Genomic DNA, 71,810 nt, shown 5'->3' with positions numbered 1-71,810 from the left:
ATTCATGATAACACTAATTCACTTGATGAATAAATGATTAGAGATGCACCAATATTTAAAAAATTGCTGGATCAGATATTGGCTTCGAAATATCTTAAAAAGATGGATCGGTGCATCCCTATAAAAATTATACTTTATGAGATAAGTACTTTATAACACACAGTAATTACATGTAACCCTTACACATTACGGGTAGTGTGTCATTATAAAGTATGTTATTTTTATTTACATAAGTAGTTTATCCTTTGTATTCTTACCGTGCAAAATTACCAGAGACAAGGTATCTTTTGTTAAGTATGCGAAAATGTCATTTGAATAACAGTTTCTTGAGTACTTTTTTTTTTTCAAATAAATAGTATTAATGCATTAGATTTATATTGCACCTTTGGGACACTCATATATGCTTCACACTGAATTATTAATTATTTTTAATCAATCATTCCACAGCTGATGGTTGTAAGACACTGCCCCGGGCCAGACTGACTGACGCAATATTCAGATTAGGCAATGTGCATGAAGTCTCTTGCTTAAGTACAAAACAACACTAGGCAATGGCCCAAGTGGGAATCAACCCCGGTTAGTGGATTTTAAAAAGTCTACAGAATACATTACCATAGCTCCATTCTCAGGGCCCATGGCTGGACTCATACTGGCCGCTCCCTCTGGACTGACGCCCGCTGGTCTCATCCCCATCATCTGAGGGTGGGTCACTCCAGGCCCCAGAGCCGCCTGGTTAAAGCCCTCTACACAATACAGGAGCAGAGTTTAATATTGTGAAAGACAGGAATAAAGACAGGTGAAGACAGGTAAAGAAGGCCAATCACAATATACAGAGGAAGTAAGGCAGAATTTTTCAGGTCCTATATTGCGCAAAATGCATTCCTATGAGCTTTAAGTCATGTTATAATGTTGTTACCCCATGAAAAACATACCTGAAGTTGTGTTTTGTTTCATTCACACTTTTGACTTTTTTATTAGTCTGTCTACATCTCCAGAGCTCAAAATGCTCTGTTCCAATTTGTGATGTCATGAAGCAGTAGTTTTCGAGTTAACAGCTCCTTTTAACTTTAGTAGCAGAGATTGGGAATTCCAAAATTATCCAAATGATTCTAGTGAAGATGAGTTTCAAAACACAGTGGAGCATTTCCTGTATTACCACATGACATCACAAGGTGGAACAGAGCATGTTAAACATGTGTGAATGAAAAAAAAACACAACTCCAGGTCTTTTTGTGATGAGGAAACAACATTATAACTGAGATCAGAACATAGCATAATAAGTTACAGATAGCATTAAATTACAGATGCACTGCTGCCCTCTACTGGTAAAAAAGTAATAATGAGATAGAGATATAACATTTTTGAGTTCTTCTGCAATTGTCAAACATTATTCCTGGTCCAGAATATGATTCCCTTACCTCCCATATTAACAGGTCCTCTTTGGCCCATGTCTCCAGCTCTCATCTCCTGCTCCCTCTGCTGTGAACAGAAAATACAGAAAATATTGGTTTATGAATTTGAATTATTGTACACTTAAGCTTGTTTGTAGCTTGATTTAGCAGGTTTTTCAACTGAACATTTGATATAAAGACTTTATTGGTATCATTAACTCACCCTATAAATGATACTTGTACTTTATGAGAAAAGTACTGTGTAACATGCAGTAATAATATGTAACTTTTAATATAATCCTTTAATCACCTACATCTAGACCTACTCATATAATTCAATGACAAATAATAAAACAAATATTTCAGCAAACATCTAAACAATAAACATCTGGAATTTTAGATCTGGACTTTCTTTATGATTTAAGATTCAGTTTCTGATCCTGGATATCAGTGGATTGTATGAAATATGGACACTGTAAAAACTGAATATAAAACTGTAGATAAAAAGTAGGTGTTGATGTTGTGTTGTAACTCACTCCCTCCATGTTGGGGTAGTTTGGTCTTTGCTCTGGGGCTCTCCTCTGCTCCTCCTGTTCTCTGTGTCTCATCATCTCTCCCTCTCTGCGCCTCCTCTCCTCCTCATGTCTGCAACACAGAAAAACAATCATGGGATCATTTATTGTTGTATGTTACTCATGTCATGTTTATACCCCATAACAGGTTAAACTGAAGTGTTTTATAGTTGAACAAACCTCATCTCGATCTGCTTTCTTCTTTGTAGTTCCTGATTTCGAAGTTCTTCTAACCGCCTCAGCTCCTCTTGGCGTCTCATTAAGTCTAAGAAAGGAAAAAGTAGTTTACAGATATGAGTTAGATGCTTCTGACAAGTATTTCAAGGTTTTAAATGTTTTTGTTTTTATTATTTAAGCCAGGGGTGAGGAAGAGATGGTTTTATTTTTCTTAATTTATTTGTGATTTTTTTCTATTTTTAAAATTTATTAAAGTTATAGTGTGTCTATTTATATATAATTCTTCTTCTTTTTTTTTCTTTCTTTTTTTTAGTATAAGCCCATCAATAGAGGTTTTTCAGGATGGGAGGTGTGGGATTTAAGAAGGAAAAAATGCAATGAAACTTGTAATCTATGTAACTGTATAGTGTGTCTATTTATATATATATTTATTTTTATTTATTATTATTATTTTTTTTACTTTTTTCTTTTTTTTTTAGTATAAGCCCATCAATAGGTTCTTCAGGGTGGGAGGTGTGGGGTTTAAGAGAGAAAAAAATGCAATGAAACTTGTAATCTGTATAACTGCAAATGATAATACTACTTTAAAAATTTTATCACCAAAACAAAAAAGTACAGTATGTAACTTTCTGGAGGTGACACATCAGTTGCAAGATTCCATGGAAATAGAAAGTCAAAAACAACACACACACAATATGGGATGTTTTATGCCTGTATACTGTGGATTATCATAGCCAAAGAAACAACATTTCCATGGAAACAAGCAGGAGGTTTGTGGAGATGATGAGGTATTTCTGCATTTTGTCTGAAACAATAATAAAGTACAACACAAAGAACCACTGGACTGTATTTCGTCAGCTTTACCTTGTCTCATTAGCATTAGCTGGTGTTCATGTTTAGCTGCCTCAAGTTCTTGCTCCAGTTTCTCTTTGGCCTCTCTGATGTTTTTATCCACCTGCTCCTTCTGCTGTTTCTCCATCTCCTCCAGAGCTCTCCACCGAGACGCGTATTCAAACTCAAAAGTGCCAGGCTGAGCGAAGCGGGGATGCTGCTCACGCTCTCTGACAAAACACAAAATAAATAATTGAATTTTAATTTCCATATTTATAATTCTGTTTTTATACCATGGTCTGTGTGATTTCTAATGCTAAATGAGTAAAGTGCAGGTACCATATGTGCTTGGGCAACCATCAGAATCTGAATTTTGCCTGGGCGTTATGGTGCAACATTAGATAAAGAATAAAATATAAACTAAATAAAATATAAAAATAAGGGAATGCATTAAAATAAAGTAAAAACTGAATACAAACTATACAGTAGGGCAGAAAAACAGTGTAAAAATAGTGCAAGTAGGTGAATTAAAGTGACAATATATCAACTTGGGTCTACTTTGTAATTTGATGATGCGGTAAAGACATGTAATTGTTTTTTTTTTCTCTTAAAAAGTACATATTAATCGCTATTTAATGTTTTATTGTTACTTAATGATTAACAAAAACATGTCAAACTGCTCACTAAAATTAATTATTTTGTAATAAAAATTTAAAAAATTCAAACTTGTATTTTCTAAGATGAAAAGATGATACATTTTGTTTGTTGTGTCATCAAAATCCAACATTTGTAGGTTATCTGATCTGTATATTTTCCAGATTTTCCTTTTGGATTTTACTTAAATACTAAAATACTAACCCAGATACTGTCAGTGTACTGAATTAACTTAGCTGTCCATTATAACAAGAAACAATTATTACTACTTTAAAATAACTCACTTGTAGTATCTTGGGGTCTTGGGCAGAATCTTTTCAGACAGTCCATCTTCTTCATCAAACTGTTCTGAAGGCTCGACTATGACTGGGCAAGGAGTGCTGGAGAAAATGAAAATATAAATAATCGATTGGATGGACATTTTAATAATTAACAGCATGTAATTTAACAATATCCAAATCAAATCACACATCTGCAATTATCACAGTTTTAGTCTCTGTAATAAAGTGAACAACAGGGACAGGCCTTTTTTAAGTCTTTTTTTAATTTTCTGACCTACTTTAGAGGTTCTTAAAGTCAGTTAAAATATTGGCAAAATTTAGAGTCTGTTTGATCCACATTTTTGTCCTCCTTTTGGTTAGTCCTTGTTTAAAACTAGTTTGGTAAGTCTCAAAGTCCCAGTTCAGACCTGGTTCAGTTTTAGACCTTGCAACCAAGCAATGCATTTTAGGCTGTGAAGCTGTACTGTAAAGCCCATGATAAATTTGATGGACTAGGTATTGTTAGTTGTATTTTCAAGTTTATGTTTCATATGCATAAAGTTAAAAGTAACATAAACAATATACAAATAGCTAAATTTTACATAAACCACCAATATAAAAACAATTTTATTACAATATTATTACTATTGTCAACATTACTACATCCTTAATTCATACTAAAATTACACTAAACTCATGACTTACTTGGTCAGTAGTAGAGCCCCCTCTGTGCACCTCTCCAAAGCTTTACGAGCAGCCACTTTATTTGCAAACTCGATGAATCCTTTCCCCGTCGGTCGTCCTCTGTCGTCTGTGATCACGATTGTTCTTTCCACAGGCCCGAACTGAGAAAAAGCCTGAGAAGAGAGAAGAAAAATTAACAACAGGATTTTACCATTTTGTCTAATGTTGAAACCATTGGCAAATATGACAACAGTAATTTACTCTGCAGGTTTTGTATTTCATGCATTACACATTCACTGACCATTCTTGCTTGATTCTATTTTTTAGCCACAACTGCAAGGGATCTTAATATCATCATATATATTTTTGTTGGCCAAATTTACAATTTAAGTTAAGTATTCTTTATTTGATTATTTGATTATTTATTATTATTGTTACTGAATATTTACCTGTTCTAAAAGTTCATTGGTGACAATAGGAAGTAGGTTTCGGACTTTGAGCGTTGCCCCGTGTGACGCCAAACGAACTCGAATCTGACGATTATTTACAAGAGTCCCGTCAAGTTCAGCTTTGGCAATTTCTGCGAGAATTCTGGTCTCCTGAAAAACAAGATAATCAACAATTAATCAAAGACACTTGAACTTACAGTAAGCAGAACATTTGTATCTAATCTGTTATTTACATTGGTGACAAAATAAGAGTTAAATATATAGTTAAAAATATTTCAAGCAACAAAATCTAAGACAACTGAGAAAAAAACCCCACCAAGATACATAAGTGCAATGCCATATATGGTACAATCCAGCAAAGAATTAAGCAATAACATCTCTATGGAGACAAGCACATGGCCGACCCTCACCCAGAAAAGTTACACAGTGAAACTTTAAACACACTTTGGTGCAGAGATGTCATATTTTATGTCAATTAAAACAGGAGGTTGCCATTCAAATAATATAAATGTAATTAATACGAGTCCCAATATACAACAGGTATGTGCAAAAATATGAAAATATCGCATTGTTTAATGTGATGATACAGTATCGATGTTGTGGGTTGCTGTACTGGTATATCGCCAAGAGTATTTTTTGGTATATTTCACACAATTATTTTGTTACAGTGCTACAGTTTTGTTGCTTTAGAGGAAGGAAACTTATTTATGCAACATATTTGAGATTTTCACTGTTTTGATGATTAAAATGTTTGTATTTCATATTATCTTTGCACAAGAATTGGTTTAAGAAAGACACACACAGAAGCACAACCATGATTTAGGCATTATATTTTTATTAAACCGTATCAAATCGATTTGAAATATATTGTATCGAGGCGAAAGTACACTGTATCGAGATATGTATCGTATTGTGGCCTGTGTATCGAGATATGTATCGTATCGGCAACTTCTTAATGATACCCAGACCTAATATACAATACTAACAAATTATAGCATTACCAGATTCCAACTTAGATTTAAAAATAGATGTATTAATAGTACAAGCAGGACCACTGGTAGAGCATTATTGATCCAAAATATATCAGCAAAATTTGATATTTCACAAACTATACATTTCATTGTAACTGCAGTATCTACTCACCAATCGTAGTAATCCAAAACCTCTTTCCTTGTTTATGAATACCTCTTCAGTTTTCCCATATTTCGCAAAAAGCTCAATGAACTCCTCCTCGGTGATGTCTGGAGAAAGATTGGCCACGTACAGTCTCGATCTTTGCGTAAAAGTTTTCTCCCCTGGTTTCCTCAAACAACTCATGTCTAAAGTCATTTCTTTCGGTCCCTCATCTGAGTTTGCTTCTTCCTCGGGAGCCTCTGCTTGCTCTGTGGCCGGGGGAGAGGACTGCTTAGGCGGATTGTCTTTGTTCGCTGCATCGGGCTGCTCCGGAGCTGGGGAGTCCGTCTTCGCGTCCTCCACAGCCGAGTGAGGGGACTCGCTTTTCGGGGTGCTTGGATCCGGCGTATTCCGATTAGACATGCTTGATTTAAATTGCAAAACTGATAAAAATGTTAAAATGTTTGTTTTAAGGGGAAAGGGGACTGGGTTGCACCTGCAGGACTCGTACTGGACAAAAACATTAGCTTGAAAAATGGCACAAGTTGCGCACGCCGCTTAATTCTTCTTCGTAAGATTTGAAATGAAAAAGCGACAACAGCGCCATCTATAGACAAGGAGTTGACTTCACAATAACAATAGAACCTATTATTTTTTCATTTTATTTATCATTCAAAAACAAAACAAAACAAACAAACAAACAAACATACATACATTAAAAATAATACATTAAATAAATGTTGGTAATTTATAGTTTGGTCACAACTTATTATTTCCGTGAACAATTTGCTTTTCTTTTTCTAACTTTTCTGATGGAGTCGGGCACATGCTTATCTTCAAGAAGATGTTATTACTGTGCCTGGAATACTCCACAGTATGGCATTAAACGTATCCATCTCCAAACTGATGACAACCAGCTATTGTTCAAATAATGTCATGAAGTACAAATAATAATAATATACAGAAATGCAGAATGTCTAAGAAACCATGTTACCAGTAAACTTAATGCAACTATAGGTCTTAGCCTGCAATTCTAACCTTACATTTAATATTGTCACATATTTTGTGTTGTCAAGTGTTGTCAATACTTATATACTTACACTGGCTGGCTGGCTGTTACTTCACAATCATAAATCAGTAAAAATTATAATTGTAAAACACAAGATCTCTAACACAAGATCTCTAACACACTTGAATAAACCATGTAAACGTAAGGCAACAGTAATTTAAACTTTATAGTAACAAAAATATATATATATACATTTCTGACATGTTTTTACTGTTCATCCTCTGGTCTCTCATCTACATTTCCTAGATCTGCTTCTCCTGCGGTGAAAGAAGAACTGTTATTTTCAGTCATCTCCAACTGTTTGAGAATTTCTTCATCCGTGACTTTAGCTCCGCTGGGACAGTTGTGAACCCTGAGCTGTGCTGGCCGCTCAAATCCTTCTCCACAGTCCGTACAAACATGAGGCATCACATCAAAGTGCTTTCTCAGATGGTGGGTGAGTTCATTGGAGGATCGAAATTGCTTGTCACAAATTTCACAGTCGTACGGTTTGACGGCATGAATCTGGATGTGTGTTTTGGCGTTGTGCTTCCAGGTGAAAGTCTTGGAGCAGAAATCACAGCTGTACGGTCGCTCTCCAGAGTGAATGCGCAGGTGACGTCTTAAAGCGTGCGATGAGGAGTAGCTCTTCCCACATTTGCTGCAAGGAAACATGGTGGACAAAGCAGATCTTGATCCAATGTTGATTTGATTCTGAAAAAAGGCAAAATCAAGTCTTAGAAAAAAACAGACTGTATATAGAAGTGGACTACACACCTATAGTGCTCAGTTCAAGTCAAATGAAGCTCAACAGGTTGGCAGTTATAGGAGCAAATTTGGAGCTAGGTAAATATTAAGAATAGGATTTATTTATGGACAAAAGTAGCAAAATAAAAACACCAGGATCATGTAGAGCAGGTTAATACGGACATTTTAAGACCAAAATGACAAGGCTTACAGCACCAGTTACAGAGAGAGGGGTGATATTTTTTCAGTGTAAAGTCAATTGGAGCCAGAGTCGATGGAGCCAGAAACGACCCCATGATCACTTCTATGTATGTCTATATATACACAGTTACAGTCAGAAAAAAACACAATTAGAACTGAATAAAACTGCCATCAACAGATAAATGCCAAATGCAATATTTTTGTATTTTGTGAATCTGTAGTTTTGTGTTGGATAAGTTGGTGTGTTCTTGCTATATTATAATCTATATAACATAAAGACAAAAAATTCCTATGTGGCATTATTAAATGAGGAAAAAAAACATGATTAACCTTTTGAATTTCCAATAGTTTGTCTATTTATCTATCAAATTTGGTTTATTCATTCATACAGGATAGTGCATAGGTGAGAAATTATTTTTTATTATAGCAAGAACAGTGGTGATATCCCTAAAAAGCTAATTAAACAAATAGTTTAAAGTTTTGCTCAAGTTAGAGTACTGTTACTTGTCAAAATAAGTACTATCTTGGAATATTGTAGTAAGAGTTCCTAAAAAACAAACAAAAAACATACACTTTGGTACCCTTTACCCAAGAAATTACAAACGTTAACTGTGGATCTATTCTGATTATGATCTTATTACAAATCCACGACTAAAATATAGTAAAATATTTTAGAGCTTTCAAGTTTAGACAAATGACATTTTAGCTTTTCTTTCTAATTTCTAAACTATATTATTGACCTTGGCAGCCTGTGTTTTGACTGAACTTAGCATGTCTAAATTAACTCGTTTGAACAAATCAGCTTGAATCATTTTGCTTTTAAGATTTTTACCTGCTGTAAAGAATGTCCAGCAACTAATTTTCAGGAATATTAAACTTACCAGAAAAGAGAAATTTAACTTTAAAATGTAAAACTCGATGAGATGAGCTCGGTTAGCGCTTCTGTTTTGATTGAACTTCTTCTGTTTGTTTTGACGAACCAACAGAGCCACCAACGGTAGTAACGAGTACTACAAATACAACTGAAATGTAAAATTTAAATATATATAATTTTTTAAAGCTTTAATTAATCTGTGTCTTAAAATAACTTGTTTTCATTGGCTAAAAATAAATCCAAAAAACCCATAATCTAAATCTAGAAAGTGTCCGATAGACATAATTTTTTGTTTATCTTGCCTTCTACTAAATAACGTAAAAAAACATTTAAATTAGGTTCACACGAACATTCTAAAATAATGTGAAAAGATTTAATTAATCCTTGTTTCATTCTTAAAATGATTATTATACCCTTTCCTTATCTTTGCTATGCCTAATTAAAAAAAAAAAAAAAAAAAAATAAAAAAAAAGTTAAATAGTTCGAAGAGACTTATGTGTAATTAGTTTATTGCATTTAAATTTATATCATCACTTCTTGGGTATATTTCTACATAACACAGAGAATTAGCTTAAAAATTAATAAATAAAAATATAAAAAATACACAAATAAATAATAAATAAAGAATATCCGTTATTTATTTATTTTTACATTATTACTTACAATTTGTGAATTAAAAAAAAAAAAATCATTTTATACCAGCAGGTGGCAGTATTTTTCTGTGTGTATGGGTCTTGTGGATTTTACAAACGCGGAAACTGAAAACCAAGCTATTTTGTTATCGTCTTCATTATCGAACAAATAACATTAAATGCATGCTTTCTCACCCATAACAATCGTATTTTCTCTGTATTTGCGCCAGCTTTTTAATGCATTCGCCTCCCATTGATTCTCACTGGACAAAGCCTCGTATCTCCTGCAGGTAATGCTAGCTAAACATATTTACTACACAGCTCGTTTTAATTACTGCTAAACATTTTTAAATAAAGTAGTTGCAAAGTATTGGGGAAGAATTAGTTGCAAAGTAGTAATAATTCTTGTAATAGACGTGTTATTACAATAGAAATAACGTTTTGTCAATTAAACTCAGTAGCCTATGGTAGTTGTAGTAAAATTACAGCAACTGGGTCAATTTCCTACTGTATTTACTCAAAAGTCGTATTTATTTTTAATTGAATGCAGATTTTGGTTAAATTTACTGAAATCTTGATGATAGGGTTGTAGTAGATTCGACCTGGTTTTGCTCATGAACTACTGTTAAGTTATCTTACTCGAATCATGTTTTTGAAGCGTTTTTAAAGTTTTAGCTCTAGTTTATTGCTCTAAATCTAAATGAATACAAGCAAATAGTAGCTAGTAACTAAATTACTCTTATTCTGCTCTTTTTCATTCATTTCTTGTATTTTCAATGTTGTGACACAGTTGGTCTTTTTATACTATTTATGAATGAAATAAACAAATAAAAAATAAATAAATGAATAAAAAGACACTTACGTAGCTCTATTACTGTTAAATAAATTCTTTACCTTTAATTATTTCTCTAAGGATTGCATTTTAATTGCTCAAGTACCACATAACACACACAACTTTTTTCTTACAGGAAAAAAAAAGGACCAATAATTGATCCATGTTCTTCCACTTCTCCAGGTCTGACTTGGACTTCTCTTCCCCCAGACACCTCCTCCTATTCCTCAGTGTGGGATCCAGAAACATTCCCTGTCTTTCCAGCTCTTGTCCCAGTTCCTCTCTGGCTCCCTCTACTGGTGGGACATGTCCAAAACCCCTCCAAATGAAGTTATACAAGAGGTAGCGTCTGCATCTCAAACTGACTGCAAGCAAAATTTGGGCCCAAAATCTACCACAATGTTTCCCTGTGACAAATGTGGAAAAAGCTACGCATCTGCTGGCTCTTTAAGACATCACCAACGTTTACACAGTGGAGACAAGCCCTACAGTTGTGATTTCTGTGGTAAAACTTTCGTAGGAGGCGGCGATTTGACCAGACATTTGAGAGTCCACACCGGCGAAAAACCTTTTAAATGCGAAATATGCGACAAGACTTTTATCTCATCCAACACGCTGACGATTCATTTCAGACACCACACCGGGGAGAAGCCGTATTGTTGCGAAGAGTGTGGAAAATCTTTTATCCAATCTTGCGAACTCAAAAATCACATGAGGACGCATTCGGGGGAGAAACCATTTAAGTGTAACGACTGTGGCAAGACTTTTACGCATAGGGTCAGCTTAAAAACCCACGAAGCTGTGCATACGGGCGAGAAACGCTACAACTGTGAAGAATGCGGTAGGCAATTTGCTGCGGTTGCGAATTTAGTTAAGCATAAACGAACCCACTCAGGTGAAAAACCGTATAGCTGCAATATTTGTGGGAAAAAATTCAGGCAACCGGGCCAAGTAAAGACTCATCAGCTGACCCATACAGAAGACAAACCTTTCGACTGTGATCATTGTAATAAGAGTTTTAAAAGTGCGACCGCTTTAAAGATTCACAAAGGGAGGTATAAAAAGGAGGTAGCGACAGCGTGTGAGTTATGTGGTAAATTGAGTTATTCTGCAGATAGTGTGTATTATCATAAAAGGAGATATCATTCAGAATACTACAAGACTGGGAAAAGAAATGTAAAACTTGAGGAGGAAAAGCAGTAAACTATATCAGATTTAAGACGCTGGCAGTGGTTTCATTTAGGATTTTTTGGAGTTACAAGGTTATTAAAGGTTCTGTATTTCGCAAACTGGACTCTTGTGAGCTTTAATGTTGTTACCTCGTCAAAGAAAGTGAGACAAAGCCTGCACGCTTACTCCCAATTTGCTCCTAATGAATGACAGCATGGTTGTAAGGTCCAAACATTTGTGAAGCCATAGTTGACGCTTTGTGCACCTTTTTAAAATGCCTCAAAAGTGAAAAAGAGCGCTCCAAGTGCAATTAAAAATTATTTACTGACTATTCACATAATTGTATAATAAATAATGGCACCACTTTCTGAAGCTACTGTGTAAAAATAATTTAACTTTTGCTTATTTATACTGACAGAGAAGACGTTGAGCTTTGTGCCAGATTTTGTTTCATGTGAATAGGTCCAGTAATGACAGAGATATAAACCATAAACCAGGTTAACACATCTGCAATCTAACAGCTAAACAGCAAATTCCACCATTTAAACACAACCTATGGAGTGATGCTTATTGGTTTTGACACAGTGACGCCATTATTAATTACATATTCATACAATTTATTTTTTCCCGAAATGGTTTAAGTGCTCTCGTACAAATTGTGAAGTTAAAATTACAAAAATAAAATCAGTTTGGTAACAGTTGGGCTTAGCAACTGTATTGTGTTTGTGTTATAACATGCCACTTTAAATAAATAATTCACAGTAACAATCCTTCAAAGTCTTCTATGTAACTGGTGGTGGTTGAATGCCATACTGTGCCATACTTGTGTTTATGTTATAACATGCCAGGACTTTACTGAGTATTCACATAATTGGGACATACAAAACATACAAAAAGGAGAACTTTAACATACAGGTGACAGGAGGTCCACTCAACTTCCATGGTGCACCTTAAATAAGGAGCCATAGACCACAAAATAATACAAAAAATAAACAATACTTAAGTAAACTTATGATAAACATTAGCAGTAATTAATTGAAAGAAAAAATGTAAATAGATCAAATTATTTTTAAGCAAATAATCAACGAATAATCATGTTAAACCATAAATAATTACCAAAAATCATGCATTTTAAGTAAATATTAAATCAACCTAAATAAGAATAATTATCTCAGTAATGAATAAATGACAAAATTCGGTTTAGGCTTCCACAAAGGTGATGACCTGAAGAAGATCCGCTGACTGAAACGTTGTCATTCATTAAAAGCAGTTTGGGAGTACGTGTGCACTCTTTGTCTCACTTTCTATTTTCACTGTAGTAGCATTGCACCAGTGATGTGCGTGTACCTATACCTTTTGTGTCACCTCATCAAAAACAGACCTAGAGTTGTGTTTTTTTTCATTCACACATGATTTAAGCAATCATTTATTATTAGTCTGTCTACATCTCCCAAGTTCAAAATGCTGTGTTCCACCTTGTGATGTCATGAAGCGGTATTTTTCAAGTTAACAGTGAAGTGAAGGTGAATGGAGTTTAAAAACACACAGGAGCACTCTGCATTTTCAGTTTGAGAGAAGAACAACCTCATACAAGAAACCCTCCATTGTGTACTTCATGACATCACAAGTACGGGTGTGCAAAAATATTGAAATATCGATATATCATATTATTTAATGTGATGATACAGTGTCGATATCGTGGGCTGCTGTATCGATATATCACTAAGAGTATTTTTAGATATGTTTTACTAAATTATTTTGTTACAGTGCTACAGTGTTGTTGCTTGTTTAGAGAAAGGAAACTCGTTTATGTGACACATTTGACATTTTCACTGTTTTGATCATTAAAATGCTTGTGTTTCATGTTAACTTGGCACAAGAAGTGATTTAACAAAGACTTTTAGTATCACAGCCATGATTTAGCCTTTGTTTTTTGCTGAACCGTATCGAATCGATTTGAAATATATCTTATCGAACCGAAATTGTACTGTATCGAGATATATTTCGTATCATGGCCTATGTATCGAGGTATGTATCGTATTGGCAACTCCTTAACAATACCCAACTCGAATCACGAAGTGGAACAGAGCCTTTTGAGCTTTGGAGATGTAGACAAACTAATAATAAAAGGATTTCTCAAACACGTGTGAATGAAACAAAACACAACTCCGGATAAGGTCCAGAAATCACAATTATCGGATTTAGGTGTGCTTTTAAACATAGCTACTTTTATTTAAATTCCATAGATTTCTGGTGACACAGGCAGTTCTTATTTGTAAATTTTGTTGGAAAAAATTATCTTATTACCTTCATTTGATCTTCAATTGGGCATTTTTCGTTTTTTTTTTTTTATTGTGAATGTAAAACCAAGAATTGTTTTGATTGACTGATTTTTATTACCAAACAAAAGATGCATAAGTTATGATGAAAATAAAGTAGTATTTTCCGTGTCTGTGTGATATTTTTTTGTCCAGTCTCAACACAACACACAAAACAAAATCACAACAACAAACGAAAACGCTAACGAGGCTAATGCGCAACTCAACAGGCTCGAAAACAAACTAATCACTTACAAACGCTAAATCTTTTTTTCTGCGGTTTATAAAAATTAATTTACTTTGAGAAATTAAATACACAACAGTAGAACAGCTTAAAGTACCTTTTTCGTCGATTCCAGTGCATATCCGGTTTAGAGCTGAGAAATACTGCCACCTAGCGATGATTTGCATTTACTACATTTGCTTTTTAATCATAAACTGTATGTGGAAGATTTATTTATACAGTCTAACTTGAAGTAATTATAATAATGATGATAAAATTGCTTAAATATGTTGCATTTACGTTTTACAATTTGATGATGGGAACTGGTCTATGTAACTCTATGGGAGATTCTTTGTTTTTGAAAGAAATATCCAAAATTATAATCCCCACATGCTGAACCTTCTCATTATTTGTTAAGGAGTGGTTCAACTTGGCCCAAAGTCCTTTCAACAATCATATCTTTGGAGCTGAATAATGGCACTACTTTCTGAAGCTATCGTGTAAAAATAATTAAACTTTTTCTTATTTATATTGACAGAGAAGACGCTGAACTTTGTGCCAGTTTTTGTTTAAAGTTGATAGATCCAGTAATTATAAAGATATTAACCATAAACCAGGTTAAAAAAATCTACAATCTGACAGTTAAATGGCAAATTCCACCATTTTAAACACAACTCTTCACTGAATGAGCAATTAAAAGTGAAATATTTATGTTTATTTGTGTTTTAACACAGTGACGCCATTATCAATTACATATTCATACAATTTATTCTTTCCCATAATGGTTTAAGTGCTCTCATACAAATCGTGAAGTAAAAAATACAAAAATAAAAGCAGTTTTTTGGTAACAGTTGGGCTTAGCAACTGTATTGTGTTTGTGTTATAACATGCCACTTTAAATAAATAATATCACAGTATAACAATCCTTCAAAGTCTTCTATGTAACTTTTCTGGTGGTGGTGGTTGAATGCCATACTGTGGAACATTCCAGGCAATGTTAAAAACTGGTTTATTGGTGGGTTAAAAAGATTACTTTAAATATTGTGTTGCGTTGTGTGTGCATTTTTGTTTCATTTGGATATAGACCCACCTTATGCAAAGAGGTATTTTATCATAAACAGGCTTAAAAAATGCACATTTTCACTAAAATTTGCACTTTTCTTGTCTCCATCGAGATTGCTTTACACTGGATTACTGCTTTGCTTAATGTTCCAGAAGTAGAGCATTAAACTTGACAAAAAAAAGCAGGTGACATTACCAAACTAAGTTACAGCTCACAGTAAGAATTTGCAATAAAAACACCTGTACCGTAATTAAATTAATCCAAAATAGACAGTTTTAATTAATCCCATAACATGGACCATCCCAGGCAAAGTGTTAAAATCTCCATTGTAACAAACCTTCACCTGAAAAGTTACATAGTGTGTACCTTCAAATAATAACATAATGTAGTACCATATTTCAATCATTAACTTACAAATCGTGCCATATGTGTAGCAAAAGAAATCACATTTAAATTTTGATTTCAACTATTTCAATATTTTCGTCTTCGTTTTTCACTTCAGGCTCTGGTTCCACATCTTCTGATTCTTGGATACAAACGTGCGTATTCAGCTTGACTTTACTTTTAAACTTTTTACCACACGTTTTGCAGGTCAGAGCTTTATTTCCATCGTGAGTCCTTTTATGCTCGTTCAAACTGTAGTTGAACGAAAAAGTTTTATTACAAACATCACACGCGAACGGTTTGAGTCTCGTGTGTGTAACTTCGTGTCTTCTCAAAATTGTCATTCGTGCAAATCTCTGTCCACACTTCTCACATTCAAAAGGTTTCTCTCCCGTGTGTGTGAGTATGTGTCTCTTAAGATCTCCAGAAAGCCGGAAACTTTTACCACAAACTGCGCAATCGTAAGGCTGCTCCCCGGTATGAACGCGAACATGGGTCTTCAAATCGGTGGCCCACGCGAAAGTCTTGGAGCAAAATTCACAGCTGAAGGGTTTTTCGCCCGTGTGGACTCTCAAATGTCTGGTCAGATCACATTGTTGGAAGAAGCTTTTCTCACAGTATTCACAGATAAAAGGTTTGACTCCACTGTGTTGGAGTTTGTGTCTCTTTAAGTGTCCCGCTGTGGAGTAACTGGCTTCACATTCGTCACAGGAAAACATGGTCTGGGAATTCTGATGTTTGCCTTGAAGAAAACAGAAAGAAAAGGAAATAAGACACATTTATGACAACAACTAGCAATAAAACAATTCATATTAGATGCAGAAAAATCAGATACAGAGCCTTTAACTTCATTAGGGAGTATTGACAGAGAACATTATCTTTATTATCTTATTCACATCACAAAATCTGCATATTAACAATAATTTGTTTGTATTTTGAGTGTTAAAGTTTCATTAATTTCATGTATTTATTTGTTTATTTCCAGCAGATAATGAACACAGTAAGTAAGTATACATGGATCCAGTCACTTAATGTTCATTTCTCTTTTTTTTTTTTTTTTTCTTGTTTAGAGATAGACTTAGACAAACTTTACTGATCCACAAGGGACATAATTTGGACACAGCAGCTCATACATCACAATATAATACAATAACAAAGAGTATGGTAATAAAAAAATTCTAAATAAGTAGCAAAAAAGGTGGCAAGAGACAGGTGTCAATTAAGGCATAATTATATAAATGTTTATGTATAAGTCAAAATAAAATAGAAAAATAAGAAATCTCAGTTATATATAATTTGGAAAAGGAGTAGGAAGAAGAAAATATATTAAATTCCACTTCTGTCTTCAATAACATAAGCCATAATGAACATAATGTCATCTATAAACAGTTATTAATTAAGTATTGGGCATTTATAAACATTTCTGTGCAGTACTGAGGGTTTAAACTTGGCCCATAAGCACATATGTGTGTTAATAAATCGTGCAAACTAGTAAAATTATTATACAAAAAAATGCAACAATCTTCTGCTTGTGCAAAGCCAGATATTTATTGTAAATGCAGTCTAGTATTACCTGTGTATTAAAACAAAAGGCCTGCACCAATAAAACTAGCCGCTAATGCTAAATACATACCTTTTATTCTCCGTTTCCTTCTTTTAGTGACGATCAGTGACTAATTTTAAATAAATGATCATACGAAAGTTATAAAGCATGAATAAATATTAAATAAAGTTAAATGATATGGTGTTATTTGGGGTTTGTTTAGCGAGAGCGGAACTTCTTGTATTATCGGGACGAGCGCTTCCGTGTTGCTGCCCCCTACCGTACAAACATGGAATAGACAGAAGGAAAAAAAAATCTTATTTAATTAATGATTTTGTAATAATAATAAATTATATCCGTCGTAAAAAAAATAAAATAAATAATAATAATAATAAAAATAAATAAATAAAAAATTAAAACAACTATATATTGAGAGAAAATTAGCATTTACTGTTTTGGTCAATTATAAATACCGACATATATAGGTATCTAACCAAGAATTTGCATCACAGTGAAATCTTGGAGTTCATTTAAGTTTCACTAATTATGGTAGCTGTAATATTTTGAAAGTTCAGGGTTTAGGCTATAAAATAAATCTAATTTAAACAGATATGTCTTGACTAGGCACAAATATTAATTCAAGAGGTAAAATATGGGTTTCTTTGTAAAAAATTACCAAAAACATCCGACATGTCCATAAAAATGAAGTAACAATAAAAAATAAATAAGAACTGCACTCACATTCATTTAAATATACAATTTTATTAGCAAGCTGTTTAAATGTTTAAATACAGTATGTCAGAGCTAAATGCCCCAGTTTAACTTGGCAACATTTATCATGGCAAAATTGCAAACGGCTAATAACAGGAGTTTGCGATCTATGTGTCTAAGGAAGTTACATTATTAAAGAGTTTTCTTTTATCACAACAGTGATGCTACTGTACAGTAAAATGAAATAAAAAATATATAAATAAATTAACTTTGAGCGCTTGATTTGTTCAGTAAAAAAGCACTTTTGAAGTACATTTGTGAGCCAGTACCATAACAGTGAATGAGAAGCCAGTGTGTTCATAATTTGTCAGTATAATCTGTGAAAAAGTAAAGTTAGTGTCAAAAAAATAATCTGTTCCAGCAAAATGTCCTTTCCTTCATGCATCAGTTCAGCAAGACTACCAATAATCACACTGTTGTAACCTGTTTTATGCCAGATGCCCTACCCTATCCTGTATAATGAGTCTAGACTTCAATGTTAATGAGGAAGCAGGAAAATCTAATCTTTCCTTAAATTTGTGTTTTGCTGCTTCCAGTTTAGAATTTTTAAACATGACACTTCAAGCTAAACTAAGTGCTGATGTTCTAGTATCCCTGTAATAATTATATGGTATTTTTAAAAGATGTATCCCATTGAAATCAAAACAGGAATGAAGAATTATAAGATATCCAACAGGAATTTCTATAAATATTTAAAGGCACTGTACCTGATTTTCTCAAAGGATTCATTTTAAACCATTTGCAGTGGTCCAAAGTTATTCCTCACTTACCTTATGCATTCAGAGCATCTTAATTATTCACCGTGATGAGTTTATAAATGCTTTTCGCAACTCTCAGAGACTAGAGTGAGGTTTTGCCATGGCGGAAAGCTAACATCAACTAACACGCACTTCCTGATTATCAAGAGTATAAAACGCTTGATATTTTACGCAGAGAGCTCATAAACATGCGGACAAAAATCGGGTACAGGGCCTTAAACTTCATGAGGGGATAGTGACAGAAATCCATGTATCATTCGTTCAATCGTTTTAAACAACAGTTTTCTTCATTATTTGTCTTCAAACCAAAATGAAAAAAACGGAAAACGATTCATATTTTCAGTTTTCGATTTTGTGTTTAAATGAATAATGGAAAAAAATGATTAACGGCAGTTTTTTCTTTCCGTGACTTAAACTGCGATGCTGGACTTTTGTGCCGCATACGGACTGAACCAGGACTGAATCAGAACTAAAACAGGACTAAACTGTTTTCAGTCCTGGTCTCAGTCCGTATGTGGCCCAAAAGTCCAGCATTGCAGTTTAAGTCACGGAAACGGGACTTATCTGCATTTTCCATTATTCATTTAAACACAAAATCAAAAACTGAAAAAATAAATTGTTATCCATTTTTTCATTTTGGTTTTGGAGACAAATGTTTTTGTATATTTGATTTTAGATTGAAAAAAAAATGAACGAATGATACACGGATTTACAGGGTCCAATCTTTATATTAGAAATAATTATTTTGTATTTTGAGTGTTAATGTCATCTAAAAAGAGTTAATAAATATGTTGGAGATTCATGAACATTTCTAACTAATAGAAATCAATCCTCTGGCTCCTCTTTGATCTTAATATTTAGAAATTCCTGCTCCTCTGGATCTGACTCCTCTTTCATTTCTTGTTTCACGACAGTTTGAAATGCTTCTTGGTTTTCCTCTTCTTCTTCTAACTCAGCCTTAAGAGTTTTAAGTTTTGGATCAAATTTTTCATCTTGTTCCTCCTCCGAATCTTCCAAATCGGACCCATCCTCTGCCTCCTGTTTAACTACAGTTTCAGTCTGTTCTTGGTCCCCACTTGATTTCTGCTCCCCGGAAACGCCTTCAACAGCTGGTTCCTCCTCCTCCTCGTTTTTAACTTGCTTTTCTGGTGATTCCTCTTCCTCTTGTTGTTCGGCATCTTTTTGCTGTTTCGATTTGAACCTTGAGAAATTCCTAATCGGATTGGGATTTTGGGGCTTGCATTCCGGATGGTACCTCCTCATGTGGTAGGCGTAGGTCCCTCTTGTGTGGCTGATCTTACCGCATATTTCACATGGTATTACCGTCTCTTTATTGTGTGTAGTTTTGTGCGCTGCTAACAAATACGACGTCCTAAATGTTTTTTTGCATTGATCGCAATTGTAAGGTCTTTCACCGGTATGTAGACGGATATGCTCTTTGTAATGCGTGCTTCGGATGAAAGTTTTCCCACAGAATTCACAGCTGTACGGTTTTTCTCCCGTATGAAGTCTTTTGTGCATGTCGAGCGTGTACGAATGCGCAAACATCTGCCCACAATCTTCACAAGAGTAGGGTTTCTCTCCAGTGTGAATTCTTTCGTGAATTTTGAGTTTCTCCTCGCGCATAAACGTCTTCCCGCACTCGGTACATTTGAAAGGCTTCTCCCCCGAATGTATAATCATGTGTCTCCGAAGGTCGTGATTCTGCACAAACGCTTTATCACAAACTTCGCAGCTAAAAGGTCTGTTTCCCGTGTGGATCTGAATGTGGAGTTTGAGTTTCCGAGCGGTGGCGAATTCCTTGTGGCACAGGTCGCATCCGAACGGTTTCTCGCCAGTGTGGACCCTTAAATGTTTAGTCAAATCGTGATTCCAGTAAAACGACTTTCCACAGAATTCACAGCTAAAAGGTTTGTCCCCCGTGTGAAGGCGCTGGTGGTTTTTGAGGTTGGTCGGGGTGGAGTAGCTCTTCCCACATTGGTCGCAGGGAAACATGGTGAAGGTGGAACTGGCGAGATGGATCCAGGTTAATTTTTGCTTTTAATCTAAGAGGGAAAAGCAGAGATAAAGCAGTTAGTGATTACAGTTCAGTACAGTTATTCAAAATCAAGTTTTAATTGTTTAATTGTTTCAAAATCTAGTCATTTATAGTGAAAAAAAAAAAAAAAGAGCAAAATAATATTACCAATACAATAAAAACTGTCCTTTAATACTGATTTGATCTGTCGTTAAGGCCTCTACATAACATTTCTAAGGGTGCATTTGTTTTAGTATTAATAAAATACCCCTGGACATAGTGTTATCATGATAAATTTAAATACAGGTTAATTTTTTGCGTTCAATCTAAGAGGAAAAAGCAGAGACAAAGAAAACAGCAATGACAGTTTAGTACAGTTATTCAAAATTAAGTTGAAATTGTTTAATTAAAATGTAGTAATTCCTGGTTAAAAAAATAATTATGAGCACACAATTACAAATACAATGTCCTTTAATAAGTACTCATACAATTATAATTATTTTTGTTTCTTTAATGTTACCATTTGGTCAATAATTGCTGAGAATATAGTTCATACTAAAGTAGGGATGTAACAATAACCGAAATATCATGAAAACATATCATCAAATGTCTCACAATAATATCGTGGGCTGTCACAATATATATCGAATTATAAAATCCTTCGCTTAAATGCATGGTTTTATAATAGCAACAGCTTATAAACATAGGGAACTACATATCCCATGATTCATTTCTGTGCAGACAACCTGAAGAAATATGTTTTTTACTTGAATTCTTGGGATTATGATGGAAATAATTCACACCAAATTCTTGTCAAGGTATTTTAAAAGCAAAAAAGTATCCCATCTACAATTATATTAGCCTCATCTAAATATCAATAAATATCATACCGTGAGATTTGGATATTGTTACATCCCTGTTCTAAAGCCATATTCAAGAAAGGTAAAATTTTGTGCGATTTCTTCAGTATAGAAACTTGTTAAAATCTAGTTTTGATACAATTTTTTCTTTCTTTCTAACAGACTTATCGGGACTTGAATACTGGTTAAAAAATTTATCAAATTCCTGAGATAAAATTTTCTTTGGGACAGTAAAACATCTGAAACTGACAAGACTGACTTCACAATAAAGTAGGTACTGATTGTCCAGTTTACTCAAGCCACACCTCTTAATTTGACTAACAAAATAGCCAGACTAATTTAGACCTGCTGCACAGTAACAACAGTCTGGAGTGCTTTTAACAAAATATTAACTGTATTTTGTGATTTCTTTGTTTGTCTTAAATTATGAAATGTGTTTTATGATCGTTTACATATCAAAGTCTGTCTGATAACGAGGCCAATGCATAAAACACAGTCATAAAAAGGTGTCTTTGCAGCTCAGAATAACGGACACACTTTAGCATGACACTAATTAAAATAGGCCTATCGTGTTCAACAGAAAAACTCTAAAAATACCACATTTCACAGTTAAAATAGATCATTGTTAATTATCAATATTTACCTTTTGCACAGCTGGATAAGGGCTAGCGGCTAATGCTAAACAAAGAGGCAGCTTTAGGTTTTGACGGGAAAAATATCGTCTTCTTCTGCAAAATCTAGTACGCTATGCATCTCTAATGTGCATAATTGTATTCATTTATATGTACGATATCTACATAATTAGAGAATAATAGCGATTTTATTTTACTTTTGCTGGATGCGACAAATTAATCTGACTAGTTGCCAAAAAGCTACGACCGGAAGCTGCATCCTCAATTTCCGGAATCAAGTGTCATCTACTTTAAATTTTATTCTGAAAATAAAATATTAATTTAGCTATTGTATATTTAATGAACAAGAGTCTTTTTTCAAGCAATAATAATCACAAATATGTTAATTTAAAATATTATAATAAATAAAATTAAACTCCGCTCCGTATTTCGAACAGTGTGCGGTGCAATACTGCCATCTGCTGGTGACTTTAGACTTTACATCAAAAACTATTACTTGAAACGTATGTAAGTTTAAGATTTGGACGTTTTAACAATTTGTTGTGTTGCTTGATTAATTACATACGATTTTTGATACATGTTAAATAAATATAATGATTTTGTTTTGCATCTTTTTGCGATTAAATTTAAATTATAATTATATACTAAATAAAAAAAATATGTTAGAAGTTGTCTCATTTGGACTTAAAGATTATGAGAGGAGCTGACACCATTAAGTTTAATTTATTATTATTTGATTTTTTTCTGTTTATAATTATATACCTAAATGTAATATTATACCTTAAAGACACTGAAAGCAATACATAAAAACACGTTTCATACAATAAGAAGCCACTTTATTTCTTGACAGTAACAAGTGCTTCAACAAAACCATTATGTACAGTGTGTTGTTTTGAAATTCTGTAAAAGGAAGGTTGTTTTGTGAACCTGAAAATCTGTTATTCAACTAGTACACTGTTCTTTGGCCCTGGATAGTTACAACAGGCTATCAGCTGCAGTCAAAGTAGTGTGTCCATGTCACTGAGGTATTAAATCCGAAAACGTTGCATTCAAAAGTATTAGGACAACACAAGCAATTCACATTCTCCATATCAGATTATATTAACGTCCCTTAGACAAATACGCACATATCAGGCCACTGTTCACAGCAGCAGGACCGATTCTACTACACTTGCAAAAGAAATGTCTCCAGATAATTAAAATGACTTGAATTCAAAAGCTATGTCATTCATTATTCTGCTTGGATTGTTCCACAGTGTGACATTAAACAGTTCTAACTTACATTTATTCAATTATAGGTAGTTTTATAGCTTAAAAATACCTAGAAAAACAGGCATCCTAACTAACTTGGTCTGATTTGGTCGCCATGATGATAGAAAGGTTTATGCCATACTGTGAAACATTCCAGACAAAGCGATAACATATCCACGAAGGAAAGCATTTGATGGACCCTCCACTAAAAAAACAAAACCTTTAAATTTTGTAGTTATGACGTTGTAGTTTATTTTACAATGACTAAGAGGTTGGTAGTTTGATGCACATATTATTGTTGTGTCCTTTAGCAAAGCACTTCAACCATCTTGCCAAATGTTCAGAGGTGTTGAGTTAATAAAGGATTAGGTGGTGGTTAGTGCAATTTACATTTTAAAGCTTTTTGGGGTCTTAATCCAAGTCAGTATAACTGGATTTAACAACAACAATATTTACTGGTTTCATGGATTAGTTTCACAAAAAATCTAAGTCGATTCAAATAAAATAGAAAACTCAAATTTCACTAAAGTATATTAAACAATCTCAGCATAAATACTAGACAAATTTTAACTATTAAACAATTGTGAAATTAAGTTCTGAATTGAAGTCATTTTAACATATTTCGATACTTTCTGCAGTGCACTTATCTTAAACTAAACATAAACATAAATAAAGGCCTTTGTTTGGCTTGAGATCCATGGATATTTAACTTTACTTTACACCACAGTAATAGCACGGTAACAACATGGTAATAACTAAAAGTGCATTAAGGTATATACATGCTAATTACCAATGGGACCAGAGCAAGTCTACTGTACTTCGTAGTAATATGACTAAAGCAGACCTAAAATAGACTTTTAAGCACTTTTAAAAATGTTGTACTAGTTTCCCCTTCTCATTTTCCCTTTCGAAATTGAGCGTGTTTTGAATAATGTTTAAAAGTGGATTGCGTCATTATGGATATTTGAGATCGTGTTATAGTTGTTTCTCTTCTTTCGAAGTTGTATTTGGGAATGATTCGTTTTAGATTTTCAAGGCCACCACTGGTACACGCCCACTGCTCTGTACCTACTTCGTTCTCTAATTTAATTTTCTTAAATCAGTGATACACGTAGAATTCGACAGCGTTGTGTAGTAATTTTGGTACAAATTTTAAAAAGTCTGCTCCTGTAGCTACCATCGGAGTTGCTGACACTTTGTTGTGATGTTATGACGTTTCTGTCAACATCGGCTCCCATTGGGCACCACAATTTTTTACTCAAAAATCAGTGGACTTGATTCTTTTATTACGTAGTTTTAGACAATGATCACTTTTGTAAAAATACAGACGCAATCATTGTCTAAATAAGTAGTTTTAGACGATAATCACTTCTGTATTTATGTGCAACATAAAGTAATTTGCAATTTGACCGATTGTGTCAACGTGTAGTCATGTTTTTACTCATATTTTTAATGTTCAAAAAGACAAAACTACCAGTGCAAAATATCAGATGAATTATTCTATTATATTATACCGATATCTGAGAAAACCCTCCAATATCAATGAGCCAGACGCAGATATCCTAAATCCATAACAGTCATTCCATTTCCCGTGCTATTCCCACTCTATTCCCATGTTATTACTGTGTTATAAAGTAAAGCGTGACCACTACTATAATAAAACATACTAAAACAACTACTCCTCCTCGTCCAGTGCGTTCGTCGCCCCCTGTAGTCGGGCGATGGCAGCGCTTTGGGTGGGCGCGTTGGTGAAAACAGTTCCTACAAACATGGGCGTCCCTCTGAGGATGTGTCTGATCACTGTACAGGACGCGGAGACCTCGATGTGAAAGCCCAGGTTCCTCAGCTCCTCCTCAGTGCTCAGGGGGGTTTGACTCGACGTAGAAGCGAAAAACTGGAAAGACAAAACACAAATTAAGCTGGAAATAGTACTAGAAAAAAGAAATCAACTGTACTCGAAAACCTTTTTGTATTGTATTTATTTTAATGTTCAAATTTAAACTTAAACGTGTAACTTTTTTGGTACGAGTCCAGCACTTGATTGTGTTCATGAAGATATTTTAGGGAGATTTCTTTCCTTGGAATGTACCACAGTATGGCATTAAACTGGCTTATTATGTAATTACAGGTGTTTTTTTGTAAGATGGGCCCGTCTCTCCACAAACCTGACCTCTAAATTGGCCTGGTGCTTGTCTCCATGGAAATAGAAACATTAAATATCCTAAAAGAGTGAAACCGTCCAGGCAAAGCAACAACATTTCCATGGTAATGGACACTTCACCTGGAAAGTGCACAGTGCACAGTGCACCTTTGATACTACACGACATGTCTAAAGTTTGCTTTGTTTATTTTTTTCTTACTACTTTCTAGATTTTAGATACAAAACAGAAGAACTCAAATATATGAAGTAAGATATATAGAATTTTGTTTTTTGTAAAGAAAAAGTTAAATAAATCTACTAAATGTTTTTCGACAAAGCAAACAGTGGCTAATTTGAGGATTTAGTCTTTTTTTTTTTCTTATTCAATATTTTACATTTAAGTCAATTAAGAACACTTTCTTATTTGAAGAGAAAATACTCTGGGTTGAGTTTTAAAAGTCGACATTGGTAAAAACGAACTGAGTTTTGTTTCATTCACACATGTTTAAAATACAAACCTGCATATTTTTATGTTAAGAAAACACTTTGTGATGTCATTTGGTAATATACAAGGAGTGCGCCACTGTGTTTTTAAACTCCGTACAACTTCACTAGAATCATTTGGATAATTTCTGCCCTGGAATTGACAATCAAAAAGTACAAAACAAAAAGTAAAAGGTAGCTGTATACATGAAAACTACCGCTTCATGACATCATAAGGTGGAATAGAGCATTTTAAGCTTTGGAGATGTAGACAAACTAATAATAAAGAGTTACTCAAACATGTTTGAATGAAACAAAATGCAAGTCCAGGTCTGTTTTTGAGGAGGCAACAACATTATAAAGCTCATAAGAGTAAAATTTTGCATAATAGAGGACCTTTAATCAAATAATAAATAATCAAACACAAATAGTCTTAACATTTTGCTTTAAAGCTAAACAAAAGTAGGTATGTATGACAAGTAAACTAATAAGGAATTACTCTTAACTATTTATAACTATGCATAAGGACAAACTCTTGTACTTACAGCTGCTCCTGTTGTTGGGTCTATGAAGTCTGCCCAGTACCCGGCCGTCCATAGAGCGAAACACATTTCTTTAGCACCATTTACAAACTGAAAAACAAAACAAACAAAAAAACTGTAAACCTACCTGTGTAATGTTTCTGGTAGAGGGTTCATCACTTCAACTCCTGAAATGATCTACAGTATGGACCATCACAAAATATTGATTTAAAAATGTTTAATTAGGATTATCCTGCTTGATTTTAATATTAATCGGTGGCATAAATTTGTTTCAGTATTAAAATTTATCGTTTAGTTTTTCTGTAGCAGCGTATAGAGCTTCAAAATTTCTTTCAGAAGCCAGATCTCATATATTATTACAAGTTGTACGATCAAAGTCATAAAAAGTCACTCCACACTTTCTCTTCTTCAGTTTCCCGAAAGTTTGAAGGACTCACTCGGTCGAACAGCTGGGCATCGTCCTGCCGCGCATCGTCACGGCGACCGCTCTTCTGTGTGACGGTTACTACGGTGATGGCGGAGGGGGGCACTGACGGGAACATCAACTCCAGGTCTGAAAGAGAAAAAGAGAAAGGGGCATGAAACAGACGATATAAACGAAGTATATCAACTTTATTATCTTCGTAATGAAAATAAATAGGGCAGGGCAAAAATTTAAAAATCGCATGAGTTCCAGTGATCAATCATGATTAATCGCATGTTAAATGCAAAACCAATTAATGAATTAAAAAGTAGCGTATAGCGCACTTTTATTGGAATTGTAAACAAAAGTGCCACAGCAGCAGGACACTAGTCTATAACATCCATGTTTATACTTCTTCCTTTGGAGAATCTCACTCAAAAAAAGAACCAATTTCAGTGCAGTTTGTCAATTCCTAAAATTTGACTTAATGAAGTGAATTCAAAAGTAAAGTTCATGTGATCAGCAGCAGTAAAATAAAGTATTCAGTGTAAATCTCAACTGAAAAAAATCAAATCAAACCAAATACAAAACTGAAATGTATTGCCACTGCCAGGGCTTTAATGTTATCCTGTTTGATATAAAAATGAGAATCTAAATTATACAATAAATTAACATAAATTAATAAGAGGGTCTAATTCTGAGACCCTAAAACCCCTGGGGCCCGCACAACAGACCAATTTGTCCCCCCGTGTCTACTGCCCTGACTGACACCACGACCCAACAAAAGTGAACTCCTATGAGATATAAAAAGCACTTTATTTGTTGGTTTGGTGTAGACTGAAATGAAATTAACTATTTTTTTCCATGTTTATTATAATTTTTTTGTTTTCTTTTGTTGTTTTGTGCATCTCATGTGGCTGTTTTGTTTAAATTACTGACCTCTAGCTCGGGAAACAGTTGGCCTGTGCAAACAGTCATAGTTATATTTATATAGTTGGTTAAATAAAAACTTCACCGAGAGGTCGAGGAGTTGAAACAACAGCAGGCTCTGTCCCGGTCTTACTGTTGTGACTTTAACAATGTGAATAAATAAACCATGAATGTCTACCCTGCTCTTCAGCCCCATACCCTCCTACACTCTCCAGTCTAATGAAGCCTACACACCAAAAAAGTACATCTATAATAAAAAATTATCATCTGTTAAATCAAGAAACCAAAAATGTCAGGTTTTATACATTTCCATAAATATTTTAGACCACTTTTGCTATTTTAATTCTGTTCATTAAATTTATAAAAGGTCAAATTAGCCCTTATGTACTTAACATATGTCTATAATATTTAATAGTAATGATACACGCTTTTATTTTGGTAACTTCCTGTAAGATCGGAAGTAACAGGTAAACGGAAAAAAGGTGAATATACAGAAAAGCAGCAAAGTAAACACAACTATAGTTAACAGTGAAAAATGCAAAACTACAGTGAAAAGTTATAAAAATCCAAAGATAGGAGTTTATTTATAAATGTGCATTTGAGCAACAATTTTACTTGTAAATTAATGTTCCTTGTGAGATTTTTTTCCTCCTGAATTTACCTTTGGCTTGGCCAGAAAAAGAGTTTAAGAGCTGGCACAATTTAAGAAGCTCTAGTTCCAAAAAGCAGTAGACAAGGATAAAGAAGTGTTACATAAAATAAATAAAAATAGTGAATCCAAAATTGTGAAGTGCTTATTGTTATGTTATTATTCTTATTTATTACGAATTATGTCAAAATCTCATGTCTCATGTCTCGTGAAAATTGTGTCTCGTCCCATCCCAAATTACTATATAGTTATATTTTATTTTTACTTGTACATACACGTTTATATAATTATGCCTTATTTGACGCCTGTCTCTTGCTATTTTGAATTTATTATTACCATTTTTATTGTTGCTTTTGTTATTATAATATATTGCTATGTTTATTTTGTATATTGTGTGTTTGTTTATTTTTTGTGACCTCGCTGACCCTTGCTGAGCCAACAGTAAAATCTGGTTGGTGAATAAAACAAATGTACACAGACCTTTTCTTAGCAGCTCTGGACAGGAGTTTATGGAACAGTCTGTCTCTGTTTGGCTAAAATAATGATCTGCTTTCTGGACTCTTGTGGCGACTGGACCAAGTTTGCCCTGTGAGACAAAAAAACACAACATTTATTACAAATATTTTCCATGTTTAGTTAATTTTAGTTATGGCTTAATTGAAATATAATCTAAATTTGAATGGCTGAAACTAGCAATATTGGCAGTTTCTTCTGTATAAAACCTGCCAAGTCTATAGATTCTTGTATTAGTTTAGCAGTTTCAGCAATTTCAGTCTTCTCTTAAAGGTGCACTGCGTAACTTTCTAGTATAGAGGGTCTGCTACCTGCTTGTCTCCATGGGAATGTTATTGCTTTGTCTAGAATGTTCCACAGTATAGATTAAATCCATCTATTATGAGGGAGACATGCAGGTTACAGCTCTAGGAACAGCAGAAGTAATTATTGTATTTTTGAGTAATAAAAACATCCATAATGAATAAATCCTAGATGGAAATATTTAATGTCACATCATGGAACATTTCAGGGAAAGCAAGAAAGCAAGTAACATCGCCATGGAGACAAGCAGGTAGCAGACCCTCCTCTAGAAAAGTTGCGCAGTGCTTATTTGCAATTTTTAAAAAATAAGCAAATTTCGAAAGCAATTTCAAAATTCTACGTAAGACTTATTTTACCCGTAACTTACAGGACACGTTCACAATTAGTAACCAATCTTAACAAATCGCAAAAATTCAGTATTTGAAAACTTTTAAAGCCAATAACACCGAATAATATACCCAATTATCACAATAATGGTTTAATAGACTTTCAAAATTAAATCAGGCCTAATTTGTTTTACATTTCTGGTTCTCAAACTCACATGAAACTCATTGACGAACTGTGCGAGGACAAAATGGTGCCTCTCTGAACTGCTGGGCGCTGTGAGGACATCAGGGACAGTTTTGTGAACATTCTGTGGCGTTTTCTTGTTTGGGCTCAGTCCCTCCAGGTGACAGTCAAACCCTACGTTGCCTGGTAATTGAAAACGCTGGTCCTGAGGTCCGAAGGGTCCCATGCTCTCGTCTGGCCACACTGTTCTTTGGCCTGGAGCAAAAAAAATAAATGAATAAATATTACAAAACAGATATTATTGGTGGTTTTCAGATTTTAGAATGTGGTGACGTAATACTCCAAAAGTATATGCAGAAATGTTGAACCTGATTATTTGAAATCAACACGGAAAGACATTTTTATTTAGTTTTTTGAAAAGATGAAATAAAACTGAATCAAAAATTAAGCTCACACAATCAATGAGAAAAAAAGTGATCATATTTATATATTTTTTTGCCATAATTGCCAAGCTCTAATAGAATAATTGACGCATAAAAAACGATATGCTTGCCCTAGTTTCTTGTTGTGACTTGTTGCTGCGGCTCTAGTTAAGACCTTGTGTAATCACTGTTCCAGTAACGGGAAAGAACAGGGTGTGAATGAGGATCCACAAGATTTAGGATGATCCGGTGGTGTTTGTAAAGACAGTTTCTTTATACGAATGATTTTATGAACTGTAACATCAGCCTACCCAGAAACTACAGGTGGGAATGAGCACTAGTGTTGCAATTAGGGATGGGACAATAAACAATAATATAATTTATCGTGATAAAAGGGTCAATAATAAGCAATAATCATTCATGGGACATTTCATATAATTGTGATAATCCCCAACAAAGATATTCACCATTATATCACCAGAATATGCGGAAAAAAAGCTTCTTATCCATCATGATCTCCGCTAAATCATAGTTGTTTTCACTCATAACAAGTACAATTATATAAAAGTTGTTTAAATCTGACATTAAAATTATAATTATTCATATCCATAACATTTTACTTAGACTTTATTGATCCACAAGGGAAATTATGTGGACACAGTAGTTCACTCATCACAAAATATTATAATAACAAAGAGTAAAAAATATGAATGGTAATAATAAATTCTAAATAAAAAGCAAAAAAGATAGAAAGAGAATTTTTAAATGTCTGCAACTTTAATAATTATCGTAATATAATCACATGATAATTGTGACACCAAATTTCAATCTTGTCCCATGCCGAGCTGCAACCAGGTACAAAGAATCTCTCCATTTAGGGTTAATGTATATCATGCACTGTCCTGGTCTTGTTAAATAAATAAACTAAACTAAATTATTGAGTATTGTACCTGAGTCTGCGGGTGATGCGGCGATATAAGGCTCGTCTGAACTCGCAGCAGAAAAAGTTCTAGTTTTCGTGACCCTGAGGGAGGCCAGAGTCTGACATCCTGTGGCCTTTGAGACGACCAACCGCCGGCCACCACAAAGCACCTGCAAATAACCCACACACACGAAGAAGAAGATCACATTTATGTAGAAATAGTGTTATCATGGTACTAAAACTTCAACTTCAAACTTTATTTCGACACCAAGAAAGGCTGAACCATTTGGACCAAAAATCTGAATTGCATTATTGTGAAAAGCATTGCAATGGAGATGAGATTCGTTATTAAAGGTGCATTGTGTAACTTTTCTGGTGCAGGGTCCGTCAAATGCTTTTCTCCATGGAGATGTTATTGCTTTGTCTGGAATGTTTCACAGTATGGCATTGAAACTCTATATCTTCATGGAGACCAAACCAGACCAAGTTACAGGTCAGATCATTTTGAGCAATAATTGTAATTATGACTAAATAAATGTATGGTCGAGCTGTTTAATGTCATATTGTGGAACATTCTAAGCAGAGCAATAACATTCATAGAAACAAGAAAGTGACAGAGCCCCAAACAAAACATTACATAGTACAGAGAAAATTAAAAATTTTGAGAATTTACAAAATACTAAAATAAGAAATCATAAGCATAACATGTCAGAATCACATTACAGAACATTTTGTACAGATCTTTCACACAGTTTTATGCAGAATAAGATAAGATGTTTGATTGTTTGTAGAGGAAATTATTGCGCTTAGCCTTTACCTTATACAAAATGATAAGCTTGATACTTGTTACTGATCTGTTACAGTGCGGTCTCATTAACTCTGACAAAGCTCAAAGATATGCTAAAACTGTGGCAAAGGTCAACTTTTGTCTTGTTTATTTATGTGACTTTTTATGTCAATATTTAAAATCAGTAGTATCTAGGTTTAGTATTGATTCAATCAGACTTTTTTTTTTTTTACGCATTTGAAAACCCTATGTGGAAATTTAACATATTTTTGTCAATGCATTACACTTAACATCCCTCCAACACATTCACACTAAACTGTTTGCACAATTAAAAGATTGAGAAATAAATACTGGCAATATGTAATCCAAATATCCAGGAATTCAAACATCGCACAATAATAGGAAATAAAAATCTGCAGTTTACATAAAATAAAATATACCAAACCATGAATCTACAAAACTATTTGAGGCAAACTAGTATGGTAGAACAGCTTTGCATGAATGTAACTACTTATTTTATACTCATAAACAACATTACAAATAAAAAATTTTAATTATTTTTTCCAACTAAGAGAAAAAACCTGTACACATGCTTTTAAAGCCAGTATGGTCTGTCAGATTAAAGCTTCAAACTATATTTAAGTTATTGAAAAAATATAATAATAACATGACAATTTATTACAAAAATTAAAAGTAAATTAAAATCTGCAATTTACACGAGATGAAAAACACCAAACCATTAATCCACAACTATCTACACTATATGAGGCAAATTTACTAGTATAAATAATTAGCACGTTAGAACACCTTTGTATGAATGAATCTATTTTATTTAATATCAAAACAACATAAAATATAAATACAGATATAAATAATTTCTCCATCTGGCAGAAGACACCTGTTTCAAGCACATGTTTCAAGGTATTTCGGGTCAGATTAACGCTTCAAACTACATATAAATTGAAAAAACGTAACTATATTGTACGATTAATAAGTAAAATATTATTCTATAGTAATTTATCGTGTATTTTAAGAGAGGGTTTACATTTAAAGCTGAAAAATGTTGCTACTACGTTACAATTTAGTGGCTTGTAATGGCTGCTTTGACTCACCGTAGTGGACATCGTGGTTGGCCTTTCTCTGTCTATTAATATTACACCTACGGGGAATGAAAACAAACTCGGTTACGCAATTAAACGACAACATGAGGATAAAATGTCAAAACACTGTAACCCGGAGTTTAAACGTGACTTAACGCGAGCCAAACGTGGAAATGTGACTAAAAACATGACATGATGCAACATTTCTGCACGCGGTGTGCACTTTTGACAATGCATAATGGTTAAAAAAGATTGCAAATACGTACGCGAAACACTGCAAACGCGATTAAATCTTAAGATATGTTGTGTAAATAAAGCAGATGTTACAAAAGTTATGCTAAGCTAAGAGGTCAGCTGATAGTTGTTTTGACACTTCCACTTCGTGACAATAACAGAGAAAACTACAAATACAAGCTCGATTTCACGCTTTTAAAACAATGACACGCAAATAACAACATAAGACGTGTCATATATGGTTAAATGTGTTAAATCTGAATTGTTTAACATTGTTATTTTGTTAAAAGTACGCACTGTTCTTACCTTTTGAGGTCGAAGCAGCCTCTTACGTATTAGCCTTTCACTTAGCTGCCTACAGGAAGAGTCGAGGGACAAACATGGACACGCGCTTTTTGTAAAAACGTGTAAATATTAGTTTTCAATATGTTACAGTTATTCGTAAAATAATATCTGGAAAATAGTCACATTTCACCAATATCGCAGCCTCTAAAAGCTAAAGTTACGAGTATAAAGTAATAAAGCAATTTTTTTTATTTTAAATGTATTGTTTGATCTGCATTTCTGTTTATTGGCCACAAGAGGGCAGCAAAACCAAGCAAACAGAATATGATTAGTTGAGTTCTGGTTCAGCTGTGGATTTGTCCAGGCATAGTCCCAGTTTGCACCTGTTTTAGTCCCATTTTAGACCTGGTTTAGTCCCAGTTTAGACCTAATGTAGATATAGTTTAGGCCTGGTTTAGTCCTAGTTTAGGCCTGGTTTAGTTCTAGTTAAACCTGATGTAGATATATTTTAGACCTGGTTTAGTCCCTGTTTAGACTTAATGTAGTTCTAGTTTAGACTTTGTTTAGTCACAGTTTGGATCTGATTTGTAGGCTAGTTCTAGTTTATATGTTTTTTAGTGCCAGTTTATACCTGGTTTAGTCCCAGTTAGGCCTTGTTTAATCCTGGTTTAGTACTGGTTTTTAGTCCTATTTAGACCTGGTTTAGTCCTGGTTTAGACCTGGTTTAGTTTAATCCAATTTAGACCTGGTTTAGTCCTCCATCCATCCATTTTCTTTTACTTATCCAGGGCCGGGTCACGGGGGCAGCAGTCTAAGCAAGGACTCCCAGACTTCCTTCACCCCAGACACTTCCTCCAGCTCCTTCGGGTGGACCCCGAGGTGTTCCCAGGCCAACCCAGAGACATAGTCCCTCCAGTGTGTCCTGGGTCTTCCCTGGGGCCTCCTCCCGGTCGGACATGCCCAAAACACCTCCTGAGGGAGACGCCCAGGAGGCATCCGGAACAGATGCTCGAGCCACTTCAGCTGGCTCCTCTCGACGTGGTTTAGACCTGGTTTAGTCTTAGTTTAGTTTAGTTCTTTTTAGACTTGGTTTAGTCTTAGTTTTGTTTAGTGCTTTTTAGACTTGGTTTAGTCTTAGTTTAGTTTAGTCCTATTTAGACCTAGTTTAGTCCCAGTTAGTCCTGGTTTAGTCCTGGTACAGGTTTAGTCCTATTTAGACTTGATTTAGTCCCATTTAGACCTGGATTAGTCATAGTTTAGTTCAGTCATATTTAGACCTAGTTTAGTTCCAGTTAGAACTGGTTTAGTCCTGGTTTATTTTATTGGTATTTAGACCTGGTTTAGTCCTGGTTTAGTTCTAGTAAGAGATCATCTCCAGATCAGATACTGTTTACTTGTCAAAATGCACATATATTGGTTTATGGTAAATCTCTTCAGACTTCATTAGTTTAATCCCACATTGCAGACTATTCCATTCCCGGCAAAGCAATCATTTCCACAGAAACCCCCAAACGGAAAAGCTACATAGTGCACCTTTAAGCCACAATATACTGTCTGAGTAGCGCATCCAACAAAATCACATTACCCTGCTGCATATATAGCCTCATATCTGACCCTAGAGTGGACCGATGATTGACAGTTCCTCAGAGCAGACAGGAAGTGCGGCGGGACTGTGACCACCGTGTTGTAAATGTGTGTGTGTTTTTAGAGCTACGTGATGATCGGGGGACCTGACATGGGCCTATAGATGTCAGCGTTACACCAACCACTCAGGACAGCGCCCCCCATGGGACAAACAGCATCAGTGAGCGGGCAGCAACTGAATTTTTTATCTCTCCACCGCTCCCTATAGTCTTGTTATGGTTGAAAGATGGACGGCTTGGTTACAAAAATAGATACTGTTTTGATTTTATATGATTGATTAAAGGGCCCATGATACGCCATTTTCCGATGTATATTATAATGTTGTTTTTCATCGCGAACAGACCTGGAGTTGTGTTTTGTTTCATTCACACGTTTTTCAGACGAGTATTTCAGAATTATTTGGATAATTTCAGCTCAAGATTTTCCAATCGCTACTGAAGTAAAGGTGGATCAGAGCATTTTGAGCTTTGGAGATGTAGAGAGACTAATAATAAAGAGTTACTCAAACATTGTGTGGATGAAACAAAACACAATTCCATGTTTGTTTTTGAGGTGTAAAAACATTATAACATGACTAAGAAATCTGTGTATCATTCATTCATTCATTTTTCAAAATAAAACCAAATTTGTTTATTCAGTTTTTGATGTTTTTGTTTAAATTAACAATGGAAAAAAAAATAACGGCCGTTTCCTTGTTTACGTGACTTAAACTGTGATGCTGGACTGAACCAGGACTAAACCAGGTCCAGGATCAGACCAGAACCAGACTGGGCTTGAGACCGGGACTGAGACCTGGGAACAGGATCAGACTGAGACCAGGACTGAGACCGGGACTGAGACCGGGACCAGACCATGACCAGACCAGGACTGAGACTGGGACTGAGATCAGGACCAGAATGGGACCAGACCAGGACTGAGACTGGGACTGAGACCAGGACCAGACCGGGACCAGACCAGGACCAGACCGTGATTGAGACCGTGTTTGAGACCGGGACTGAGACCGGGACTGAGACCGGGACTGAGACCTGGGACTGAGACTGAGACTGAGACCAATCCAGGCCTGAAAACGGTTTAGTCCTGGTTTAGTCCTGGTTTAGTCCTGGTTTAGTCCTGGATTAGTCCTGTTTCAGTCTGTATGCGACGCAAAAGACTCGCAAAAGTCTTCGTTTAAGTCACGGAAACGGGAAGCGGTCGTTATTCATTTTTTTTCCATTATTCGTTTAAACACAAAATCGAAAACTGAAATAAAAAACATTTTTTCATTTACATTTTGGAGGCAAATAATGAGGAAAACTTGTTCTTTGATTTTCTTTTTTGTTTTTTTATTGAAAAAGGAATGAACGAATGATACACGGATTCTCCAGGGATGTTTGTGATAAAAGACAACATTAGAACATAGATCAGAAAATGGCATAACATGGATCATTTAATCTATAAGAAAAAGAATATATGTCATACCTGTAGACCCTGAACAGGAAATATATCTAATATCGCCAGTGTATTCTCATCTATTTTCTTCGCAATCTAAAGATGCCTTGTTCACAGTGGAAAATACTGTCTACTCTCTCTGGTATGTGCTGTTTTGTTCTATAGAAATCTTGCATTGCTACAAAATCCTTGAAACTGCTCTTGAGACAAATGACGCCTCTGTGATACTGCAAACCGAGCAACAAATCAGCTCTGTTGAGATTTACAGAAATACTGAGTGAAAACTATACAGGCCAGTGGTTCTTAAACTTTAGTTAGATAGATTTAGATACAAAAACATTATTCATGGACATTTTAAAAGGGAAGAGAACAAAATAATATAGTTTCCATACTTAAAAATACATTTAAAACACTAACCTTTTCACACTTTCCTCTAATCCTAGCAGAGACCTAGTTCAATCTTAAATCCTGGTTTAGTCCTGGTGTAGGTGTGACCTTATTTAGGTTTAGTTCTGATTCTGATGTGGTCTAATTCTGGATTAGTTCCACTATTTATTCCTGGTTTAGCCCTGGTTCAGTCCTGATTCAATCCTAGTTGAGTTCAGATTATGGCCTTGTTCTTGTTTAGTCCTGATTTAGTTCTGATTTAGCCCTGGTTTAATTCTGATTTAGGTCTGGTTAATATCTAGTTTAGTCCTGGTTTAGTCCTGATTTAAATCTGGTTTATTCCAGGTGTAGTCCAGGTTTAGTGCTGGTTTAAATCTGGTTTAGTCCTGTTTTAGTCCTAGTTCAGTCCTGGTTTAGTCCTGGTTTAGTGCTGGTTTAGATCTGGGTTAGATCTGGTTTAGTCCTGATTTAGTTCTGTTTTAGATTTGGTTTAGTCCTGGTTTAGATCTGGTTTAGTCCTGTTTTATATCTGATTTAGTCCTAGTTTAGATCTGGTTCAGTCCTAGTTCAGTGCTGGTTTATTCCTGGTTTAGTTCTGGTTTAGATCTGGTTTAGCCCCATTTTGGCCCTGGTTCTATACTGGTTTAGTCTTAGTTTAGATCTGGTTTAGTCCTAGTTTAGTCATGGTTTCACCTTGGTTCAGTCCTGGTTTAGTCTTGGTTTAGATCTGGTTCAGACCTGGTTTAGTATTTTTCTTTGGTTCTGGTTTAATTTAATCCTGGTCCACACTCTTTTTAGTCCTGGTAGTTTAGTTTCATTGGAGTGTAGTTTTTGGCTCAGTTTGACAAAATGATGTAAGTTTTTATGTAACATTTCCGTCAGTCTTGGTTTCGTGGGGGGCAGTTGGAGACCAGATGGAGCTGTGACCTGCACACATGGGGACTAATCAGGGCACGACTCAAATCCGATCCAAGTTTCAGTCCAAATGCCACACTGAATACTTGAATTATACTTTACTGGAACTAGTATTTGGCTCCAGAAAGTCAGTAGATGTAAAATTAATGCATAAATTGGGTATTTTAAGATTATTTCTGATTTAAAAGGCTGGCTTTTGTTGCAGAAAGAACTACATTGACCATGATCCTTTGCACTTGGTGGTTTTATAGCTTAAAAATACCAAAAAGCTCACAAACTCACCTTTAAATATCACAATAAATATATATTAAGTTTATAGAACAATTCCTGCCCTATGGGTATTTGGGTATTGTTGAGGAATTTGGTGTTTGAAATGTGTCGTTAATGAAAAATGGTTTGGGACGCCGTGTGAGCCTAAAGGTCAAAGGTCATGGCTGATCACCTCAGGCTAAACGCCCTCAATATGTTTTAAATGGTTTCTCTTTGGTTTATGAGCCATGAATAGTGATTATGGTTTAGTCCTGGTTTAGTCCTGGTTTAGTCCTGGTTTGGACCTGAATTTGATCTAGTTGAATCATTTTTTTTTTTTTTTTTTGGTTTGATTTGGTTACCCTGTTAGTTTTGGTTTAGTCCTGGGTTAGTTCTGGTTTAGCCCTGGTTTAGTCTTGATTCAGACCTGGTTTAGTCCTGGTTTAGTTCTGGTTTAGTCCTGGTTCAGCCCCAGGTTAAATTCTGGGATTTATTTATTGTTTAGTGTTGATTATGATTTAGTCCTGGTTTAGTTTTGATTTAGACCTGGTTTAGTCCTAATTTAATCCTGGATTAGTCCTGGTTTAGTCTTGATTTAGGTTTGATTTAGTCTTGATTTAGACCTGGTTTAGTCCTTGTTTAGTCCTGGTTTAGCCCTAGTTTAGTCTTGATTTAGATCTGGTTTAGCCCTGTTTTTTTCCTGGTTTAAACTTGATTTAGACCTGGTTTAGTCCTGGTTTATTCCTGATTTAGTCCTGGGTTAGTCCTGATTTAGTCTTGATTTAGTCCTGATTTAGTCCTGTTTTAGTACTGGTTTAGTTTTGATTTAGCCCTGTTTTAGCCCTGGTTTAGACCTTGTTTAGCCCTGGTTTAGACCTGTTTTAGTACTGGTTTAGTTTTGATTTAGCCCTGTTTTAGCCCTGTTTTTAGACCTTGTTTAGTCCTGGTATAGCCCTGGTTTAATTCTGGTTTAGTCCTGGTTTAGTCCTTGTCATATCATTACCATAGTGTCTTAATAACGATGTAAACCATTAAAGTCCCATTAACATTTTCTATATCTTTAATTGTCTTGTATTTCCGTATCATTTTCACAGTGTCTCCCAAAGCAGGATTTTCTCATTAGTGACTTTAAACCGCCGGCGTTCGGGAGCTAATCACGTCCTCTGACATCGCCCCGAGCGTTTCCATGGTGATTTTAATAAATATATTTTGTGAAGACTGCATTAAACTGCGTCAACATACAGTTATTATAAAGGCTCATGGGAGAAATGATCCGAAACCACACGACTTATTTACCAAGAAATAACCTGTCAAAACAAAGACGCACTTTATTTGTAAGCAAGAAAATTTGTAGTTTTATTTTGATGTGGTCTAATTCTGGCTTAGTCCCTCTGTTTATTCCTGGTTTAGCCCTGGATCAGTCTGGTTTAGTCCTGGTTAAATCCTGGTTATGGCCTTATTCTTGTTTAGTCATTGTTTAGTCCTGGCTTAGTTCTGATTTAGCCCTGGTTTAATACTGAATGAGTCCTGGTTTATTCCTGGTGTAGCCCTGGTTTATATCTGGTTAAGTCCGGGATTATATCTGGTTTAGTCTTGGTTTAGACCTGGTTTATATCATGTTTAGTCCTGGTTTATATCTGGTTTAGTCCTGTAGACCTGGTTTAGTCCTGTAGACCTGGTTTAGACTTGATTTAGACCTGGTTTAGACCTAGTTTAGTCCTGGTTTAGTCCTGGTTTAGCCCTGATTTAGTCCTGGTTTAGACCTGATTTAGTCCTGGTTTAGTCCTGGTTCATTCCTAGCTCAGTTCTGGTTCAGTCCTAGTTTAGTACTGGTTTAGTCCTGGTTTAGACCTGGTGTAGTCCTGGGTTAGACGTGGTTTAGATGTGGTTTTGTCCTGGTTTAGTCCTGGTTCAGTCTTGGTTCAGCTCTGGTTTAGTCCTGGTTTAGTTCTGGTTTAGTCCTGGTTTAGACCTGAGTTAGACCTGGATTAGTTGTGGTCTAGTCCTGGTTTAGACCTGGTTTAGTCCTGGTTCAGTCCTGTGCATGTAGAGCCTCTCTCACCCCCCTCACTGTTCTGCACATGAACAATAAAGCATAACAAAATAAAACTTCATGTTGTATTTGTCTTTCTAAACTGTAGTAATAGTAATAGTAATAATATTAGTAAACAGACAGATGTCGTTTGCAGGATATATTTTCAAACACACATCTTTTTCCACACACACCATTCCACAATCCTCTGATAAAAACACATGGATATAGTGCTGTAACTCTTTAGTCGATTAATCTGTCAATCAGTCAAAATTTTGATTAGTCAACTTTTATTATCATTTTATTAGAAACATTAGAAAGGAGAAGGTATATTGTGTAAGTTAGCTGAAGATTTGAGAGTGAATCATGAGCTTGATCTGACATTTTACTTTATAAATACAGAGTTTCCTGGTATTTCTCTGTCTTAATAATAGTTTTTTAGTTGAACTTCCAGGTGTAGTCCTGTGAGCAAGGTTCATATTAACAAAACAACTCAATTAAAACACGGATTAATACGAACATTTTAAGACCAAAATGATGATTCTCACTGCAGCAGGTACAGAGAGATGAGTGACGGTTTTTCAGTGTAAAGTCAATTGGAGCCAGAGTCGATGGAGCCGGAAGTGCGCCCCATGCTCACTTCCTATTCGTTATATCTATTTATATAAACAGTTCATGGTCCCAGAGTCCCCCGTGTCTGAGCGCAGGGCCCCGGTGCCACAGACTGAACACTGAGGCTCTGAGTTATTACAGGACTGAACCAGAGCCGCAGGGCACAGGTGATAATGAGGAGGATATGTATATGTGAGGATGGAGGGATGGAGAGAGGGAGGGAGAGAGAGATGAAGGGAGGGAATGAGGCAGTGGGGGGAGAGGAGAGAGAGAGACAGACAGACAGACAGAGAGGAGGGGGTAAAGGAAGACAGAAGAGAAACAAAAAATAAGGAGGAGATATAGATAGGACAATGGAGAAAGAAGGAAAGACAGAGAGGGAGAAAAAGAAGGAGAGGAAGAGAGGGAAATGGAGGGAAACAGAGAGAGATGGAGAGAGAGAGAGAGGAAAGAGAGATGAAGAGAAAGAGAGCAGACAGGAAAAAATGGAGAGAGAGAGATGGAGAGAGTGGGAAGGAGGGAGGAAAAGAGAAGGGGGGGTAGACAAGAGAAAGGAGAAATAGGGAGAGAGGGAGAGACAGGGAGGGAAACAGAGAGAGATGGAGAGAAAGAGAGGAGACAGTGAGAGATAGAACGAGGGAGAGAAAGGGATAGTGGAAAGGGAAAAAGGCAGGGGGTAGAGAAGGGAAAGGAGAAATAGGGAGACAGGAAGAGAGAGGGCGAGAGAGAGAGAGATGGAGAGAAAGAGAAGAGATAGGGAGAGATGGAGAGAGGGAGAGTGAGGGATGGTGGAGAAAGAAAAAGAGGAGAAAGAGAGAGAGAGTGGGAGAGAGGAAGGGAAGAAAAAGGAGAAATAGGGAGGGAAACAAGAGAGAGATGGAGAGAAAGAGAGGAGCCAGAGAGAGATGGAGAGAGGGAGAGAGAGATGGAGAGAGGAAGAAAGAGAGATGGAGAGAGAAAAAGAAGAGAGAGAGAAAGAGAGCAAGAGCGAGAGAGGCGGAGGAGGTAGAAAAAAGAAAGGAGACATAGGGAGGGAAACAGAGAGAGATGGAGAGAAAGAGAGAGAGGGATGATGGAGAGTGAACAAGAGAAGAGAGAGAGGAGGAGAGAAGAGAAAGGAGAAATAGACAGAGGGGGGAGAGGGAGTGAAAGAAGGGGATCAGAGATAGAGAATATTTAGTAGAGAAAAACAAGAGAGGAAGGGAGAGCGAAAGAAGGAGGTAGAAGAGAGAGTGAAAGTGGGATAGAGAGAAGTGTGAGCACACTCAGAGAAGAAGACAGAGAAGAGAAGAAAGATCGGGAGAGAGAGAAATAGACATGACGGAGAAAGAGGGATGAGAGAGAGGGAGAGAAGACGACAGGGAGATGGAGGGAGATAAATAATTCTCTATGGGAAAACAATATACAGTATTTGATTAAAACGTTGAATATTTTGATTTCAATAGTTTTGACTTCTGCCAGTTTTGATGCTAAACACAAATGACTTTTATTTTACCAGTGAGTCAAGTTTATACATTTGAAATCGCTTAGAATTATTCATCAGATGCAAATTATGACCTAAAACAAAAACAGTCACATCTCCCAATCACATGGACCACAGGAACCAGGGCCCAGTGCAAAGAGGGGCCCCTCGTGAAGCTTATAGCGAGCATTTTTCATTAGAGAATAGATTATTTATACCCAGGGCAGAGTTTGGTGCTACATATTTGGCCCACAGGAAAACAGTTTACACCTTTTTCGCACCAGAAGTCACTGTGTGTTAGAGTAAAATGTTCTGATACTGAGGCCCCGTTCAAAACAATACGAGCTCAAATTTGATGTGCAGGACCAGACCGACAATACACTGTGAGGATAATGCGTTCAGATTCATGGGATTAAGTCATTTTTACAGAAAAGGCCCAAAGGAAACGCTCCAGTCAAAATCATTTAACGCATTTTAGAAATCAAAATAGACAAAAATACAAAAATGTTACAGAGTATGGGATTAAACTTGTATATTTCTACGTGTGGAAACCAGCTGCGTGCTTTTCTCTCTGTAATTGAATAAATGCAAAATCGAGGAGTGGAATGGCGTACTTTTGCATCTCCATGGTGACAAGCGAGATAAAACAAATCTTGACGTTGCAGGTAATTCTATGTAACCTTGATTTTACCACTTAAAGGCTCCTGATTTTTCACACAAACCTGCATATTTAGGCTGAGTTTTTCTCACAAACAGAAAATTGGTCGAACCCGTTCCTAGGGGTGAAAGGAAGAAACATAGACAATAAATGGTAAATAACAAGTGACCCTTTTAATTAACAGGCAAAAAGTAAAGTAAACAATAAACTCAAAAGTAAGCTAAATCAATGTCCAATTACAAAAAACAAACCTCTAGTTTCTCCATTTCAACACCACACAGAAAGTACAAAGAGACACAACCCTAAAGTTGTGCTGCTCGCATTGACCCAGCCGCCCGGACTTGCAGGTTTTTGGCATTTTTTTGCAGGGCGAAATTGGTGAGTAGAAGCCGCGAATTGGTGACGTGGAAGTCCAGTGCACCAATCACTGGCCAGGGTACTGGATCCAACCGGTAAAAAGGCAAGGGCGTACGTTTGGTCTCAGCACAGTCACACAATGCTGAATTCTTCAACACTTTACTTTTTTTTTTTTTTTTTTTCAGATTTTAAGAACATTTTGGGCTCTTGTGCAACAGAAAACATTCCAGAAAATAAAGAATATTAGCCTATAAAATTCTTACTCTCAAAATAAATACTACAACTGCTGCTTTATTGGGATCTTGTGCATTGACCTTCTAAGATGATTCTTTAGCGGATAACAGTGATGTAGAAGTTTATAGCAGATTTCCCTTTGCTTGTTGGTGATGAGCTATTTAGAGTTTTAGAGTATAGAGAGATTTAGAGTCTGGCTGCTGAGAGCACATGAGTATGGCTCTGTTTGGGAGGTGCACTTGTGGTGATAGTCGCTCTTTTTCTGCGGCGACTTATTATAAGGCAAGTTTAACTGAAGATGAAGCCAAGATTAGGATAAGCTAAGATAGATAGATAGATAGATAGATAGATAGGCTCCTGGCTCCACTAATGACTTCACTCTGTTGCAGCCAATGAAACAGCAGCATGGGTAACATTTCATAAACATAATGTGAACTGAAATGTGTTGAATTAATACTACTGAGTTTGGAAAAACATCAGAATAAATGTATAGTTTTGTTTATTACAGTAAAATGGCAAATATTGATAGGGACTATTTGTCTTCCCTAAATATTGGTTGTAATATGTCCCCACCGTCCATATGCAAACCTACACTCTTGTAAAAAGGAGTCCACCAACCTGGAGTTAGGGCCTCTGCTCACTGCTTTTCATGCGTGGAATAAAGTGCTCAACAATGAGAGGACACCGGGGGGACAAAAACACTCTGTTCCACCTTGTGATGTCATGTGGTAATACAGGAAGTGTTCCAGTGTGTTTTTAAACTCCACACAACTTCACTAGAACCATTTGGATAATGAGATTGAGCAGTAAAATCTCTACGAAATTAAAGGTAAAAGAGAGACAGAGGAGAGAAAGATGGAGACAGAAAGAGAGAGATAAAAATAAGCACATTTAGCATCTATCTATTTATAAAACATGTAATACATTTATTCTTATACTTAAGGGACCCAATTACTCTATGTTCTGATCTGTTCTAATATTGTTTCCTCATCACAAACAGACCTGGAGCTGTGTTTTGTTTCATTCACACATGTTTAGGTTATTCATCTTGTTTTCAGATTTATTATCTACTTATTAGTTCTGAGACTGTTTAATTCTAGTCTAGAGGTAGTTTATTTTAAGATAACCTGTCAACTTGTAAAATGATCTTGCTGCTTGGATGGATAATTTCACTATTTTTAAGCCATTTTCTGATTGATTGAAGTGTTTATATCTTAAATTTTGAAGCTTTTTTGCAGTGTGCTAAAAAAACTGGTTTTGAGTTTAGGAGATGTAAACAGACTAATAATAAAGAGTTACTCAAAACACAACTCCAGGTCTGTTTTTGAGGAGGTAACATAATTCTAACATGGCTTAAAGCTCACAAGAGTCAACTTTGTAATATAGGAGCTTTAACATTCTTTCTATATTGAATTTCAAAGATAAATTCTCTTTGTACAATATAAAGATGTTATTCGTTTTGATGGGTCCATGTCCATGTCTCTTCTTATTGCGTGTGCGTGTGTGATGTGACGCCCCCTTGGGTCAAAACACCACTATATCGTATACTGCCATGTACTTGTGCTTCTATAGACACTACAGACTGTGAATCTCATAGGGAGGTAAGGGTGAGAAAACGCATGTATTATTCCTTTGCAAAGAGCTGCTGCTGATTTAATATGATTCTATGGACCTGGGCGCTCTGGGGTTCGCTCTATTCACGGGAAATGTAGAGCAGGTTTGAGGATGTAGACTTGTATGTTTTTATACTGAATGTACTGCGTGTATTTAATAGATAGACTTCTATTTTTTTTATAACTCAGAGTCAGAAATGCTTTAGTGTCATAGTGTGTGAATAGAAGTGAATAAAAATCATGAATAAAAATGCTATTAATACTATTAGTAATACTTTTTATACATGCATAGGCGTAAAGTTTGTTGTTTTTTTACTCAACATGTAGAAAGAAAAAGATTTGGTTCTTTTAAAAGAAGAGACCCGATTGTTGTTAAAAGGTGCACTATGTAAGTTTTCTGGTGGAGGGTCTGCCATCTGTGTGTCTCCAGGGAGATGTTATTGAATATCTCGGAATGGCATTAAATGTATCCATCTTGCATTTACTCAATAACATGGGTTTTTATTGACCTAAAAACTTTCATTCTTACTGTAAGTAGGCTCATCTTTCGACTTCATTCAAAAGCCCTTACGACAAGAGGAAAAACAAGGACGAGATCACGGATACAAGCTCAGTCACACGGGAGGAGTTCAGAGTAGAGCCGCTGCTCCTCCACGTCGAGAGGAGCAGCTGAGGCTTGAGCACCTGTTTCGGATGCCTCCTGGACGTCTCCCTCGGAAGGTGTTCAGGGCATGTCCCAACAAAAGGAGGCACTGGGAAAGCCCCAGGACACGCTGGAGGGACTATGTCTCTTGGCTGGCCTGGGAACACCTCGGAGTCCCCCTGGAAGAGCTGGAAGAAGTGTCCGGGGTGAAGGAAGTCTGGGAGTCCCTGTTTAGAGTGCTGCCCCTGCGACACGGCCCTGGATAAGTGGAAGAAAATGGATGAACTAGGCTTGCCTCTCCACATATCTGACATATAACTTGGCCCTGTGATGTCACCTGCTGCCTTTGTAGAGATAAATAAGTGTAATGCTATACTATGGAACATTCTAGGCAGTATCCATGGAGAAAAGCAGGCGATGGACCCAATCCAGAAAAGTTAGACAGTGCACAGCCGACTTGTTCATGAACATTACATCATTAAACATTTGCCTTCTACACATGGCTTTCTGCCTGTTATATGGAACATTTTATGAACTTTTTTACCATTTAACCAATATCATATTTTGTTTTAAATCTAGTTAATCGCTACGGCAACAGTCTTAATTTTTCTTCGCTCTCCCTGATGCAACTGAGGTAGCGCTAAACTAATTAAAGTAGCTCCAGGACAAATGACCTTCCCCATAAAAGCCAGAGATCGTTAACTGGAGCTGACACTTCACAGACCTTTAACACCGCGATACTCAACCAGAGGCTAAACACTGAGAGGCAGAAAAGCAGCTTAAATCAGGTTAAAGACAATAGCTGCGAGCATCAATGTGCAGGCAACTCTGTAAAGGTCAAAGGTGATAACTATTTTGTAACATACCATTTTAGTATAGCAACATGAAATTGATTGATTGTAGTTTTCAAGTTCACGGCTCCTTTTACGTTTAGTTGAGTAGAGATTGTCAATTCAAAAACTCAGCCTAAATCTGCAGGGTTTGTGTGTCAAACATGTGTGAATGAAACAAAACACAACTCCAGGTCTGTTTGTGACGAGGAAACAACATCACAACAGAGATCAGAAAACAGCGTCATATGGGCCCTTTAAACAATAAAATTCATCACTTTGTTTTCTCAAAAGAAAAACAGCAAGCAAATTAATTTATTCGAGCGTAGTAATTAAAATGCAAATCACTTACTCTTTCTGGGCTCATGCAAACACAATATTTGTTAGTGGTGGAGGGAAAGGACAGATTAAAAACACATTTTCAGACTAACATTTGCTTTTGGTGTATTCCAGTGTATGACGATGTTTGTAACAAAGTTTGTCAAATTCAAGACTTTAAACACGCTGTATAATTTTCTTTCTTTTATTTCTCACTTCCCTAATGCAGCAATGAACGCTCTTCACAACAAAAACTAGCATGTTGACAGTGCACTTCCTCAGTACTCAGTCAGTGATCTCATTTTGTCTGTGCTGCTTTTAGAACATACTGGGACAAATCTCATTTGAATTCAATTTAAATTTGAAAACAAAATTTAATTAAATGTGAGTCCCATGGCAACGTGTGAGTGCCTGTCAGACACTGAGCGATTTGTGAAACTTAGTGTTTTCTGAGCTCAGTTTTTAACATTTCATGGGATTTTAAACTAATAAATAGTGCAGCATTTGCATTTCAAAGGACACAAATAAGGGACCTTCCAGAGGAAATACTTATATATTATATATAAATGTATTCATATTTACACTTGGGCTGTCGAAATAACCGCAAAAATGAATCACAGCGGTACTAAGGCTACGTTCAGACTGCAGCCTGAAGTGACCCAAATCTGATTTTTTGGCCCCTGTGTGACCTGTATCTGATCTTTTAATGACAGTCTGAACGACACAGATCTGATTTTTTCAAATGTGACCCAGGCCACTTCGATATGTGGAACTGAAACCGATACATATCCGATCTTTTGACATGCGACTTCAGTCTGAACAGCCAAAGCACATTGATCTGACCTACACGTTATCAACAAGCCACAAATGTCACTATTCTGTGCTGAAGTGGGTGAAAATTGTTAATGAACTAAGTGTCAGTGAAGTGAAGCACATCACCACTCACCACTCTTGGCTACGTCTCCACATCCACACGTTCCTTTCAACGGACGTTGTTACTTCTGTCCCACAAAACGCCACGGCCAAAAACCTCATCCTTCTCCTTCTCAATCTCCTCCTTAAACAATTAAGTTCTACATGTTCTGGCTCCGGTACAAGAGAAACTTTAAAATCGCCAGGTGCTCAATGCTCGCGTCCATGTTTGGACAACTTCCGTAAATGCAGAGCACGCTCACTGTGGATGATGTCATCGTGTCTCCAGTGCACATGCGGGACACTTTTGGGCCGTTTAATGTTCACACTGGAGTCACATACAAGTGGAATTTAATTGGAAATGTGAACGACCTCACAAAAACATCGGATTTCACAAAAAAATCTGAATTGAGCGTTAAGCCCTGCAGTCTGAATGTAGTCTAAGAGGCCCACCGCATACCACAGGAGAAATTCCCTAACCGCAACAGCCCTAATTTACACAACTAATTTTCCATCTCTTGTACACCTTTGTACATTTCTCCCCTTTGTTCTCTTAACCTTTTGGTCCTGCATCATTAGACAAACCCACTACGACATCTCTAAGTGTGTTCCTCCTCTCCCTCCGTCCACAGACCTGCTTCACTTCACTGAGTTTGATGTTTTTCCAACCACCGTTTCACCCTTCGGCCAGTTTCACCACCACCTCAACCACTGAACCGTGCTCCTGTTCGCTCAGTCCTCCCCCGCCTACGGCCCAAAGCAACAGAGAGAAAGACAGACAGAGAGAGTGAGAGTGTGTGTGCTGTAAATTACCAGACAAAGTGAGAGAGAGAGAGAGAGGGGAGGGAAAGAAAGAGGGAGGAAGAGGGGAGATAATAGCAAAGAATAGCTCTATCTATCCATCTCTCTCTATCATCTCTGTATCTCGATCTATCATTCTATCTCTCTATCCATCAATCCATTGATCTCTCTATCTATCCATCTATCTATCTCTTTATTTATCTATCTATCTATCTATCTATCTATCTATCAATCAATCTAACCACTGAACCGTGCTCATGTTGTCTCATCCCTCCTCTGCCTACGGCCCAAAGCACTGTAGAGAGTTTGTGTGTTTGTGTGTACAGGAAATTACCAGAAAAGGCGAGAACGAGAGAAAAAAGAAAAAAAGAGAAAAAGAGAGAGAGAGTGAAAGAGGGAGGAGGGCTTGTGTGTACAGTAAATTGCCAGACAAGGTGAATATCTTGCTTCTATCCTCCAGGACGGGGGGGCAGTGATCCGGTGAGCTCTGACCCAATTTGAGTGAGGGTTTGCGGGCAGGCGGCGGTGGTCTCGCCCCTGGAAGTGTTAGCGCTGACAGGTGCAGAGATGGGAGATAATGGGTGGATAATGCCAAGCAGGGCAAGAGTGGATGGATTTAGGCTAGAAAGAGAGAAAGAGAGACAGAAAAAGAGAAAGAGAAGGATAAGAAAAAGCACAGTTAGCATCTATCTATTTATAAAACGTGTAATACATTTATTATTATACTTAAAGTTCACATACTGTATTACACTATTTTCTGATCTGTTTTAATGTTGTTTTCTCATCACAAACAGACCAGAGTTGTGTTTTGTTTCATTCACACATGTTTAACACACAAACCATGTATATTTAGGCTACAGAGAGAGAGGATGCAATGTCCAATCTCTCCTCTGCATATTTCTCTGGCCATTCATTTCGTTATTCATTTCATTTTCAGATTTATTATCTACTTACTAGCTCTGAGACAGCTTAATTCTAGTCTAGAGGTATTTTGTTTTAAGATAACTTGTCAAGTAAAATTATCTTGCTGCATGGACAGATTATTTCACTACTTTTAAATCATGTTCTGATAAATTTAAGTGTTTATATTGTAAATTTTGGTCAAGCACAAGGTGTAACAGAGCATTTTCAGCTTTAGAGATGTAGATAGACTAATAATTATGGGTTATTCTAACGTGTGAATGAAACAAAACACAACTCTGGGTTTGTTTTTGAGGAAATAAAAGCATTATAACATGACTTAAAGCTCACAAGAGTCAATTTTGCGTAATATAAGACCTTTAATCTCATTCAAATAATAAGTTGTATATCATTTTACAGCGTATCACCTTGTACCACAGCCCGTATAGCGATTCTATGGTACTCTATTAGAATAAATCAGTGTGTATTATGCAGTAGAGTCTCATGAATATAGATGGGAGTAAACTGTATATTGTGCTATTGATCCAACAGTCATTCCAAAGGTCAGTGTCCTCTGTCAGTGAGTCTGACAGAGCAGCTAAATATTTACACTGATGACCAACACTCTATCACTTCTAACATGCAATCGTATGTCTCTAAGAAGATGTAGCTGCTCTGCCAAGATAGCTCCGCAGTATGACATTAAACGTTTGCATCTCCATGGAGACACATACAACTTACAAGTCATATCTGTGAGAGGTGACTCCCTCTCTAGTTAAGAATATGAATATTAATGTTTTTCAGGTTGTTTTTGAGCAATATAAACACATATAAAGACATAGCTGCAAGATGGACAAGTTTAATGCCACTGTGGAACATTCCAGGCAAAGCAAGGACATCTCCACAGAGACAAACAGGTGGCATACCCTCCAGAAAATTCACATAGAAGTGCTGGCATGCGCGACTATTGTTTTAAAAACGACAATACAGCTAGAAGTGAACGTGGGATGCCATTCTCTTTCACACAGAGGACACATTATATCTTAGGCTACGTTCAGACTGCAGGGCTTAATGCTTTTTTGGTTAAATCTGATTCGTTCACATTTCCATTTAAATGCAACTTGTATGTGATCTCCAGTGTGAACTTTAAATGCCCCAAAAGTGTCCCGCATGCACATTGGAGGACACAACAACGTCACACACAGCAAGCGTGCTCAGTGTTTATGGAAGTTGTCTAAACGCTGGGCTTGTCTCCCAAAATATGGTCCAGTTCTTGGTAAAATGGACAGGTTACACGTCCACGTCCTTCGTTTGTTTAAATCTTTATCCTCCTTGTATTTGGCTCACAGGCTCTTTATTTTTTTTTGACATTGGAGCCAGGACTGACTGTATCTGCACTTGGACATTTCTTTGGCAATCATTTCAAAAAACGCCCGGTTGTGATAAGACCCCTCCAATTTGGTCTGAATTCAGCGATCCCTCCCAAATATTAGTGAACTCACTAACCTCACTTTCCCTTCATTGACGAGACTCCGAGCCTGACGTGTAGGTGGATGAATGTAACCTGGAGGTTCAGACTGAAGTCGCATGTCAAAAGATCAGATATGTATCGGTTTTAGGAGCACATATCCAAGTGGCCTGGGTCGCATTTGAAAAAATCATATCTTTGTTGTTCAGACTATCATTAAACGATCAGATACAGGTCGCACAGGGGCCAAAAAATCAGATTTGAGTCATTTCAGGCTGCAGCCCTAGAGTGCACTGGTTTTAGTCGTAGAATCTGGCAGCCCAAAGTGAGGAATTGCTTCACTTCTGCTACTACCATTACTACTACTGTATACTACTACAAAACATCTCTACACTATCCTAGAAAACATACTACATTCTGTCTGTTTGTTGTTCAACATCATGGCAAACTGAAAAAATAGATGAATAAAAACATGCTTTAATTGTTTCAAGCGCAAATCTTTCTAGTGCACTTTACTTTGATCCACTTGTGTTATTGAAACGGTGAAATACGACTGTGTCTCGTCTGCTAAACCAGAGGACTCCTTGGGGTCCTGTCTCTTCTGTGTTACCTCTCTCACTGGATTAGACGTCATTGATTTGCCCCAGTGCACCACGGGTTAAAAATCGGCTCTTTCGACCAATCAATGCTCACCTCACATCTGCCTATCTGCTAATCAATAGGTACCTGCTTTAATCTCCTTATACCTATATCAACCAGGACGGGACTCCCCAATACAGGCAGCGCCACTCTATTTGGTCTAAGGCAGAAAACTCAATGAAAACTCAATTATAAGGCATGATTGGAAGGAAATAGCAAACGATTTTAGGGTTACAGCTGCACTATGTAACTTTTCCGGTGACTGGTGAGTGTTATTGCTTTGGATTTTATTGGAATTAATTGGTCTATATTGCAGTTCTTCAAACACAGATCCTTTTACTTGAGAAGACTTGGTCTGGTAGTGTTACCTGTTTGTCTCACAATAGATAAGAGGTTAATGCCATACTGTGGAACATCCAGGCAAAGCATTATAATCTCCATGGAGACACGCACGTTGCAAGTTGGAACCGGAAAGGTTACACAGTGCATTTTTGAGTAGGGGGGTTAGCTGATAATGTCCCCACCAAATCTGAGACCAAACCTACGCCCTTGATTTAGGGTGAGTTCTTCTCTCAAACTGAAACAAAACACAACTCCAGGTCTCTTTTTGATGAAGTATCAATATTCTAACATGGCTTAAAGCTCACAAGAATTTATTTTGTGTAATATGAAACAAAATAATGCATATTTTGAGTGGAAAAGCTGACACCCATCTCCAGATCTTGCGCTTATAGGTCCTTGGTCAGAAGTACCAACTAGAGACACTAGAATACACTAAGAAATAATGTAATTTTTGCCTTGCTGATGAAGCGCTTGAACTACAAGATCTCGTGCCATAGATCTTTACAACTGCCGACACAGGAGCGTCTTAATTGCTGTGAAGGGGACTAGACAATAAAGAGTGAGCTGAAGGGGGAGCGCAAGGTCAAAAAAGGCTGTTTGTTACTGTGAGGTTGTCTGCGAACATCCCAGAGAGAGAGAGAGAGAGAGAGAGAGGGAGATGGAAGGAGAGAAGGAGAGGAGGAGAGATTGATGAGGTCTTTTATCATGGGGTGACTACGATCAGGGAGGGCTATCATTCAAACAAAAGGCCAATCTTAACACTGTACGAAGTAATTTGGGGCAGTGTTCTGACAGCAACATCTGAAATATTGATGTTTAAAGATTCTATACTAGATTTATTTCCATGTATCTGAGCAAATTTTGTCTTGCCCCATTGCAAATATATAGAAGAGTGTTGGGAATAATGGGGTTTAAGTATTACCGCGCTACTAACTGTGCTACATTTTCGGTAACGGAGTAATCTAATTAATTACACTCCCCATCGCTGCAACGCCGTTATCGTTACCGGGAAAGTAAAGTGGCACGTTACAATTGCGGTGTCAGGCTTCATGCAGGGGACAGACACACATCACCAGCAGGAGCGGGGAGAGTGCAGGAGACAGCAGGGCCAAGATGACTGGCGAAGAAGTTGGGTGGGTAGAGTCTCTGCTCACGCTGCTTTGTTGTTTCTTTCCCGCACACATTTTGGCTAAATGAGACAAACTAAATGAGAATGTGATAATGGCAACGAGTAGCCAGAGACATTCAAAGGCGACGTTTTCAAACTGGAAATACTGACACTATACATGCATCACGAATTTCGGACTTCCAGTTATCGCGCAATGCATACTGGAAAGGATTCTCCGAAAAAGTGAGCATCAAAGCCGATCTTTTCAAGTATTTTTAACCATATCGCTTTTGTTCCTCTTTCTGATATCATCATATTTTAGTTATAGGATACGGACATGGTAATTGTGTGGAAAATGGGCTTCAGAAGTTTGTGAACTCCATAACTGCAAAAGGGAATCAGATCTGTGTGACTGCAAACTTCCCTGTTTCCCTTCCCAACGGAATTGAAAAACAGTGAAATGTGAAGGTGATGGGCAGTACTGATACACAGGAAGGACGAAAAAGGTAACCTTTGGCTGCCTAAGAAATCATCCCGAGTTTGTAGGGAACATTTTGTATGTGGAGCGCCAACAAAGCAAAATCCCGTTTGTTAAGTGAGAAGTGCAGAAGGCAAACAGGCTGAGCTCGCACTTTCTTGTTCTTGTGGTTTATAGCAACATCACGTCTTGGTCGCTTTGCAGTGGAAGTTGTTTCTTGGCAAACTGCTGGTGCGTTTTGCTTTGGCGTTGACTTTTTAAATTCATAACCAAGATTGAGCAAAGGATCTGAACTCGATGACTGGAAGTCCGAAATTCAGGATGCATGTATTAGAATGAGTTTTGTTGTGCGAGAAAAAGGAAGTGCGTGATTAGCCTGCAAAACTCCACTCTGGCCTCTGAAAGTTGTGAGTGAAAAGGGTTTACAAACTGAGTGTGGTGAATAATTACAATGCTCTCAAAAAGAAAATCCCTGGTTCAAATCTGCAATAGTGTTAAATATTTATTTCCATTGCGCACTCTAGCCACAATAGATACTTACGGGAGGGCATCCAGCTTTAAAAATACAAAGCCTCTCCATATACATTACATTCCAGCATATAGGCATTGATGTCGTTCTCTTTATACCCTGGCTGCTTTGTCCTTGTGCTGACAGCTTAATCGTAAATCCATCTCCTGATCTGAAAACGATCCTCCTCTGGACACAAAACCAAAACAAAGAGAAGAGCCGGAGTGACAGGCCCCACCCCCACGGTCCCCAACACCGATGCAACCTGACAGCACTGTACAAGGACGTATATGTGTGTGTAGGGATAGACCAGGACTAAACCAGGACTAGACCAGGATCAGGACTGAAAGACAGGACTAAACCAAAAGCAGGACTATACCACCAAACCAGAAAAGGAACCAATTAAAAGGCCAGGACTAAATGAGACCAAATCATTATTCTGTCCCAGAGTCTGATTTGAGAGCTGTGGATTACGTAACTTGAAGTGTTAAACCTCTGTAGTGTGACTCCTGAATGACCCCGACTACAGCTTTGTTCAGTTTAGCCTGTTTTTTTTTTTTGTTTTTTTTTAAGTTTGACCTAGTTTGGCCTGGTTTTGCTAAATCAAGGCTTAACAGTTTTGGCCTGTTCAGCTGGTTTGGCCTGGTCATGCTAGACTCAGCCTGTTGTTGCTACATTTAATCTACTTTGGCCTGGATTGCATGGATTGGCATGATTTTTACCTGGTTTGACATGAATTTGGTCTTGTTTGGCCTAATTTGGCACCAGTTTGGCCTAGGTTAGCATGAATTTGGCCTGGTTTGGCATGAATTGGGCAAAAATTTGGCCTGGTTTGGTAATAAAGTTGGCTGGGTTTGGCACAAATCTGACACAAATTTGGCCTGGTTTGGTAAAAATTTGACACAAATTTGTCTTGGTTTGACATGAATTTGGCCTAGTTTAACATGAATTTGGCCTAGTTTAGCACAAATTTGGCCTAGTTTAGCACAAATTTGACACGAATTTGATTGAATTTGGCCTGGTTTGGCATGAATTTGGCCTGGCCTGCAAGGAACACATTCCGGACCATCATACTAAAAAATAGATCTGTGTGTGTGTAGTCCTGTGTGTAATTCTTAACTAAAGACTAAACTGTGACTAATTCAACTGTGACCCAGGTCTAAACCAGGTCCAAACCCGGACTACAATAAGATGCCTTTGACCATTATAGGTGTGTGGGTGATAAAGGTCAGTGAAGGACGTCTTTATTAAACATCTGGACCAGACGCTTCACTCGTTTAAACATGTAAATAAATGAGTAGGGTCATGATGAAGCTTTTGTTGGAGACACAGACGAGATACAGAGGCACAGATGTTTGGGTAAAAGAGCTCATTAACACTGACATGTGAGCGGTTAACGAGCTTAAGTTAATTACACTTTTGTCCTAAACATAAGTGGTTTATTGTCCTCTAACCAAATGTAAATGTATGATCAAAACCTTTGCTTCTTTGACAACAGGCCTTAAAATATTTGTACTACCAAGATATTATTATGTACTGACTCACACACAGAGAAACAGAATAATAAAGTAAACTGACAATGTATATAGTTTTTCTTTATAAAAACTGAAATAATTTTAAAAGATTCTCAGCTCCCACAGATGAATGCTGTCGTTGTGTCCTCACCCCCAGTGTCTGCGTACACTGGTGTATGAATGTGTGTGAATGTGTGAGTGGTTCCTTGTTGTAAAGGGCTTTGGAGTGCCTTGAAAGTGGAAAAGCGCTATAGAAAAAAGTGACTATTTACCATTTTTTTCCTTGGACATGTCCATTTTTCACTTCCTGTCCTGGCTGTTCAAGGTTTTTTTTTATAAAGTGATGCAAATGTTCGGTTTTCATTATCATTCCATTAAATTGAGCAGCTGTCGTAGCTCTCTCTGCACGCAGAAGGAGCGAGCAGACACAGTCGGTCAGTGTGCAACATGCCGAAGCGCAGATATGACTTGTACAAGAAATTCCCTGTTCTCCGTCCCGGTCGAGACAAGTGTGAGGGCCATGTGCACAGTGTACAAAGCAGCACATATGTGTCGGTATCCAGTGGCAGTGCCAGGGACCGCAAAGCTCATCACGATACCGAAAATCATTAAAAAGCTTTGCCAGGTGAGAGCAGCTCAATGTCGATGACGAGGCCCCACCTCCCGCCTCCCGTACGGTGTCCTGGTTTTGACAAATATATGGTCACACTATTCTGTGTTATTGCTGCACTTCAAATGTATTGTATATAATGCATTAAACTTGTCTTGCTTACTCAGTTATGTGTTATTTAGCTGAAAAATATCTACAAATACAGGGATTCTTGTTATCAGACAGCTTGCATCTCCACAGATCTGACCTGTAACTCTAATTTAGCTAAATGTGCCACTTGTTTGTCTTCATGAAGATATATATTTAATTCCATACTGTCGAACAGATTTAGGCTGAGATCTTCACTCAAACTGAAAACACTTCTACCTTGTGATGTCATGTGGTGATACAGGAAGTGCTCCACAGTTTTAAAACTACACAAACCTTTACTGCAGTCACTTAGATAATTTTAGCCCTGTCAATCTCTACTGAACTCAAGGTAAAATAATTATCTTGAAAACTACCACTTCATGACATCATAAGGTGGATCAGAGCATTTTGAGCTTTGGAGATGTGGACAGACTAATAATGCAGAGTTACTCAAACATGTGTGAATGAAACAAAACACAACTCCAGGTCTGTTTTTGATGATGTAACAACATTATAACATGTTATACAGGACCTTTAAGCTTCACCTAGATAATAACTAGGCCAATAACTATTTAAATTCTTGCACCATTTTTTTTGAGTCAATCCAATATGGTTGTTGGTGAGGAGGGGCAGTGAAAGTGCTCTTAAAAACCCCGGTGTGTGAATGGGACAAAGCTATCAGCGTCAACAGCCCAAATGGATGAGAGCTTCCATTATATAGAAAGAGGTTTTTGCCAGGACATAATAATACCAAAATGACATGTTTTTTTCCTCATATTGAAGTACAAGGTTGTAGGCTAAAAACATGCAAAGTGGTTCTTTTGTGTTGACTAAAATAGCAACACACACTTTTTTTCTTTTTTTTTTACATAGATGTCTTGTATAGATTTATTTTTTAATTTGCATATTAGAAAATAAAAAGAATTTCAGTCATGTGTTTTGGTTTGTCGGCTTGAAACACTGGCTTAATCAATAAAAGATCTTTACAAGTATTAAAATCACTGTATTGTCCTTTTTTTCTTTTACTTTTTTTAAGCTATATATATATGGATACCCATTTGTACTAAAATAAAAGCCTCACAGAAAGTCATTATTATGAGTTTAAAAGTCATAATTATGAATTTTTAACTCACAATTATGACTTTTAAACTCAACATTGTGACTTTTAAACTCATCATTTTGACTTTTATACTCATAATTATGACTTTTAAACTCATCATTTTGACTTTTACACTCATAATTATGACTTTCTGTTAGGCTTTTATTCATGAGCTTCTCTATATATAAGCTAAAATTTGTTGCATGGTTCAATATATTTATTTTGTATATGCTTCAAAACTTAATATTTGCTATTAGAAATTACTTTAAATATCTTTTGTTACGCAAAATTGACTCTTGTGAGCTTTGAGGCATGTTATAATGTTTTTAACTCCTCAAAAACAAACCTGGAGTTGTGTTAATCCTTCATTATTAGTCTGTCTACATCTCCAAAACTCAAGATGCTCTGTTCCACCTTGTGATGTCATGAAGCGGTAGTTTTCAAGAGTTTTCAACAGCTCCTTTCTTTTACCTTTTTTATGTTTGTTTTATGTCATGAGGAAACAACATTATAAAATAGATTATAAAATAGATGATAAAATAGGGTAATATGGGCATTTTAACTAAATAACTGTATACTGTAAACTGTAAACATTTTAAACCAGATGCCCTGCCTATCACAACAAATTTCTTTGCTAACACAAGCCAGGACTGTGAGAAGAACACTTTCCATTACAGTCTATTAACTGTATTGTCACTCATTTTAAATCCCATTATTTCTTATATTATTTTGTTTACATATTAATACTCCGTCCCCAAATATGTTCATAATTACAAACTGACACAGCAAATTGTCCTTGTGTTGCCAGCTCCATACAATTCAACACATAATGAGTTTCTACGTCAAAACTAATTAGGCCGTTGTAGTTATTTTGCAAACAGAGCCAGACACGGTGACTCAAAGTGACAGCCGTGGTGAGAGTTTACTCCTGATCTAATGAAGGAGAAGATATTTAGTCCATATTTGAACTGTCAGATTGTATAATATTAAATAAAGGACTGCACTGTTGTGGCTGTTGTGTAAAGAAGATACTCCCTTAGGCCTATATGACATTACTGAAAAAGATTTGGCACAAATTTAGCCTGGATTGGCATGGATTTGTCCTGGTTTAGAACTAATTTAACCTGGTTGGGCCTGGTTTGGCGCAGTTTTGGCCGGGTTTGGCAAATTATTTAGCCCATATATGAATTGTCAGATTGTATAACATTAAATAAAAGATTACATTGTTGTGAATGTTATGAAGGGGACAGTAAAGAAGATACTCCCCCAAGCCCAATTTATGGTGGTGTGTCAAATCAAATCATCTGCATTGCAACACAGAGAGTCTGTGTCGCCTTGAACCCCCTCCACAGAGCGTCTGCGTCGACCGACATGCACCTCCGAAATTTTGTAACTATATGTCAAACTGACACAGACAACAAGGGAAAGCGACGCAGACAATAAGGGCTGTGATTGGTCCTCTCTACATCCGCTTTACATACATTTCTGGTCCTCCACTTTCCCAGCCAGGGTGGTGCCACCTAGTGCCTCCGCTCGATTTCATTTCTCTCCAGCGATTAGGTCAGGAATAAGAATAAACTAGACTGTTTGCAAGAAGTGGGAGTCCGGGCACCAGCCAATCAGCGAAGAGCCATACATTCTGTGTTGGCAACGATTCCCGAGATCGAGGATTTAAAGCTGAAACAAAGATGAAAAAATGTTTGGTGAATTTTATCAAGGGGAAAGAGGTTATTGCCCTTCTTTGTACGGGATTTGGGAAAAGCTTAAAATACCTGTTAGCAGCGATTGGTTAAATAAAAAATGTACTTGCCTACCGTCTAGCGAACGAATCCTAATGCTGCAAGGTCAGACAGTTTCCACAAAGTGAAACCTGCTGATGAATCAGGCTACCGCTTTCCCGCTTCATTTTGGAAACACGAACACCATTTTTAAATCCTCGCCTCCTAGCTTTGTGGTGGTGAATTACTTCGTGGTGCATAGACCTCGACACAGATCCATAAATCAGAAACAATGGCGACAAGGCAACAGCGGCATTGTGGCCTATATGACATTATTGAAAAGGATTGAAAAACTAATTCTGCCATGTAAAAGCAATGGACTTCACCAAACCTCTCCACAGATCTGACCTGTAATTAAACTGCACCACTTAGATATATGTAGAGAGGTAAAGCAATAAGATTTCCTTCCCCTCATTTCTCCTCCTGTATCTCTCTGTCTCTGTCTCTATACTTCTCTGTTTATCCTTTTGTTTTCTCTCCCTTCTTTCTCCCTTTCCCTCTTCTCTCTTTCTTCTTATCTCCCTACTTTCTTGAGAATGTCTCTTTTTCGAGGTATTTTTGAGCTATAAAACCACCTCTAATTGAATAAATGTAAGTTAGAGCTGTTTAATGTCATACTGTGGAACATTCCAGACATAGCAATGACGTATCCATGGAAACCAACAGGTGACGTACCCCCCAAAACTTTAAGCTTTACATTGTACTCACTGAACTAAATGAGTCATGTCTCGGTCACATTTCTATTCTCGTCCAGTGAACTCAGGGCCGTTCACAAAACCACCAGTGACTCCTTCCTTTGTCGTTTCCTTGCTCCATTTACATGTTTCCTATTTCCTACCTCCTTCATCGTTTCCTTCCTCACACATTCAATTAAAGTCAATGAGCTTATCATGGTTTCCCCAGACACAGCCCGCTACTTTCCTCTCTTCTATCCGCTCTGTCTCTCCATCCCTCCTTTCTGGAATTTGCCCCCCTCCCTCTCTCTCTCTTTCACTGTCTCCTCTCGCTTTTTCTTTCTCTTCCACTATCTCTCCTTTCTCTCCACTTCTTTCTGCCCCTCCTCCTTCCCCCTCCTCTCTCTCTCTTTTTGTTTCCTTCTCCCTCCCTCTGTCCTCTCTTTCCATCCATCCTTCTCGCTCTCTCATCTGTCTGTCTTCATTTTCTCTTTTTCTATCTCTACTTCTATCCCTCCGTTTCTCTCTGCCCCTCTCCCTCCTTCGCTTTCTCTTTTGCTGTCTCCTCTCTCTTTTTCTTTCTTTTCTGCTATCTCTCCTGTTTCTCCACTTCTCTATTCCCATCTTCCCCCTCTCTCTCTATCTTCCTCTACCTCCCTTTGTCCTCTCTTTCCATTCCTCCTTCTCTCTCTGTCCATTTTCTCTTTTCCTGTCTACTTCTATCTCTCCACTTCTCTCTGCCTCTCTCTCCCTCCCTCTTCTTTTTCGCTATCTCATCTCTTTTTTCTTTCCTTTTCTTTCCCCTCCTCTCTCTCTGTCTTCCATTCTCCCTCTGTCCTTTCTCTTCATCCCTTCTTTCCTCTCCCCCTCTGTCTGTATCCTCTATCTTTCGTATCTCTCCACTTTTCTCTGCCTCTGTCTCCTCTCTCACTCACTCTCTCTCTCTCTCCTTCCTTCTCCCTCTCTTTCGCTGTCTCCTCTGTTTTTCTTTCTCTACCTCTTTCTTTCCACTACTTTCTGCCCCTCTTCCCCTTCTCTCTCGCTCTCTGTCTTCCTCTCCCTCCCTCTATCCTCTCTCTCCATCCCTCCTTCTCTCTCCCCATCTGTCTCGTCTCCATTTTTCTCTTTCTCTATCTCTGCCCCTCTCCCCCTCCTCTTTCTGTCTTCCTCTCCCTCTGTCCATCCTGAATTTTTAATATTTCTTAATTACGGCTTTTAGATGTAATTTCATAGAATGATCGTGCAATAAACGCACTCGAAAGTCTCTCTCCATCCCTCCGTCTGTCTCTCTTTTTCTCTACTTCTATCTCTCCCTGCTCCTGAACCCCTCCCCTCTCATCTTCTCTCTGCTTTGTCCTCCCTCTCTGTCTCTCTCCCTCTCTCTCCCAATTTCTCTTTTTATCTCTCTCTTTTTCCCTCACCTCCTCTTTCTTCCTCTCTCACTTTCTCTCCACTTCTTTCTGCTCCTCTCCTCCCTTCTCTATTCCCTCTCTCTAACTCATCTTCTTTCTCTTCTCTGTCTCTCTCTGCCTTTTTATCTCCCTCCTCCCATCCTCTCACTCTCTTTACACTCCATCCATCCCTCTATCCCCCTCTTTCTACCTCTGCCCCCCCACTCCTCTGTATCTCTCTCTCCCTCAGTCGCTCCACATCTCTGCCTCTTCATCTCTTTTGCTACCTTCCCTCTCTCTCACCCTACTTTTTTCTATCTCTCCCCATCTCTTTCTCCATCCATTCGTTCTCTCTCTTGCTTAATCTCACTCTTTACACTCTCTCTCCCTCCCTCCCTCCATCTATTGCTCCCTCCATCCCTCCCTCTATCCATCACCCTTTCTCCTCTGTCTTTCTCTCGCCCTCTGTCTTAACACCTCTCTGCTCCATTACATTACTGTTTCTTCTCTCCCTTCTGTCCTCCTTTTCTTTTTTTCTCTCTCTCTCCCCCTCTCTATCTGGCTATCTGGTTATCTCATTCTTTCTATCTCTCTCTCTCTCTTCTCTCCCTCCCCCCTCTTTCCCTTTCTTCCCACCCTCCTCTCTCTCCCTCTCTCCCTTCCTCTCTCTTACTTCCCCTTCTTCTTTCTCCCTCCCCGTTCTCTCTCTTTCCCTCCCCTCTTTTCTCTCTCTCTTTCTCTCTCGCTTTCTTTCATCCTTTCTTTCTCTTTCCCTCCCTCCCCCATGCTCTCTCTTCCCCACTGTCTCTACACCCCTCTGCTACACCTATCTATCTATCTATCTATCTATCTATCTATCTCTCTTTATTTCTCTCTCCCTGCCCTATTTCTCCCTCTCTGTCTCTCTCCCTCCCCTCTCTTTCTCCTCACCCCTCTCTCTCCTTCCTCTTTCTCTCTTTCCCTCCTCTCTTTTTCTCTCTCTCTCCCTATCTTTCTTTTTTCTCTCTCCCTCCCTCTCTCCTCCTCTATCTCTACACCTCTCTGCGCCAATACTTCCCTACGCCCCTCTTTCTCTCTCCCTCCCCTCTCTATCCCTCTCCCCCTTACTTTCTCTCCTCCCTCCTCCCCTTCCCATCCCTCCCTCTCCATCCCTTCCCTCCCTCCCTCCGTCTCTCTTTCATATCATGTTCACTTCCTGCAGAGGGGGTAGAGGGACCACAGATCCCCCCTTTCTCTCTCCCTCTCTTTCTCTCTCTCTCTCTGTGCTACGATTCTGTGAAAGAGCGGAAAACAAATCCAGATCTGACTCACGTTTCATTACACCGAAGCACAAATCGATTCTGAACCGGCATACGGCCATTTTCTCATCCACTGACTCGGAAACTCAGGATATAAGGAACAAAAGGAACACAACGGGGAGATTGGCAGCGGCTGAACATAATATAAGACTGAAATAATGCCTGGATGAGTTGATATGTTGTCATGGCGATGGGTTTGTTCTATCACCGTATAAAAATGATTGAGTTAATTGATTGGAAAATTCAAGTGTGTACCTGATTTTTACTGTCACGAAAACACGAAAAACAAAGGCTCCAGATTACACTGTTTTATGATCTAGTGTATGTTGTTATAATGTTGTTTCCTCATCACAGACAGACCTGAAGTTGTGTTTCATTCACATGTTTAACACACAAACCTGTATATTTAGGCTCTGTTCCACCTTGTATGTCATGTGGTAGTAAAGGAAGTGCTCCACCGTGTTTTTAAACTCCTAATTTCATTGCTAATCTCTACTGAACTAAAGGTAAAATGTAGTTGTCAACTTGAAAACTATCACTTCATAACATCACAAGGTGGAACAGAGCATTTTGACCTTTGGAGATGTAGTCAGACTAATAATAAAAGGTTACTCAGACATGTGTGAATGAAACAAAACACAACTCCAGGTCTGTTTTTATGCAGTAACAACATTATAACATGACTTAAAGCTCACAAGAGTCAATTTTGTGTCATATAGGACCAATAATTTGCAGTGATCCAAAGTTATTCCTCGCTTATCTTATGCATTCTGAGCATCCTAATTATTCACCACAGAGTATAAGCACTTTTCTCCTCAACTTTCACAACATATTTTGTGGTGCTTATACAATATATCTGTACTGAGGTAAGAAACATTTTTCTCAAACACATGGAAAAAATCTGGTGCAGGAGTGAGAATCGATGAGCCCAAGCCTGGTGAGAGATGTATGGTTACTGTCAGTGGATTTGCACAGTTCTGTTTCATGGGGGTCACACAGTAAGAATGCTTGGCCTTTTATTTAGAACCAAATTCTGCAAGATTTAAGCAACAATATAGAATTTTATGCACTGTGAAAAGTTACAGAAGTGTCCAGCAGAATAATAGGACTGTTTTATAGTTATAGTAAAGAAATAAATAAAACAGAGGGATTCTTCTCCAGGAGCTTCTTAACAAAATAGACACTCAATATTCCCTACATTTTAGTGTTGGGTTGCCCCCCTTCAACTTACAACTAAGTTTGGTCCAGATCAGCAAATGTAACTTTGCAGCACCAGCCAAATATATTGATAAAAACTTGATTCCCTTTAAAAGTTTATACATGCAGTGACCCTAATTAAACACTGCAGTAAAACCCACTACAACAACAGCTTTTTTATTATCAACTGCTCAAAAAAAAAAAAAAAATCAACACTGTACAATTATCCAGTTCAAAAAATCCAACTGATTTAATCAGAATCTCTGAGCTTTTTTTTGTTTATTAAGCATACCCATAAATAGCAAATACATGAATACCTATTATAAACAAATGTACTATTATTATTTAGCTCTCTAATACACATATAAGACTACTTGGGGTCAATTACTTAATCATTTTGAACTGAATTTCTCCTTGTGGTTCATTCACACACTTTGGCTCCGTGCTAAATGTGCATGCTATCAATATGATATATATAGATTGTGCATGTGTGTAGACAGAGACAGGGATATAAGAAGATGGCACGGCACAGCAAGCCCCTCCCTCAGACTGACCCAGGAAACACTCCCTCTACATTTGCTTAAGAGCACCTCAGCACCTCCAGTGCAGGTTAGTGTTGCTAGGCACTATTACTACTAATACTACTAGTATACTTGTACTACCACTACTACTCCTACAACTCCTACTGCTCCTACTGCTACTACAACATCACGTGACCACTCTGAGGAAGATCACTAGTGAGCAGTCCAAAGTGTCAGGTATGAAAACAAACTTTTCGTCTGAAAAAATAACCTAATAACATACAACTAGTACTACTGCTACCATTGCTACTACTGCTACTACTACTACTACTTGTTTAGGTACACTACTAGTGATGTTGTTATTTATTACAAGCTACAACTGATCCTGCTGTATAGTTTGTTTATGTTCAACATTAGTTTTGCTCAAACAGATGAAAATGTGTTACTATTGTGAGTGTTATTGAGTTCTTGTTAATTACAAAGAAAATGATCACATTTAGCTTAATGTGAAGACTGCAATTATTTAAGGAAGTACCCTCTGTAAACTACAGTGTAATGACACATTATTTAAAACAAAACCTACTAATCCTGTAATATAAACCTCCACAATAATGTTCAGAAATGCGCCTGTGTGTCAGATGCCCTGTGTCTCCACAGTGAGAAAGCTGCTAACCCTGTAGCTTATTCTGAAAATACATGGGATTCTTGGATTAGTTTAGCAGTTCATATCTTATCTTCTCTCAGATTTTTATGCTCCTGGGTGTGTTTCAACCGTAAACTTTGAACAGAATCTTACTACTAAAACATAAAGCACAATCGTTCAAATCAGTATAGCGTTATCAGTCAGATACCAGTCCACTAATATGAAAACCAGCGATGGGGAGTAATTTCTGAGAGTTACTTGAGTAATCCTCCTGAAAGCTTACAAATTAAAAGCTTTTTCCTGTCACAATAAGTGATAATGACTTTCCACTTTTAAGGGACTTCAGTTTGATTTAACTATTGTTGATATGTTTCAGACATGTCCTCCACCAGTGAAAGGAGCTCTGAGGAGACATTCCTGTGCTCCATCTGTCTGGAGGTGTTCTCTGAGCCAGTGACCACTCCATGTGGACACAACTTCTGCCAACATTGCATCAATCAGACCTGGGACACTGATGGGCCATGCACATGTCCTCTGTGTAAAGAGGAGTTCCCGAGCAAACCACAGCTCAGGGTCAACACACTCCTGAAGGAGGTGGTCTCAGGGTCTAATGTGGAGAAGAACAAGAGCAGCTCTATGGATCACATGCCTCACTTTAAAGAGGTGCAATGTGACCTGTGCTCTGAGCCCAAGCTAAAGGCCCTCAAGTCCTGCCTGGTGTGTCTGTCCTCCTTCTGTGAGAGCCACCTCCAGCCTCATCTCACAGTCTCTGGACTGAAAAGACATCAGCTGATGGAGCCTGTGGAAAACCTTGAAGACAGGATGTGTCCCACACACCAGCGCCCCCTGGAGCTATTCTGTGGCACTGACCAGATCTTTGTCTGTACCGTGTGTGTCCTAGAGCACAAGAACCATGAGTTACTGTCTCTGGAGGAGGCGTGTGAGTGCAGGAGATCCTCTCTATTGCTGATTCAGGCTCAGAGCCAGCACATGGTGGAGCAGAGGAGGCAGAAGATTCAGGAGATCCAGAGCCTCCTGGAGCTGAGTGAGACAGAGACACACAGAGAAAGGGCTGTGGGGCTGCAGGCCTTCACTGCTCTCATGCAGTCTGTTCAGAGGCGTATGGACCTCTTCCTAGAGGAGCTCCAGGAGAAGCAGAGTCAGAGCCTCAGACGAGCCCAGGATTTGCTGCAGCAGCTGGAGCAGGAGATTTGTGATCTGGAGAAGAGTAGTGCTGAGGCTGAATGTCTCTCACGCTCTCATGACCCTCTCCACTTTCTACAGCGCTGCCTTGCACTCACGCCCCCCACTGGTCTTAAGGAGTGGAGCAGCGTGAATTTTGAGCTGGAGACATGTGAGGGCAAAGCAGCCCGAGCTCTGTCTCAGCTGGAGAACAGTCTCTCTCAGGAGTTTAACAAACAGTTCAAAGAACTGGCCTCAGAGTCTAATAAAGCTGAGCTGAGGAGAGCGCAGCAGTGTGCAGTGGAGGTGACTCTGGACCCAGACACGGCTCATCCTCGACTTGTTCTGTCTGAAGATCTCAAACAGGTTCATTATGGAGCTGTGAGAAAGAAGCTCCCAGACTCTCCTCTCAGGTTTGATAAATGTCCCGATGTTTTAGGAAAACAGAGATTCTCTTCTGGCAGGTTTTACTTTGAGGTTCAGGTCAAAGGCAAAACAGCCTGGGATTTAGGAGTGGCCCACGAGTCCATCAACAGGAAAGGAATGATCACTGCAAGTCCCGAACATGGACAGTGGAGCATCTCCTTAAGAAACAATGATGAGTTCAAAGCTTGGACTGGCCCTTGGACCCGTCTGTCCCCTCAGAGAGCTCCTCAGAAGGTGGGGGTGTTTGTGGATTATGAAAAGGGTCTGGTCTCCTTTTATGATGCAGATTCTGCAGATCTCCTCTACTCCTTCACTGACTGCTGCTTCAGGGAGAATCTGCTGCCATATATCAGTCCCTGTTTAAATGCAGAAGGAGCAAACTCTGCTCCTCTGGTTCTCACTGCAGTGGAGACTCTCAGTGATGTCCAAGTACCAAAGTAATAACCTAATGTGTTGTGTGGGAGCAGGGGTTACATAGGCTTGTGGGCTAAGCATTGCACAGTCTTCCATTAAATACATCATAATATAAAAATAATAAATTAAATATGTTTCTGATGTTACACAGTGCAGCTTTAAACTGTCCCTGTGTAAACCTTACATCATGTATATCTTATTTGTATCAGTCAGTCTGGTGCAAATATGAGGCCTGTGTTTAGTATTCATGATATTCAGGAGGAGCATACGTGCTGTTTGTCTATGGACAGAGATCGGACAGGAAGTGACAGTCCCTGAGGGGAAGGTACACACCCCCCTCTCTCTTTTCCCCTCTCTTCCTCCCTGTCTTTACCACTCAATCTCTCTTCCTCTTCCCCTCCTTCTGTCTCTCACCCTCTCCAAAACACCTGCTCAACACCTGCCCCCTACAGACAACACCTGGACACTGACCTTATGGGGCAGAAGAAATGCAAGCGGACAGTTTTTAATTTACTTTTGGGGTGAGGTTAAATTGGGGTTATTGATGCTTTTGAATTTAAATTAAAAGTAAATTAAAAATATTGAAAATTAGACCTGCTGTATTTAGTACTGTTATTTTCTCATCCTGTCTGTTCGTATCTTTTAATACATTTTATATCATCCCTCTAGTAATTAGGAGTTGAAGAGGCTCAGGAATTTAAAGCAAACCTGGTAGTAGCAGTAATAGTACCATTAGTATTAGTAGTATATATAGTAGTAGAAGTAGTAATAGTAATAGTAGTACTAATAGTAGTAGCAGTAACAGCAGTATTAGCAGAAGTAGCTGTAATAGTAGTAGAAGTAGTAATAATAGTATTAGTAGTCATAGTAGCAGTAGTAGCAGTAGTCATAGTAGCAGCAGTAGTAGTAGTAGTAGTAGCAGTAGTAACAGTAGTAGTAGTTGTAGTAGTAATAGTACCATTAGTAGCAGTAGTAGTAAAAGGAATAGTAGTATTAGTAGCAGCAATCGTAGTAGTAGTAGTAGTAGTAGTAGTAGTAGTAAGTAGTAGTAGTAGTAGTAGCAGCAGTAGCAGTAGCAGTAGTAGTAACAAAGGTAGTAATAACAGTAGCGGTAGTAGTAGTATTAGTAGCAGCAATCGTAGAACTAGTATTAGTAGTAGTTGCAGTAGTAGCAGTAGTAGCAGCAGCAGTAGCAATAAAAGTAGCAGCAGTAGCAGTAGTAGTAGCAGTAGTTGTAGCAGTAGTAGTAGTAGTCGTAGTAGTAGCATCAGTAGCAGTAGTAGTAGTAACAGCAGTAGTAATAACAGTAGCAGTAGTAATAGTAGTAGTAATAGCAGTAATAGAAGTAGTAGTAGTGGTCGTACTAGTAGCAGCAGTAGCAGTCGTAGTAGCAGTAGTTGTAGCAGTAGTAGTAGTAGTAGTAGCATCAGTAGCAGTAGTAGTAACAGCAGTAGTAATAACAGTAGCAGTAGTAATAGTAGTAGTAGTAGCAGTAGTAGAAGTAGTAGTAGTAGTAGTAGTAGTAGGTGGTGGTGGTAGTGTATTATTTAAAACATCTTTCCAACTCTCAATTAAGTTTTGCTTTCCCAGTTTGATTAGCTCGTAGCAATTTTCCATTTAATTATTTTGAAAGACTTTAATATTGGTTTATCCTCTGTTTTTACAAATGAGTTTAGTTTAATTGCTCTCAGGAAATGACTTTGGCTTTGGGCTTCGTATTCAAACCAAAGTCATGTTTGTTAGTGCGTGTAATTAGATGTAAAATACAACAAAAACACAAAATTACTACAAAATAATTGTACCATTATAATCACGCAAGTTTAGCCACATCATGCTAATCAGTTCTATTCGCCTGGACTATTCACAATAATAATCACATAATTTAGAACTCAATTTAGTTCCCAATTTTGATATTACAATGATAATTTAAAAAAAAAAAGTTTTAGTAGTAAATGGTGTACTGTCCCGGTATATCTTGAAAAAAAGAAAAGAAAACAAACAAACTAACAAAATGATAACATTGCTAACAACGTGCTAATAGTGCTAACAACATGCTAATATTGTTAACAACTGCTAACACTAATATAAGAAATGACAAAAAACTAAATTGTATTGTTTCTTTGCAACCTAAAAATCTAAATATTAAAAATTATGTTTGAATTATGGTGTTTGTGCTATATTAAAGGTCCTATATTACACAAATTAACTCTTGTGAGCTTTAAATGATGTTGTAGTGTTGTTACATCTAGGTTGACCAGATGTCTAAAGTTTTGAGCCCTGCGTCCCTTTTTTTTTCTCTTTATACAAGAAATGGCCCTATTTTGGACCATCTTGATCCCTGCCAACAATAAAGAGAGGCATAAATTGTCATTTGTTTAGGTAAAATACAGAAATGCTGCTTAAAAAGGATCAATACACAAAGAAAATGTGACTATACTGACTCATGTTAGGTCCGAGTGCAGAACCATTTTCCTTAATTACTCACTCATTTTCCAATTTTATTATTACCAACCAACCCAAACCAGGGATGTCCCAGTTTTTTATTTTGAACATCTGCTCATGTCCTCAAAAACAGACCTGGAGTTGTATTTGTTTCATTTACACATGTTTGACTAACTCTTTATTATTAGTCTGTCTACATTTCCAAAGCTCAAAATGCTTTTAGGGTTAACAGCTACCTTTTGTTCAGTATAGATTGGCAATTATGTGAAATTATCTGAATAAGTGGTTCTCAAACTTTTTAATTTGCCATGTAAGAAACTCGTTGTCCTTCTGGGTATCCTTCGATCTAAAATCTGGTCTAAAACAGGACTTCTATTGATGTAAACGAGGACAAAACCACACAAATCTGGATTAAACTGACTCTAAATTCTGAATGAGAGAATTGTGTACCATACCACAGATGAGTTCAGCCTAAATATGCGGGATTTGTGTATTAAACATGTGTGAATGAAATAAAACACAACTCCAGGTCTTATGATGTTGTGATGAGGAAACAACATTATTTATACCACAGATCAGAACATAGCGTAACATGGGCCCTTTAAAGTAAACATATGGATGTATTCATGCAACAGCAAACATTTGGGAATACTGTACCTGTCTGGTCTGTCTACAATGTTAGTTTAGTTCAGTGTAATTTTCTTTTCAAACCCTTCAACATTTTTGGTCTCGCGAGAATTAAAGGAGGATACCACGTTGTCTGTTGCCATAGAGACGGTGGAGGAGAATTCTGTGTAAATAAAAAACATATATATATATAGAGGTAGTACTTATAGATCTGAAGTTACTCGTCAGCCAGTTCAGTCAGACAGGAAGGGCATCTGGTATAAAAACAGTAATACAGCAGTCATTTTTTACTCTCTATACCCCCTCTCTCTCATCTCTCTCTCTCTCTTTCTCTCTCTCTCCTCTCTTCCTCCTTCTCTCTCTTACCCCCTAGCCTTTTCTCTCCTCTCATTTTCTCTTTCTGTATAATTCTCTCCCTCTTTTTTTTCTCTCTCTGCCTCTCTATTTGTCTTTCTTTCTCTCTCTCCCTCTCTTCTCTCATCCTTCCATATGCAGTTCTCTCCCTCTCCTACCCTCTCACTTGCCCCTCTCTCCATATCTCTCCCTCTTCTTCTAGTCTTTCTTTACCTCTTTTTCTTTTCATACCCTATCCCCTCCACACCATCCTCTCTCTCAAGCGCTCCCTCCCTCTTCTTCTCTCTCTCCTACCCCTCTCTACCTTCCTCCCTCCTCTCTACATCTCTCCTTCTCCCTCTCTCTACATCTAACTCTCTCTTGCCTTTTCTCAATCTCTCTCTCTTCTTTCTTTACCTCTCTACCACCTCTGTCACCTTCTCTCTCCATCCTTCTCCTTTCTCTTTATCACATTCTATCCCCTATCGTCTCTCTCAATCTTTTTCTCCCTTTCTCTCCTTTCTTTCCCTTTCTCTCTCTCTTTCTCCCTCTCTCCCTTCCACTCTCCTCTCTCAATCTCTCACTCTCTCTATTCCTCTTGCATGCCCCTCTCTCCATCTCCCTCTCTCTCTGTTCTTTCTTTACCTGTCTACCTCCTCTTTCACCTTTCCCTTCTCTCCGTCTCACCCTTCTTTATTCCACCGTTTCCTCCTCCTTTCTTTTTATCACATTCTATCCCCTCCACCCCATCCTCTCTCTCAATCTCTCCCTCCCTCTTCCTCTCTCTCTCTCTCCTCCCCCTCTCTCTATCCCTTCTCTCAACTCCTCTTTCCCTCCTCTCCTCCTCAATCTTATTTATCCCTCCCTTTCCTCCTCCTTTTTCCTTTCACACTCTATCCCATCCACCTCATCCTCTCTCTCTCTCTCTCTCCCTCCCTCCTCTCTCCATCTCTTCTTCTCCCTCCCTCCTCCTCTCCCTCTCTCCCCACAGCAGTGACTGGGGCAATAATAATGAGGTTCATAATTAAAAGAGTTCTTGGTTTGGAGCAGGCTCAGCTCAGCAGGAGCCCAACACAGACAAGAGCCAGAGGAGAGAACACTGCAGAGAAACACATCTACTACAGAACTGTACTACAGGGGTATGTTATAAAGATGTAATTACTATAGTATTACAGTTGTATCCCTATTACATTGTCCTGTTAAATCTTTTTTTTTTTTATTATATATAAATATTGAGCCTTTTCACCAATAAAACGAGTTGTGCTTAAAGGTGCATTGTATAACTTTCCTGCTGGAATTTGTTGAACCTTTCTATC

At 37.4% G+C, this 71,810-nt stretch overlaps 5 protein-coding genes across 6 annotated transcripts in view; 1 reads left to right on the top strand and 4 right to left on the bottom strand.

Moving 5' to 3' along the window:
- LOC110173211 (paraspeckle component 1-like) overlaps positions 1-6,670 on the bottom strand; it is a 7,997-nt gene extending 1,327 nt beyond the window's left edge. Inside the window, exons 1-9 of the mRNA XM_020939206.2 lie at positions 6,162-6,670; positions 5,019-5,168; positions 4,591-4,742; positions 3,910-4,005; positions 3,005-3,201; positions 2,144-2,228; positions 1,928-2,036; positions 1,419-1,479; positions 613-743 (exon numbers count right to left, since the gene is read on the bottom strand). Of these exons, the coding sequence (XP_020794865.2) occupies positions 613-743; positions 1,419-1,479; positions 1,928-2,036; positions 2,144-2,228; positions 3,005-3,201; positions 3,910-4,005; positions 4,591-4,742; positions 5,019-5,168; positions 6,162-6,554 (1,374 nt within the window). The 5' untranslated portion in view covers positions 6,555-6,670. The remainder of the gene's footprint in view (positions 1-612; positions 744-1,418; positions 1,480-1,927; positions 2,037-2,143; positions 2,229-3,004; positions 3,202-3,909; positions 4,006-4,590; positions 4,743-5,018; positions 5,169-6,161) is intronic.
- A 109-nt stretch (positions 6,671-6,779) lies between these two features.
- Positions 6,780-14,342, bottom strand: LOC110173161 (zinc finger protein 57-like). 2 transcript variants are annotated; one of them, XM_020939148.2, is made up of 2 exons: positions 14,295-14,342; positions 6,780-7,893 (listed from the first exon to the last, which is right to left on the bottom strand). In XM_020939148.2, the coding sequence occupies exon 2, from the start codon at positions 7,852-7,854 to the stop codon at positions 7,408-7,410; it is 447 nt and encodes a 148-aa protein (XP_020794807.1). In that variant the 5' UTR covers positions 7,855-7,893; positions 14,295-14,342; the 3' UTR covers positions 6,780-7,407. The 2 variants fall into 2 exon arrangements, with proteins under 2 accessions (XP_020794807.1, XP_055019314.1); XM_055163339.1 differs by lacking the exon at positions 14,295-14,342 and adding an exon at positions 9,009-9,155.
- A 3,572-nt stretch (positions 14,343-17,914) lies between these two features.
- LOC110173221 (gastrula zinc finger protein XlCGF8.2DB-like) lies at positions 17,915-22,448 on the bottom strand. The gene is made up of 2 exons (XM_020939217.2): positions 22,216-22,448; positions 17,915-20,740 (listed from the first exon to the last, which is right to left on the bottom strand). Exon 2 carries the CDS (start codon positions 20,688-20,690, stop codon positions 19,521-19,523), a length of 1,170 nt encoding a protein of 389 aa, XP_020794876.1. The 5' UTR covers positions 20,691-20,740; positions 22,216-22,448; the 3' UTR covers positions 17,915-19,520.
- Positions 22,449-23,018: 570 nt separating this feature from the next.
- mmadhca (metabolism of cobalamin associated Da) lies at positions 23,019-33,795 on the bottom strand. The gene is made up of 8 exons (XM_055163320.1): positions 33,700-33,795; positions 33,172-33,218; positions 31,301-31,442; positions 29,960-30,183; positions 29,083-29,188; positions 27,058-27,173; positions 26,624-26,710; positions 23,019-25,349 (listed from the first exon to the last, which is right to left on the bottom strand). Exons 2-8 carry the CDS (start codon positions 33,181-33,183, stop codon positions 25,131-25,133), a joined length of 906 nt encoding a protein of 301 aa, XP_055019295.1. The 5' UTR covers positions 33,184-33,218; positions 33,700-33,795; the 3' UTR covers positions 23,019-25,130.
- A 30,657-nt stretch (positions 33,796-64,452) lies between these two features.
- LOC110173243 (E3 ubiquitin-protein ligase TRIM21-like) lies at positions 64,453-68,088 on the top strand. The gene is made up of 2 exons (XM_020939238.2): positions 64,453-64,515; positions 65,447-68,088. Exon 2 carries the CDS (start codon positions 65,449-65,451, stop codon positions 67,117-67,119), a length of 1,671 nt encoding a protein of 556 aa, XP_020794897.2. The 5' UTR covers positions 64,453-64,515; positions 65,447-65,448; the 3' UTR covers positions 67,120-68,088.
- The last annotated feature ends 3,722 nt before the right edge of the window (positions 68,089-71,810 follow it).

Source organism: Boleophthalmus pectinirostris, unplaced genomic scaffold (genome assembly GCF_026225935.1).
Source record: "Boleophthalmus pectinirostris isolate CB_2022bp ecotype Guang Dong unplaced genomic scaffold, ASM2622593v1 HiC_scaffold_11, whole genome shotgun sequence".
Lineage (NCBI taxonomy): Eukaryota > Metazoa > Chordata > Actinopteri > Gobiiformes > Gobiidae > Boleophthalmus > Boleophthalmus pectinirostris.
The sequence above is the reverse complement of the archived record's forward strand: the minus strand, read 5'-3'. Positions and strand labels throughout refer to the sequence as shown.

Coding starts and splice junctions, on each gene's coding strand:
- LOC110173161 (XM_020939148.2), bottom strand. CDS start 7,854: ATGTTTCCTTGCAGCAAATGTGGGAAGAGCTACTCCTCATCGCACGCT.
- LOC110173243 (XM_020939238.2), top strand. CDS start 65,449: ATGTCCTCCACCAGTGAAAGGAGCTCTGAGGAGACATTCCTGTGCTCC.
- LOC110173221 (XM_020939217.2), bottom strand. CDS start 20,690: ATGTTTCCCTGCGACCAATGTGGGAAGAGCTACTCCACCCCGACCAAC.
- mmadhca (XM_055163320.1), bottom strand. Junction 30,184..31,300: donor CGCATCACCCGCAGACTCAG/GTACAATACTCA, acceptor TTTTTGCTCCAG/GCCAAAGAACAGTGTGGCCA. Junction 25,350..26,623: donor ACCCAACAACAGGAGCAGCT/GTAAGTACAAGA, acceptor TTGTCTTTCCAG/TTTTTCGCTTCTACGTCGAG.